This window comes from Urocitellus parryii, chromosome 14 (assembly GCF_045843805.1).
Source record: "Urocitellus parryii isolate mUroPar1 chromosome 14, mUroPar1.hap1, whole genome shotgun sequence".
Classification (NCBI taxonomy): Eukaryota; Metazoa; Chordata; class Mammalia; order Rodentia; family Sciuridae; genus Urocitellus; species Urocitellus parryii.
In genome coordinates this window covers 50,449,791-50,521,879 of record NC_135544.1, presented here as the reverse complement: position 1 = coordinate 50,521,879, position 72,089 = coordinate 50,449,791, and positions in this window count along the sequence as shown.

Below are 72,089 nucleotides of genomic sequence, written 5' to 3'. Positions count from 1 at the left end.
TTGGATAGGCAGAATTAATATTATCAAAATGACCATACTTCCAAAAGCACTATACAGATTTAATGCAATTCCCATCAAAATCCCAATGGTATTCCTCATAGAAATAGAAAAAGCAATCATGAAGTTAATCTGAAAAAATAAGAGATCCAGAATAGCTAAAGCAATCCTAAGCAGGAAGAGTGAAGCAGGTGGTATCGCTATACCAGACCTTCAACGATACTACAGAGCAACAGTAACAAACACAGCCTGGGATTGTCACCAAAACAGGCAGGTTGACCAATAGAAAAGAGGACACAGAGACTAACCCACAAAATTACAATTATCTTATATTAGACAAAGGCTCCAAAAACATGCATTGGAGAAAAGATAGCCTCTTCAACATATGGTGCTGGGAAAACTGGAAATCCCTATGCAACAAAATGAAATAAACCCCTATCTCTCACCATGCATAAAACTTAACTCAAAATGGATCAAGGGCCTAGGAATTAAACCAGAGACTCTGTGTCTAATAGAAGAAAAAGTAGGCCCTAATCTCCATCATGTGGGATTAGGCCCCAACTTCCTTAATAAGACTCTTATAGCTCAAGAATTAAAACCAAGAATCAATAAATGGGATGGAATCCAACTAAAAAGTTTCCTTTCAACAAAAGAAACAATCTATGAGGTGAGCAGAGAGCCTACATCCTGGGAGCAAACTTTTACCTCCCACACATCAGATAGAGCACTAATCTCTAAGTTATACAAAGAACTCAAAAAGCTAAACACCAAAAATATAATAATAACCCAATCAACAAATGGGCCAAGGACCTGAACAGACACTTCTCAGAAGAGGATATACAATCAGTCAACAAATATATGAAAAAAAGCTCATCATCTCTAGCAATCGGAGAAATGCAAATCAAAACCACTCTAATGTATCATCTCACTCCAGTCAGAATGGCAGCTATTATGAAGACAAACAACAGTAAGTGTGGGCAGGAATGTGGGGAAAAAGGCACACTCATACATTGCTGGTGGGAGTACAAATTGGTGTGGCCAATATAGAAAGCAGTATGGAGATTCCTTGGAAAACTGGATATAGAACCACCGTTTGACCCAGCTATTCCTCTCCTTGGGCTGTACCCAAAGGACTTCAAAACAGCATACTACAGGGACACAGCCACATCCATGTTTATAGTAGCACAATCCTCAGTAGCTAAACTGTGGAGCCAACCTAGATGCCCTTCAGTGGATGAATGGATAAAAAAAAATGTGGCATATATACACAATGGAATATTACTCAGAATTAAAAAAGAACAAAACCATGGCTTTTGCAGGTAAATGGATGGTGTTGGAGAAGATAATGCTAAGTGAAATTAGCCAATCCCCAAAAACCAAATTCCCAATTTTTTCTCTGATATAAGGAGGTTGACTCAACATGGGAGGAGAGCATGGGAGGAATAGATGAATTCTAGATAGCGCAGAGGGGTGGGAGGGAAAGGGAGGGGGCAGGGGATTAGCAAGGATGGTGGAATGTGATGGACATCATTATACAAAGTACATATATGAAGACGTGAACTGGTTGTCAACATACTTTATATACAAACAAAGATATAAAAATTGTGTTATATATGTTATATATGTATACTAAGAATAGTAATGCAAAAAAAAGAGTACTGTTACCTTTTGGTAGGTAGAGGGAAGTGAAAGGAGGGGAAGGCAGGGGATGTGGGGATAAGAAAGATAGTAGAATGAAACAGACATTATTACTTCATGTATGTATGTGACTGTATGACCGATGTGATTCTACAATATGTATAGTCAGAAAAATCAGAAATTATATCCCATCTATGTATGATATATCAAAGTATATGTGTGCATTCTACTGTCATGTATGACTAATTAAAACAGACAAAAAGTTAAAAGAAAAACTATAAACCTCTGGACGCAGTCTGTCTTGTCTATACTCATCCATGTGTCTACACATGTATCCATATTGAGCTTATGGGACCCAAATGTTTCTATCTGCTCACACAGATACTTTTTCTTCCCCAAGAGTTGCTGTTTGGGAGAAGGACAGAAACATTTTTTTTTTCTTTCCATAGTTCTATGGACACCTTGTACATTCTTCCAAGATTGTGGATCTATTACATATGTTTTCCTCATTTCTTCCTAATTCATTATTTATTGAACACATTTCAGATTAGGCACTGTGCTGGGCCTTGGAGGTAAAAACAAAGAATAACCAAAGTTCCACAGCATGCCATACACATGCCAATGAATCATGCCAATATGTATCCTAGAAAAATAAATGTATTATTTTATATGTATATATATATATATGTGTGTGTATATATATATATATATATATATATGTGTGTGTGTGTGTGTGTGTGTGTGTGTGTGTATCATAGAAGCATATGTAAATCCGGATCTCACTGTAAGCATTCTGAATATTTGGGGGCAGACAAAAAGAAATGTCAGTAGTTGGCTGCTGAGAAGATGAAGATCTGGAAGCTGAAGCCTAAGCAGGGGGGTAGCCCAGGGGTCAGCTACAGCTCCCAGCCCCTGTCACCTGCGAATGGAGAAATAAGGACAGAAAGTCACTCTAATGGTATTGATGATGTACTATTTCCACATATTAATACTTAGATCCAGTGACTATTTCCATAATTGGGAAAAAGGCTTTTGCAGATACAATCACATTGTACTTAAATCAAGGATCTTGAGGTCATCCTGGATTATTCAGGCGTATGCTATATACAGTGGCGATTGTCCTCATAACAGACCAACAAAATTCACAGAGGAGAAGTCGTTGAAATGGAGGCTGAGATGGGAACGTTGCTGCCTCAGCTCAGGAAGGCCCAGAATCCCGAGGAGCTGGAAAAGGCAGGGAAGGATTGTCCGCTAGAGCTGTTGGAGGGAACGTGGCCCCGCTGAGACCTCGATTTCAGACTTCTGCCACCTGAACTGGGTGAGAATAGATCTCTTGTGGCCATTTGGTACAGCAGCCCCAGGAATTAATGTCGTGGTACTACCTGAGCTGGAACCTGAGCACACTTGTCCAGGGGGAGACAGTCGTGGCTAGGAAAGTCATCCAGTGCAGAGAGGAGGGACACCATGGCTCTTGACTGCTATCCCTAAGTCTCTCATTGACTGACATCACAGATCCGCTGCCTTAGGAACCTGGGGCACGGGGTGTGCAGAGGCCAGTCCCTGCCCTACAGAGCAGAACCACAAAGGATAAGGAACGGGTCGGAGGGCCACAGGCTCAGGATGGGCACACTGGGCGCATGCTGGATGAACACAACACAGACCACTAGGATGTTTTCATAGAGAAGACAACAATTATGCTTGATCTCGATGAATGAGCAGAATCCATCAGGGAGTAGAAGAAAGGGCTTGAGTGGGAGGGAGAACCATGAGCAAAGTCAAGTTCAGAGCCCTGTGCAACCTTTCTTCCCTAGCATTGGTGCTTCTGGTCTCCTTATGGAAAACAAATACGAACAGGGAACAATTGCTAGGGGCAGACACCCAATCTCCTTCAGGGTAGTTGGCCTAATAATTGATGCTGGGTCTAAGCTGAGGAATTTGCCATCTTGGGCTCAGGACAGAGAGGAAGGAGGAAATCTCACCAGGGAAGTCAAGTCTTCAACTACACTCTTCAAATCAGTTTAACAGAGAGGGCCATGTTGAGGCTGTATTAGGTGGTGGCTAATCCATGACCAAGGGGTGCTATGATTCTATTTGGCTTTTCACACTGAGTGTATGTGTATTTCACACCTGGTGTTTAAGGAGCCCAGTGGAGGTGAAATGAGAAGCAAGGTTTCCAATCCGTTGCCTGATTCCCCCTAAAGAATTTATTTCTTAGTTCATTTGAGACATTTACAGCTAAATGTCCATCACCCAGTTGAAGAATGTTTCTGAAATTCAAATGAAATATCTAGGCATGTGATCGGTCGTGATAAGTCATGAGGTGGTAATTTTAAACATGGGGTTGGGTGAGCTCATCCACGGAGATGATGGATGATAAGGATGGAGGACAGAGTGCTTCAGGGAACCACCAGCAAGAGACATGTTGCCATGGCTCTAGGACCTTCCACTCTGTCCATGATTCATTGATCTCCTGCAACAACAGGGGTCCTCCCACCTTACCTTAGGCTGAGCCAAAGTTATCAAGAGAAGCTTCATTTAAAAACATGAGATAGCCTTTACTGCAATGCCTATTCTACCAAGCATTAGAGTGGGTCAGAAATGACACTGCAAATTCATCAGAGCTGTGTAACACTTTTTCTTTTTTAAGTCCAACAATTCCACCTGGATTTCAACAGACACAAAAGGAAAAGGTGCTCTCACCTCACTTGGCTTACACCTCCTGCAAATATAACTCGATCTTTAAAAGCTCTACTTTATGTTTCTTGTCTATTTTTATCCTTCAAATCCTCACTCAAACAAAAAATACAGGGATATTTTCTTATTTTAGCTCCTTTTTGAAATGACCTTGAAAGGCTCAAAGAAGATTGTACAATCATTTCTTTACTTGGGGTCTGGGTAGGAGAGGAGGAAAGTGCTGGCCTGTCAACCAAACAGCACTGGATGGTTACAGATGAGGGCAGCCCTCCCCAGGGGACAGGCTGTATCCAGGCAGATGCTGGCAGCCCTACTGCCAGAGCCCAGAGGAAGGATGTGCTGCAGATAAAATGCAAATCAACTGGCTTCCGGGCTGCAAGCCTGATCAAGGAGAAAAACTGTACCCTTTACTGGAAGCACACCATCCTCCTCTCCAGCTCTCCAAAGCCTGTCGTTTCTTCAAGAAAAGACCAAATACAGGGCTGGTTTCGGTAAAGGAACACTGTCCTACAGGGGGCCTTTGACCTTTCAAAGCACTGATCAAATTCCACTTCTGAAGATAGAATCGGCTTTAAGGATTTAAAGGTGATAGGATTATTTTTCCCTTCACTGATTTATTTTAAATGATGCTTGTAAAGCATCTCAAGTAAATTTGACTGAGAACACTCCCCCCACCCCCTGGCATTTGGAATGATGAATTTAGCTTCAATATCTAAAATTCTGTAATAACTATGATCTTAAAGACAAAAAAGGACTTTATGGAGCATCTAGTCTAATGTCATCCTCTCCCCCTAGCAGGAAGAAAGTTCTCTTGCAACATTCCTGGAAACTGCAGCCTGAGTACAACAGGGGGAAAGGAAACCCATTAATGATCAAGATAGAAGACAGCTCATCTCTGTCAAAGCTCTAGTTGTCAGAAAATTCATGGCCTGTCTCCCACGCCAGCCCCAGCGTTCTCAGATCCCACCTGTTCTTTCACAAGAGATCTTTTCATTTATTCCAAGAACACTTCTGGTTTTAGAGAAGCATGGCATCCGTAGTTGCTCAAGGATTATTCAGGATATGCCATGTTTTGGAATTAACCGAAATCATCCTACAGTATGGCCCTTGTTCAATAAATGTGAACATTTCTCTAATAATAATCTCTGAAATTAGAGTATGGATTGCAACTTTAAAGGGACTTTAAAAATTCTCCAGGAGTGTCCATTAAGAGAGGAAGAGAGCAGCCCGGGAGGCCCAGGCAGCAGGATCATGAGTTCAAAGCCAGCTTCAGCAAAAGTTAGATGCTAAGCAGCTCAGTGAGACCCTGTCTCTAAATAAAATACCAAATAGGGTTGGGGATGGGGTTCAGGGTCAAGTTCCCCTGAGATAAATCCCTGGTATCCACCCCCCCCCAAAAAAAGAGGAGAATATTGTGATCCACACTTCTCATATGAAAATATTTTCTCATTCAACAAATGGCAATCGCATAGCGGACACATAGGCGCTGTTCTAGCCATCCCGGTGGGCGACAAGAGGCTGGGTAAGACTTCTGCTCAAGTGCCCTCCCTCTGAGAGGGAGGCTCAGGACATCATCTACACATCTTCAGACAGCAGATCCTATGGTCTCCCAACCACGTTACTTACCCGGACTCTCCAGAAATAGAGGGTAATAGCTCCAAGTAGCTGGAGCATCATGGTCCTGGGCAGTGTGAGGCTAAGTGAGAGACAAAAACCTCCACCTCCACCAGTCCGGTTTTCAGGGACTCACTCTTAAGTAGGAATTTGCAGTCAATAATTACCCCATATATAATCTGGAATGTAGCTGATGGGTAGAGTGCTTGCCTAGCATGCACAAGGCCCTGGGTTCCACCCCCACCCCCCACCCCCGGGGCCACAGCAAAAAAAAAAAAAAAAAAATAGAAGACAGAAGCCAAACATAAAAAGAAACCACATCCCCCCAAAAAATATCCAACAGGAAGGACACAGATAAAAATAGAATAGACTTTAAAAATCCAACATTATATTAGAAAAATTAAAAATCTATTGCATCAGTAGCCTCAGAGATAAAACATATTACCTAAATGAGGTAAAAGTGGGCTGCTCCAAAAATGACTACTAAGATAACAACCATAAGAGATGTTAAGAATTAAAAATGAGAAAAAATGTAAACTTGAAGAAATCCCCCAGAAAATACAACCAAAATATAAAGAAATAGAAAAAAATCAGAATATTAGGAAACATTTCTAGAGCATCCAGTGCAGACAGTGGCAGGTGTGAAGTCAGCCATGGATGAAGTGAGCGGTTTTCCAAACTGTAGGAGGAGCTTCCAGGAAGGGCCCGTTTCGTGCTCAGCACAGGTGAGCAGTAGCATCACTGTAAAATTCCAGAACACCAAAGACAGGACAGGATTCTAAAGTTTCCCTAGAGGATACAAGTTTCACGCAAAGGATCAAAGAGCAGGTGGTATGAGATTGTCTGTTTGCCACACTGAAGTCACCTTCTTCACCCTGACCTTGGAGAATCACTGATGGAACCGAAATTACAATGCCTACCGTAGAGGGGGTGACCAGCTGCATGCAAGATGGGACCCCCAGAGGGGCAATTCAGTAACGATTGCTTAAGACAAACAAATAACTATCACAATGAAGAAACACAGGGAAGAGGAGAACATTTAGGTAACATGCATGTTGCGTATTACAAATTTTGATATTGGCCAGGAGAAGGAGTGGGTTCAAGCTATCCAGCTGCTTTGGAGGGACCATCCCAACACACCCTGGAATGGGATCATAAGATGCAGAAAAGTGAGTGTGATAAGACCCTTTTTGTTGTTGTCTTGTTGTTTTCCTGCCATTTGCTGAGCCATTGAGTTATTGGCTTTGTTAGTCAACTTTACATTACTGTAACAAACACCTGAGATAAATCAACTTATAAAGAGAAAAACAATTAAGAAATAAATTTGGAGCATCATGTTTAGAGAGAGGGTGGCTGGGGGAATTCAGAATTCATGGAGAGAATTCGTTGTAGTACTGCTTGGGCACAGGGCTGGGTGAGAGAACAGGAATGCTGCTCTAAGTCTCATTTATTAAGTCTTGTAGGACAACCAGGCTCTGAAATATGATGACATTTCCACTGAGCAAAATAAAAACTAAATTATAAAAAAGAGCACTGACCTGCTTTATCACTCTGACCTTGTGTCCCAGGTCACCAAAATTAAGAATAATTCCCTTTGGGGATTATTAAAAGAGCACTTGATACATAAAAGGAACCTCCCTTAAAGTTATTGAAGATATTTAAATTATTTTCATACACCTTCCTTTAAAATCATTTTAATGTCATAAACATGGATCTCATGTCTCAAAATATTTAGTTAAAAATTAGTGTTAATTTCTTATTCTTGTAGGTGAGCTTTTTAGTACAATGTCAACATTTAGGGAAGTTTAAATGAAGAAGCAGGGTCCCGTGACTGCAGGGACTGAGCCTGGTGTGTGGTACATACACACTAAGGCACTATCCATGTACACACATGTAGGCCTACACACATATACACACGTATCTATCACCCTGGATTCTCACCATGGTCTTAGGAAAGCAGTTGCCTTCAGTTTAAAGATGAGGAGTGCCTGGCAAAGGAAGTTATTGAATTCTTGAACATTGCACAGCTGGTTGATCGATGCTCCATGACCCCGTGTTAAACTAGATTCCAAGTCTAATTGTTTCCATTTAAATTCATCAGATTTGTGCAACCTTAATTACAGAATGCAGAAGACCCATCTTTCTGCTTTGAGGAGCTCAGTGGAGTAAAATAAGCAAGCAGCTCTGCAATTTGCTATATAAAAATAAGTAAACTAAATAACCTGTTAATCACCAAAATGACAAAGTCAGTTTATCAGCCAGTGGAGAGATCTTCTTTAAAAAAGAAAAAAAAAATTAGGCCCAATACTGTATTCATAAAGTGACGGTAGGAAGGGAATCGGGGGACATCTGTTTGTAATTCGTTTTCCTGCTTAGAATTTTGCTGCAGGTTCCTTCTGGAACAACACTCTCCCTGACTCATTACAAAGCCCCTGCTTTACTTAGCACGCAGGCCTGACTCTCAGTAATGCAACGTTGTGGTCAGAGATGGGACTGGTCGTCAGAATTGATTGACCAGAGAAGCTGAGGGTGCTGTGTAGATTCTCAATCTGATGGCTGGATTTCTGTCCTGAAAATTAGTATCACTGGGGTCTGTTCAACCCTCATTCAGGACCTCACTACGAATGTCACGTGTTCCCTGAGTCAAGAAGCCCAGGACCTGGGCTTTCGGACTGCCCTCCGGGCCTGGCGTTCAGGGCTTCCTAGTCCAGCTTGACTCTCTGCCCTTCACCGCAGCCGCCCTGGCTCTTGTCATCTGTTCCCCTTTCTGAGTCCCGTGCTGTCTTTCGACCTGGGTGGCCTGTCCTCAAGCCACTCATCCCAGGCTCCTATCCACCCTGATACCTTATATGGGGAAGTGGGGCAGACGGGCCTGGTTTCCTGGATGAGCAGGTCAACTGAGCCACAGCGCCAGGCCAGGATGCACCATGATGTCACGGGAATAGCGTGGGTTGAAGAATGAGACTGACGTGGTGTCTCGGGCTCGAGGGGAATAAGGACGTTTTACTTATCTAGCTTCAGTTTAGTTCCCTCTACGGATGTGAAAGAGAAATCGTAGAACCCTGAGAGACAAATTAGCTAACATCGTTCACTGTCCCTTTATTCCTTCATTCATGTAACTATCCACGTCATTCCCAGGTCTCCAGACTTCACAGGAGGGAAAGATCCAGCCGTCTGCCCCGCAGCCAGCCCAGGCCCCACGACTGGTTCCACTTGTTATACGTGGGGACACATCACAGGAAGTCACTGCTGCCACCTGCCCTGCTGTGAGGGGAGAGCGTAAAAGGTGGGGGACCAGACAGGCATTCTGACCCCTGCCGCTACTCTTCCCACTGAAGAAGCATCTTAGAAGGACAAGTTCTGTCCTTTTTTAACCCTTTTAATTATAAAATATGACATGCATACAGAAAAGTGCATAAAGTGAAAATCCACAATTTAATAAGTTATTTATTGTAAAATAAACCGGTAAAACCACCTCCAATGACAGAAAGAGAACCTGGCCTCCGAAGGGCGCTCCACACACTCTCTCAATCAACGTTCTCGCTTGTGTCCTGGAGTGGCCCCGACCCGACTTGGAAGGTAATCATCTTGCATTTTGCAATAACTCTAATACTTGCAGTGCGCATCTCTAAAGAATGCCACTTAGCCCTGCCTCTTTCTGACCTTTATGTAAATGGAATTATACAGTGTGTATTTTTGGTCTGGCTTCCTTTGTTCGTGATTATATTTTTGAGATTCCTCTGCAAGCTCGTGTGATAGATGGTTAGCAGACATTCATTCATTTTCATTAGTACATCATGTTTCCTTAGATAAAATATTAAAATACACTCATTCCTATTAATGAAAATGTGCTACTGGTTTTTTTTTTCTAATTTGGGCCATTGTGAATAATGCTGCTGAAAATATTTTTACCCATATCTCAGCTCATCCTAACATTCATTAATAGACACACCACACAAAATAAGGAAGTGTGACTCAAAGCTGAAAGAGACTTTGGAAAGGGGGTTTTCAGGCGCTGAAAATCGTTGTCTCGTGTTGCAAATGTATAATCAGTTCCCAGGAGAACACAAAGGTTCTTCTTGCCTTACTGGCCTGCTTTTCCCTTCTGATCTTGTGATCTGGAAAAACCTCTTCATGACAGCTGAGGTCCCTAAAAGCCTTTTTTCCATGGGGTAGCTCATCATACGTGAGTTCTAGAATGGGTGTGCCTCTGCCTGTCAGGAAGAGGACCTTGAGAAAGGATCCTGACCTCGACAAGCTTCTGTTTCCTTTCATGTCAAGTTCAAGAGAGAACAAATCACTATTATTATGTATAAATCATATCATTTGCCAGTCATTTTGCTATCCACGTAGTTAACCAGCTTACCAAGCACTCAGAATACTCATCCCAAGTTTCTGCTTGATCCCCACTATCACTTTAATTTTTCTACTTCCCAATGTTGTTTGGGGGAAATAAGTGAAACAATATGTGCAAAGTGCTTAAACGAGTTGGAATCTAACACACGTTCATTATAATTGACCCTGCTTCATTTGTGAGTGCTTTTCAAATATTTTTGGATGCCAAGTGTGTTTAATGCATATCTGGTTAAAGTAAGTGTCTTCTTGAAGACAATAAGAGACACAATTAATATGGGATCTAAACTAAGTTTGCACTCAAACATAATAACTCTCTCTAAAATGTCTTCAATCCCCTGATTAAAACACAGTGAATTTTAAAAGTAGCTCTTATTTAAATAAGCCCCATGTCCCTGGAAGGAGCTGCTTGGAGCTAAGTGCTACATTGGATCTACATTTAGATTACTAAGAAAAAGAAGGGGGAAAAAAGAAAAAGAAAAAGAAAGATGTGGTGATTTGGGAGGCTACATATAAGATCTATTTTTTCTTCCTATTTCAGGTTTGGAGCTTTAAGCACATTGTTTTACTTTGACAGGAAAATTAAGTATCTTCTGCAACCCTAATTTACAGGGCTTGTCTTGCTTCGGGATTGGGAAGGCACTTGGTTGCATTGATTCCGGCATTTACAATAGGAGGAAGCTGTCACGGAGGAGTGAGAGGCAAGGGCACAGGTGGCTGAGAATAATTAGAGAGCAGCCTTTGCTCCCCACCCCACAAGCCCTGCTGCCTCCCAGCCATTGATGGCCAACAGGATAATGCATCTTGCTAACAAGAGGAGGACTCCTTGGGTATCATGGCAGTTGACTTAAACCCAGAGGAAAAAGATAAGCATGAGGGTCACTGTGTAGGGAAAATATTTATGGAGTATAAACTGCACATAATGCATTGTGCAAGGCAGAAGATCAGCAAGCACAGACTACCTGCAAAGTCATGGAGGATTTTGCCTTTTTCACTCTATAATGTGCAATATGATGCGTATTATAGATCAGGCATCATTATTCTTTTTAAAAAGAGGATTAAGAACATCTAGTCTCCACTGATGGCTTTTCCTACCCAGGCTGCAGTTTCTTAAATCAGGTTTACTTTGCAATCTATCTCCACCACCACCCCCCATCTCGTGCAAATTCAGTGCCTTGAAGGCAGTCCCCTGGGCAGCTATGTCAGTATCTTTAGCTCACGGCTGTCTGCAAGACTGATTCCTGAGGGTGCTGAAACATCACATGATGAGAGGTGGGAGTCTGCAGTGGAGACCGGAGCCAGGAGGGGCAGAGGGGATGCTGTTCCCCAATCTGAGGGAAAAGAGCTCATCAGCAGAATCCATCACTAGGTTGCAGCCATTTCCACCTGGCTGTGTCCCAAGACGGTCCTGGAATCATCACTGCAAGGCCACTTCTAAACCCTGGAACTAGATGCAATAGAATACAACCCCTGGCGGAGGACTGGTCTATGGAGCAGGGTCCATAACATAATGGGGCTGAGCAGATGAGATGTCTCATCTCCTTCTGCCTGTGCTGTGCTTCAGTCATCCAGAGTAAAGCTTAAGGTTGGCTAGAGAATGCTACTAAATCCTCAATATTTCACTAACAAAAACCATGACGATCTGAACTTTATGAAATTAACTATGATACCAATGAAATTTGCTTTTAAATGGAAGGTGTAAAAGAATGATCAAGATGGCCTTATTTTACCAACAGGCAGTGTGCCCTTTCTTAAATTCTTTATAGACTCAAGAATCAAAACATATGGACTTTAACAGGGAAAGACAATTCCCAACAGAAAATAACCACTGGGAAAAAAAATAGCTGAGCAATTTAAGAGAAAACAATCCTGTGTTAGCAGACACTGAACAATCTCAGTACTGCAGCTGTGTCCAGAGGCCAAAAATACACCACTGACTCTGAAGAAATGCCTCATGAGTGATAGCCTGTTTGGAACAAAGAAACATTAGTTTTGTCAAGAGCTACAAGTGCTTAAGTACTTACTATTTGTCAAACAAGATACCATCGGATTTATATGTCCAACAGCTAAGCCTCTCTGCAAGTTTTCAAGGCAAGTATCATCATTCCCATTTTCTAGAGAGCCATCTGAGGACCAGAGAGGTTGTATCCCTTGACCTAAAGTCACACAGCTGAGAGGTGACAGAACTTCATGAAAATCAAATTCTGCCTCACTCCAAATCCAACTTTAATTATGTCCATCAGGCAACTTCTATTTCTCTTTCTCTAGAGGAGAATCCATTCCTTCACTCAGAAATTGCTCAGCATCTGCTCTAGATGCTAAGATTATAGCAATGAGTGAGACAAAGTTCCTACTCACCCAGATCTCACATTCTACACCATCAATCTACAAAGTGTAGAGGAGGGTAGCCGGTGAGCTTCATGGATTACTACTTGGAATAAGGTGGTTAGGAAAGGCTTCTCCAGGGATATGGCCTTGAGCTGGGTACCAGGATAAGGAGGGAGCAAGACAGGTCGACACTGGGGAGGAGAGTCATCCAGGCAAAGGAGGAAGGAAGTGCAAACGTAAAGAAGGAAACTTGTACAGTGGAGGAACAGCAAGACGGGAACTGGGTGAGCAGGAAGAGAGGGGCGGAAAACCAGGTCAGAGTGGGCAGTGGAGACCAGCCTTGCAGAATCGTTAACTACAGAAACAATTGTAGACTCTTTTAAGTGTGGTGGGAAAACAATCCCATATTAGCAGACACTGAACAATCTCAGTACATGCAGCTTATTATCATCAGAGGGTTGAAAGCCCAGGAATGGCATTAATCTTATCTGCATTCAAAAAAAGATTGCCTTAGTTGTCACGAGAAGAACTTTGGGAGTATAGGTTAAGAATGGAAGAAGGAAAAGAACAAGGTGGCTGCCCCAGTAGTCCAGGCCACTTGTAACCATGAGAAATTGGTTGGCAGATGTACAGAAAAAGAAATGTCCAGAAGGACCCCAAGGGGTTGGGACTAGATGCCATTACTGATACTAAGAGGCTGCAGTAAGAGTGAATCTCACAGGGAGAGGTGGGGTAACCAGAGTTCAGATTTGAAGTTGTTAAACAGGAGGATCCTCTTAGACGTCAATCTGGATATGACCAATAAAAAGGCAGACACAGGAATAGAGAGTCCAGGGTGATGGGAGGGTAGAATTAACTACTTCAATGAATGATTTCAAAAAATCACTTTTTATAATCATTTGATACATGCTATCTTGAATTATTCAACATCCTTTTATTATTCACTCGATATATTAATATTAATAATTGCTACCATATATTAAGCACAGGTTATAAGTCAGACATTAAATATTTAAAATGCATGATTTTCTTTATTCTTACCACACATCTTAATGGAAGTTACTATTATTATCTGCTTTTAAGAAACAGAAATTGAGGCACAAAAAACTAATGTCTTTCAACTACTACGTGACGAAACAATGAAATTGAAGACAAAATACACTGCCATGTGACAATAACAAAATGATTGAGCGGGCAGCCTCAAAATTATCTTTCCACAGAAATATTTTTTAATGCAAAAAGTGTCGGGACCATTTTTTTCAGAAATATGGGATATAGTCAAAGTATTAAAATAAAAAACTAAGCGATGCTAAATTAAGAAAAAAATGATAGTTTAAAATGTTCCTGTCATTCAAAGAAATCCCTGTCAAAACACTGGCTGAATTAAACTAAAAGATCAGTGACTTCAGCATCTGCCCAAGATGAGTAATACAGTCTTTAAAAAAATAATTTGTAAAACACACTAAACAAAAAAAAGTACAACCTTCAACAATCAAGAACAATAAGTACAAAGAAAAGGGAAGAGAAATCAGACTTCCAGAGTTATCACATTATACTCCTCAAGTGTTTAGTTTTTAAAAAATTAAATCATGAAAAATACAAAGAATCAGGAAATTATAGTTCATTAAAAGATAAAAATTAATTGACTTACACTACTTCTAAGGAAGCCCAGACATTGAACTTATTAGACAAAGCCTTGAAGTAGACAGATTTAAAAATGCTCAGAGATAAAATAAACAATGAAAACATAACTAAGTGAAAACTATGTATGAGCAAGGTGAGACTGTAACTTAAAAGATAGAAATTACAAAAAGAAAATAAATAAACATTCTGGAGCTCAAAAGTACAATAAATAATTTTTTAAAAATCTACTATAGGAGGCTGGAATGTAGCTCAATTAGTAGTGCTTTCCTCAAATGCACAAGGCCCTGGGTTCCATCCCCAGCAACACACACACACACACACACACACATATACACACACAAAAAAAAATCTACTCTAGGTTTTCAAGAGCATACTGGAGCATGCAGAATAAAGAATCAGAAAACTTGAAAAAAATATCCAGTCTGAAGAGCAGAAAGAAAAAATAAAGACAATGAAATAAAGAACAAAGCTTAACTAAAGTGTAGAACACATAAAGTGGACCACAACATTAATTAATTAACTTTACAGTAGAATGCATTTTCATATATTGTACACAAAAAGAACACAACTCCTCTCTCCTCTGACTGTACGTGGTGGTGCAGAGTCACTCCAGTAGTTTAATCATACATGTGCATAGGGTAATAATGTCTGTCTCATTCTACCATCCTTCCCATCCCCACAGCCCCACCCCTCCCCTCACTCCCTTCTACACAAAGCAAAGTTTCTTCATGTATTTTTGAATTTCCAGGTGATAAGAAGAGAGAAATAAGAGCAATGAATATTACAAGAAGTAAAGGTTAAAAACTCCCAAATTGATGAAAGATATGAATCCACACATACAAGAAACTCAGAACTCCTCATAAGACTAGACAGAGATACGCAAGACACATAATTAAACTGTCACAAACTGGTTGCAAAGAGAGAGATTTCAAAAAAGAGGGGCAGATTTTTGCATATAAGGGATCCTCAATAAGCTTAATAGCCAATTTCTCATCAATAACTATAAATGCTAGAAGGTATTGACATGTATAAATGACATTTTTAAATGCTGAAAAAAATCCTAGCAAATAAGAATTATACATGGAAACACTATCCCTCAAAAATGATAGAGAAGTTAAGACATCATCATATAAACAAAACCCACAATTATCATCATATCCAATGATAAATTTTGAAAACGTTTTCCTTAAGATCAGGAACCCTCTATAATCTCTCCTTTCCAACTGGAAGTTTTAGCCAAACCGATTAGACTACAAAAAGAAATAAAAAGCATCCAAATCGGAAAGAAAGAAGTAAAACTATTTCATTTAAAGATGACATAATACTAATACAGAAAATTACCAAAAGAAAAAAAAACTGCAATAAAACTAAAAACAAGTTCAGCAGATTTTAAGATCTAAGATCAATACCCCAAAATTACTTGTGTTTTTATCCACCAAAAATGAACAATTTGAAACAGAAAAAAATTTAAATTACAATAGCATTTAAAAGAACAAAATATGCAGTAATACTTTTAAATAAGAAGATAGATATATGTACATAATGTCTGAATATTGTAAAGCATTGCTGACAGAAATTAAATAAGACTTAAATAAATGGAAAGACATCTCATGTTAATGAATCACAAAACTTAATATCATCAAGATGTCATAAAACAAAAAGTGATTTATGGATTCAATACAACCTATATCAAAATTTATATGGCATTTTGTACAGAAATAGAAACATCTTTATATCAGATTTCAAGCCAAAACAATCTTGAAAAAGAACAAAATTGGAAGACTCACACTTCTTGATTTCAAAACTTATTATATTGCATAGCATGCTCAGTACCCTGGATTTAATCCCCAGCACTGCAAAATAAGGAGGAGGAGAAGGAAGAGGAGGAGAAAGAAGAAAAGAAAATGTATGTATTACAAAGCTAAAGTAATAAAACTGGTATAAAGATAGACACACAGACCAACAGAATAAAACTGAGAATATAGAAATAAACTCATATCTTCAACAAACTGAATTTTAGCAAGATGTTAAGACCATTCAATGAAGAAATAATAAATAGTCCCTTCAACAATGGTGCTAGAACACCACATAGTCACATGCAAACAACTGAATTTGTGCTCTTATCTCATACTAAACACAACAATTATCTCAGAATGGAACCATCCAATATGAGATTCCCAAACCACAAAACTCTTAGAAGAAAATAGAGGGAAAATTTTCATGATTCTGGATTTGGCAATTAACTCTTAGGTATAACACCAAAAATACAAGCAAAAAAGAAAATAACAATTAGACTTCATCAGAATTTATACATTGAAGGATTTTATCAGGAAAGTTTAAAGTAAGTGTGGGAATATGAAGACAGTGAGAAGAGCAATAAATAAAGGATCTAAATGGAGTTTGGACTCGAACATAATAACTTTCTTTAAAATATCTTCTGTCCCCTGATTAAAGCACAGTAAATTTTAAAAATAGCTCTTATTTAAGTTCATAAAAAGTGAAAAGACATTTGAAAATAAGGAAGAAAATAAGTTAACATCATATAGCTAAAGAGGGTCTAATATCCAGAACATATAAAAAAAAATTCCTACAACTTCACAAGAAAAGAGAACCAAATTTTTTAAATGGACAAAGGATTTGAGTGGACATTTCTCCAAATGACACACAAGCACATGAAAAGATGTTCAACATAATTGGTCACTATGGAAATGCAAACCAGTCACAGTGAGGTGACATTTCACATCACCAAGCTAGCTATAACTAAAAAAACAGAAAATAGCAAGTCACATGCAAACAACTGAAAAACAGAAACTAAAAAAACAGAAAATAGCAAGTATTGATCAGGATGTGGAAAAATCATAGCACCCATGCATTACTGGTAGAAATGCAAAATGGTTTGTTCACTATGGAAAAGAGTTTGGACATTCCCAAAAAATATAAACATAGAATTATATTTAGAGTCCCACAGTTCTACTCCTAAGTATTTACCCAAAACAACTGAAAACAGATACTTAAAATAAGCACAGGTGCATTCATGCACACAACAGCAGTACTAACAATAAGTGAAAAGAGTCCAAATGTTCATGACTGTCAAACTGATAGACAAATTGTGTAAGTGCACATAAAGGACTACTAGCCATAGAAAAGAATGAGGTGCTTGCTAGTAGGATAAGAAACTCCAAAACATGACACTAAGGGAAATGTGGAGAATGGAGGAGCCCCCATCATTGGCTGATCCTGTGGCATCAGCAATAGACAAGCCTGAGAAATATTCCTTGCCAATGTTATCAGCCTTGACTCCACTCTGATGTTAACAGTTATCAGACATCCTGGGTCAATGGGTTTCCTGAGTGCAGCAGTATATCCCTAGTGCTGCAACAGTAGGATAGCTGCAAAAAATGGTTCTAGCTCTGTAACTTCTTAGTGCTTTACTTGAGTCTGTGAAGGAATTTTTTTCTAGATCTTTCTAGTGTTCTCTAAATCATCACCACCCTCCCCTCCCCCAGCTCCCACAATTTCCCACCCACCCTTCACTCTCTCACACAGACATATACACACTCGGTCCTTCTCATCTCCCCTCCCCATTGTGGAGTCCATCCTTTTAGTAGGAAAAAATAAATAAACTGACAAGAAAACAGCAAGACAGAATGTTCTCCTAAGAGGCCATCCCACTGGCCCCCTTCATTGGCCTAAGATCCCACCCATGTGTTAAAAACTTCCATGCATGAAGCCTTTCTGGATTGCTCAACATGTATTGGACTCTCTTTTCCTTGAACCCTGGCAACAGTATGATCTCTAATCTGTCCATCTCTGAACATGCAATGTCTTCCATGATATCCAAAGCAACCTTCTTTTTGTTGTTGCTGTTTCTGGTACTAGGGATTGAACGCAGGAGCACTTAACCACTGAGCCACATCCAGCCCTTTTTAAAATTTTATTTAGGGACTGAATCTCACTAAGTTGCTTAGGGTCTCTGCTGAGGCTGGCTTTGAACTCGAAATCCTCCTGCCTCAGCCTCCCCAGCTTCTGGGATTACAGGCGTGTGCCACTGTACCTGGCTAACATGCACCTTCTTTTGTGCACTACTGTTCTGTCTTCTGAGTGATTTTTTCATCTGTAAAATCTTCACTTGTAAAATCCCTACCTTGCAGAATACTGTAAAAATTAAAGGTAAGGTTCTGTTTTGAAAACACAGCATCTGCCAATCTGCCACAGAGAAGGTGCTAAATAAATAACTCCTCTTCCTTCTTTCTGCTGGATTTCCAGTGATCAGCAGCTCTCCTGGAGAAATGCAAATGTGTCCACAAATAAGTAGGTATTGATTGATTCTGCCCATCTCCTATTCCACCCTTTTCCATTCCCTTTGGAATTACAGCATTTTTCAAAGCTGTGGTGAAAGAACCCATTACTTTTTATGCTCCTACCCTTGATTAATTTCCTCTCAGCTATTGTCCTACCTAATTACATCAGGCCCCTTTCGGCCCATCTCGTTATTAGCTGATTCAAAGGCATGTTTGTTTGCAGAGCCCATTTAAATTTTGACATTACAGGGCTAATTGCTGATGATGTTATTAAAGTAAACAGTTCAGGAAAGCTGCCAATGTGTGTGCTATGAATTCATCACTGGTGAGAGCTCTTACTCCATCAAGCATGTACAGCGTGCATGAAATATTCAGAATGGAAGCCGACTTGCTCACATAGCAGAAAATATCCCTGCAGATCTGCAGCTCAGCACGGAACCGAGGCTGATGACGGGAGCCCAGAAGAATCTATTACAAGGGCCTAGGATGATTTCTATTTGTGGAAAAAGAAGAGAAGAAACTCTCGGCTGGAATTGGAGTGGGACCTCAAATCTAGGAACAGTGAGGCCACTCCAGGGGATGGGTCTTGCTCATTACTGGGGCAAGAATATAATTTGCACATGCACCTCCTGTGTCTCACACCCCTGATAAGTCTGCAATCGACGCCAAGAAGTCAGTTACCCCATTCACCCTCCAATCTCATGAAAAATTGCCAATGTCACTTTGTTCATGGCCAAGCCATATCAATCATAAGCACCACGCACGGAAGATTCCACCAGTGGGCCACCCTCTGCAAGTCCATCTCTCCAGGAATGCAGTACTGACTACTAAGAGAGTGGCACTTTCAAGCACCAAGAGCCATTTTAAAGGTCATACACACACAAGTGCGTACACGCACACACACACACAAACACATATGTGTATAGAAAAATTTATATACACACATATATGGTGTGTGTGTGTGTGTTTGTTTGTGTGTGTGTGTGTGTGTGACAAAGGTACCCACTGCATAAAATCAACTGACATAGCCAGTTAGACCTGTGAGTTGTGATTTCTGCCTTGCTGGAAGCTTTTCCTGCCTTCAACATTGCAATTCCTTACCTGAAGCTTCTGAAAGTCGCAAATGAGAATTTTGCTTCTGAAAGTTTTATTATTTAACTAGAAATAAAGATCTGGCTACAAACTCACCTGAAATAGGTGATCCAGTGACTTATATCCACACCAGAGTTGCAAAACTACCTGATTTGTGTGTCTTCTGCAATCGAGACTCTGCAATGAAAGAGCCAGCATGGAGTTCTCCTCTGCTAGGCAGAGAGAATGCCATAAATTACATTAGAGCATGGCATAGAGCTGCAACAGAAAACAACCCAGACAAAGGCAGATGAGGCTCTAGAAACAACCATTCAATTCAGTTGTTTTAATTTCCACTTTTAACTCTCTAAGACACAGAGGATAACCAACAAATAACTGACTTTAAAGAATTCTGGGTCAAGGTAAAAATGGAGCCCATATATTCAACTTTCCCTGCCTCTCAAATTCCATGAACAAGGATACAATGAATGAAAAAAGATATTGAAATCTGCACCTATGTCAAAACCAGGAAAAAAAAGTGCTATTTACATGTGCTCCATTTCAAGAAATTTCTGCAAGAAATACTGCTGATAAGGCCCAAGGTGCAGGGTCATCTGACCAGCGCTTGGCTCTCTGCTTCATCTCACTTGGATGAAAGGAGGGGCCTGTTTGCAGGAGAAGCAGTAGCTTCAATTGGAGCCCACTATCAGGATTGAACCGGGGGACATGGAGAGCAGATTGAATCGTGATATTGTGACTATCTCTGGAAAACATGTCAGTGCTGACCTCAGAGCAATGGCTGATTTATCCCTTTTCAACCTTGATTTGGGCTGAGCCTTGGGCTAAGGGTGAGTGTGGAGGCAGTGAGAGGGTCAGCCAAGGGCAAAACACAGTCAAGTTGCAAGGAAGAAACAGAGATCAAAATCCATCACTTCACCATATGCAATAACCACCAGAACAGGCAATGAAAACAGAAAGACCTCATTTATCATTGCAATGTAGATCCCAGCAAATTCAAGACTTAAAAGTAGAGAATTGACGAGGATAATTAACTAGACGTACGGATTTCCCCCATATATAAACTAGAGCAAAGAAAAGGAAAAAGGGTAGGGGGATCAGATTTCAAGAAGGCAGAGGGAAGACCAGTGGAGGAAAGAGATTGAGGGGGAGAGGGGAGGAAGGGGAAAGGGGAGGAACTGTGGAATGAATTTGACAAAATTATGTTATGTGCACATGTAAATACACCATGGCGAATCCCACCTTCATGTATATCTATAAAATTATAATTAAATAAATAAAGATAAGGAAGGCCAAGAGAGTAGAGGAAAGAGAATAGGGGGAGGGAGGAGGCACAATGGAATGAAATGGATCAGATTAACCCCCATGCATGTATGATTATGTCAAAATGAACCCCACTATTATAATATAGCCATAATTCACTAATAAAAACTTTTTTAAAAAAGTAGAGAATGGAGACTTCAAACAAAAATAATTCACTGAAGATATAAAATGACTTTTTATGAAGTTCAGTAGAAGAAAATAGAAGTACTTCTATATAATTAATATAATAACAGTTCTTCCAAAATGTCACCCGAAAGGAAGTTTTCTTCACAAGCAAGAGTTATGAATTTGAAAACAAATACAGTTACACACACACACACACACACACATACACACACGACACATATACAGATTCAAACAGTAAATAAATATAATTGTTACAAGTAGATAATTAAAATTTAAAACTTAATACAAAATTACAATACTAAGATATTGGGAGCTACTAAAATCTATAAGGCCTCTCTCTGGCAGATGAAGAATAATACTGACTTGGCTGGGAATGGTGGTGCATGTCGGTAATCCCAGCAGCTCAGGAGGCTGAGGCAGGAGAATCAAAGTTCAGGCCAGCCCAGCAACCTAGCAAGACCCTAAGCAACTTAGCAAGACCCCGTCTCAAAATAAACATTAAAAAGGGGACTGGGGATGTAGCTCAGTGGTAAAGCACCCCGGGATTCCATCCCCTGGTACCAAAAAGAAGGAAGCAATGAAAGAAGGGAGAAAGGGAGGGAGGGAGGGAGGACAGAAAGAAAGAAAGATATTGACTTCATATGAAAAAAATAAGGTCATCCAAACCCTCCAAAAAACCCACTAATTATCCCTAAATATATTAATAAAATATTTAAACATACTATGAGCAAATAATATTAAATCCCACTTTTTAAAATATCAAACGGATTACATGAAAATTTTAATTCATTGGCAAGAATCTGACAAATGGGCACTGTCCTCTGCCGCCTGTGATGATTTCAATGGGAACACCATTTTCACCACCATTTGAAAGCATGCATCAAGATCTTCAAAATGGGTATTCCATTTCTACACTATCCCATGTCTAGGAAATGGTTATAATATAATAATCATGGAGACACCCAAAAATGTAAATAAAGGATGTTAATTGTAGCACTGCTTGTTATTGCAAAAGAATTGAAATAATCTAAATTTTCAACTTTGGGAGCTGTTGAAAATCAAATACTTATTTGGAGTCTTTAAAATGTGTGTCATTAAAAAATATGTTAAAATGTATCATATGAGAAAACAACATTTTAAAATTGTATGTACATTGTGATTTAGTCCTACTAAATATGCTTTTGTTCATCCAGTCACTCACTCATGGCCTCATGAAATTTATGGTTTAGATGAAATTCATATTTCTGAATACACACACACACACACACACACACATTGGAGGGCTAGATCTCAAAATATTAATGGTGATTATCTCAAACTGGATATTTATCTCAGTTTCCTATTTTTCTATGGTAAATTTGTAAAAATGAAAAAGTTATTTAAATGACGCTTAAAAGTAATAGTGAAATGATTAAATTTAGTCAAAATCCCAGTTTCAAAATAGATTCCTAAACAGCACTGTTGAATCCAAACCTTTGCTTTAAAACAAGTTTTCATGGACAGCCCATAACTAAATTAACAAGTTATTTCACTTAATTATTCTGATTAAGACTGTAATTAAAAACTTTGCCTCTTCAAATGAGTATGAATTAAAGGAAGGAGAAATTGATCAAAAAGGACCCTCAGAAATAAATCCTTTCAGGAGCTTATTATTTTCTCCCAGCCATGTCTCTCTTCTCTGTAGTGTGATTGCTCAATACATTAACCAAATGCAAATGTATTTCCCACAAATTCAATGGAGATTCAAGGAATACTTCCCAGGGATATATGCAAATCACAAAAAAAGCTTCCTTTCTAAAATAAAAGCAAGTTGTAGTCACATTTTAACGAGGGGCAGACTATGCCACTGTCAGAGCACTTATTCGAAGATGCTAAAAAGAAGAGAAAATGGCAATCTGTATAATGATCTTTATGTATAAACATTGCTTATGGGCTGAGGTTGTGGCTCAGTGGTAGAGCACTTGCCAAGCATGTGTGAGGCACTGGGTATGATTCTCAGACCACATTTAAATTAATAAATAAATAAAGGTCCATCCACAACTAAAAAAAAATTTTTTTTTGCTTATTCTAGATTACTGTCTCTTGCATTTTCTCCCAAACTACTTAAGTCCTTGTATTTTATATCATTTCCAACACCCTTCCTGCAATCATTTATCTTGCTGTAGTTGGAACACATTTCAAGGAATTCCAAGCACTAGGTTCTAGTTCAGCTCCACCAAAGTTAGGTTCACCCTTGAGCAACTCACTTATCCTTTCTGAGAATTCTTTTAGTGATATTAAATACCATGTGTCATTTCCATGTAGGGTATCAGACTAATTTTCACTCAGGGAATAAATATGAATATGTCTACCAAAACACTGAAACATTTTTTTAAAAAAATTTAATCTGAAAAAGAAAGTTAACAGTACCCCTTTTTAAATAAGAATGTTTCAAAAGAGTAAATGAACATACCCCATATTGTCTATTTCCAAAGCTGTGTATACCTATGTGCAACATGAGGAATACATAGCAGCAATAAGCATCATCCTTGACTTGAAAAGTTGGAGAGAGAAAATAAAGCATAAAAAAGACTGCTAATATATACTCACATGTTACTATATTTTTTGTGAGACATAGCATACCAATACTCCTGAAGGCATATGTTAGCTCCTGTTTTGCAGATTGGGAAACAAAAATGCAAAAAGTGGTACCTGGCATGTGTAAGAACCCAAAATAAAACATCCCCAGGAATAAGGAGACAGAAAATAATTTTCCCATATTTTTATTAGTGCCTTATAATTGTAATAATGGTGGGATTCCTTGTTGCATATTTGTACATGCAGAAAATATTTTAAAATGTAGAATTAATGTGTACCTTTTCCCAATCAGATGGTTACCATTGGATATTCCAGTATGACATTCTAAGATGCTTCTTCCATTCTCTGATTTTCCTTAAATCTACACTATTGGACATTTGTATCTATGTTTCAGCTGGCCACTCATCTAATCCTTTTATTGGTAGAAAGCTGAGTCACATAAGGATATATATTATATATCCTTCATCTCCGTTATCATTCCTTGTCCCTTGCAATTCAAAGATTTTGCAGGAAACCTTGAGAAAAAAAAAAAATCTCTATCTGGTCATTCTTTATTCAACCTTGACAGGCTTCTAGGAAATCAATAAAATGTAAAGAGCATTTCTTTATTCATGCATTAGCTATACTGGAAATAGAAAACTGCTTGTACAGTTGCTTTTATACTCATATATATGTATGTATGCATTGGAGTATTTTATGAGAAACCAGCATCCCAGCTTTTCTCCACAGAGGCCAATGCCATCTAAGTTGGGATGGGTCTCTCCCTCTGTGAGCTTCCGTGTACCATCCCAAGTTTTATAGTGTTTGTATTCACTCTAGGAAAACATGTCTGACACCAGGTAGCATTTGCATACAGGACTTGATTCCTTGAACACCTGCCCTTTTCTCAAACCCTCTCCTATATTGTTTTACCTACATGATCAGCTTTCTCCACCTTGGATCTATCTAATAATCATGACGTACTCCATTTCACTTTCTCCTACAGATGTGCCCCAGCCCTGCCCACTCATGGCCCCACGTTCTACACAGGAGTTCCATGATGGAGGCGTCTGCATTCACTATTAAGCTGGCTCCCTGCTTATGCTATAATTCACCAGAGAGCCTGAAAGAAACCTCCTTTGTTCCATTTCCTTTCCCCCTTTCTCCCAATTTCATCTTCAAATTGCCCACCTCTATTGCTTTGTTCCCATTAACATTTAATTCTCTCTCCTCTCCTCTTCTCAGCCATATTAAAAAAAAAAGGATTCAATTCCATTTCCTCAGATTCTGTTCACCTCTCAATCCATGATAAACCCCAACGCAACCCTGGGCACTATTCTTGACCATGTTGCCATAGCAACCTGGTCATCAATAAATTAAGCAAGCTCACTTTAATCCTTTTCATGACTAATTTATCATCGCTTATCTAAATCTTCAACCATGTCACTGATCTTCAAAAATACATGTAATGTGACTATTTTTAATCACTAAAACCCAGCAATTAACAAAAAATTAATTAACAAAAATTAAAATTAGGAAAATTTAATTTAATTAACCGAAATTAACAAAAAAATCTAAATTTGATCACTGTTGTTCTATTGCTAAGTGGAAAAGTCAGTGAATGTTTGGTTGAGTAATCGGACAAAGGTATGCGTATTTCATAAATTATTTCATAATATTTATTTTTGTCCCATTATTTCAACAAAACACATTGTTGATATTGTGTCCATCTTGATTTTGACATATTTTGTGTTCACTGAGGGTAATGATAAACTAGATAACTTGGAGTCACTGTAGTCTCTCTTTTTTCATGTATTAATTTCAATCTGGGAAAATCTTGTTCTTCTAAGGCAATTAAAAATGTGCCTATTAATAAAATCCTGAAATAACTTCAGATTCAAATGAGTTTTGCATGTCACATTCCTGTAACTTGGGTCTGGATTGTTTCCAGAGGCCCATGCATCCCCAGCTGGGCACCCCAGCTTGGCACTACTGCAGTGGGAGTAGAAGCTTTAAGAGGTAGGGCTTAACAGGAGGTTTGGAGTCATTGGCGGAAGACCCTCCAAGCAGAATGTGGGACCCCAGTACTTTTCTCACTTTCCCATGTCCTGGCCACAAGGTGAGTGGGCACTTCTTCCCTGATGTTCTGCATCACCACAGGCCAAGGCAATGAGGCCAACCAGTCATGAACTACAACCTCCAAAACTGTGAGCAAAACCAACCTTTCCTCTTTAGAAGTTAATTACCTCAAACATTTGTTTTAGTGATGGGAAGCAGACATTCAGACAATATAATGAAAAATTGGGAAAATTATCATTAACACAGAATAGTTTTCAAAATATTTTAATTTCATCATATAAACTCCCACATACCATATTTAGTATTTCTTAAAATAATATCTACATTTATTTTCTAAGTTATTCTTGGTAAAAAGTCTTAATCCTAAGAAATCACATGAAAACAAAACTATCAATATGTTGTTCAGTTTGTTCACATCCCTACTTAAGTGACACAAAACCTTGATCTATAATTTATAGAAAATAGTACCTGTAGAATTTACGTCCAGGATTTTGTATTCAGGAATACATCCTTTATAGACAAGCAAGTGTTTGTGTTTTATTGGAATATCATATAGTATTACATATTTGACAATCTAAGACAAAAAAAAGTTCTCTGAAGTTAAATATAACATGTGCTTGACCAAGAAATTTTCTATTTAGGTAAATCCAGAAATACAATCTCAGAAATGTTGCAAATAATTGAAATTGGAATCGCTGAGGCCATGTCTTGCTAACAAGAAAATTAAGGCATGGGTCATACAAGGCACAAACTATGCTTCTGGATTATGAACCAAAACTCTGATAGGTGGACTTTTTCCTACCGGCCTTGATAGTGTTGTCATAAAATGGGAGGGTGACATAAGCAAGATGATCAAACAGGAGGCCCCCTGCTTCACCACACAGAAAGTTCAACCAGCAACCATCCATAGACAAGAATATCTTGGTGAAAACTTCCAAGCCTGGAAATGAGCCTGAGACACCTGTGTGAGCCATAGAACTGAACAAAAACTGAATTATAAGGGTAAGAGGAAAAGTGTCACTTAGCTCATGCCACTATTCTTCCACTCCAAGGTGGCACAATGCCACAGAGGCAGAACTCCTCTAGGACCCTAAATTCTATAGTGGAGAAAAAGAACTGGAGGCAGACATCTAACTGCACTACCATTCCAGGACACCTCCCAGGAAGCCCACTCTGAGTCATCTCAGAGGAAACACGGAGGACAACTCCCTGACTAGGGATCACCACTAGGGATCACAAAGGAAGGAGGCTGAGCTCACAGTGACCATCATGTGGATCTCGGTAGTAGCTCTGTTTTCCTGCTAGAGTGGTACCTGGTTAGAGGGACCAGCCAATGGTATAGTCCGCTTACAAAGTCAAGCTAGCTACTCCCAGATGCAAAGTGAAAATTTCAACCTGACCTGAATCCCTAATGGGCCAGCCTCCATGGCAGGTCACAGAGCTCATTCCAAGGTCCGCCCAGAGAAGCAGACACTTGCCACGGTGCATTTATGCAGAGCATAAGGGCTGGATATATCAAACTGGTGACCCAAAGAATGGTTCAGCTCAGCTTATAGCTCATCCCAAAGTGCCCACCCAGGAAGGGAGATATTTAGCACTGTACACTTCTGCAGGTCATAGTGACTGTGCCTGTCCGACATGGCAGTCCAAACAGTGGTTGGTTCCAGTCTCATAGTCCACCTGAAGTCCCCACATAAGCAGAGGTAAGCCTCCATCATGCATTTATATAGAATATAATATCTGAACCTATTTGTCCCAAGCAGGAGTCTACCTATCCTTAGATCAGCCTGTAACTCCGGAACCCAAATAGTAGTACCATCTGGGCAGCGAACACACCCTGTGACTCAAAATGATGAGAAGATGGCACTACCCAGAGGTAACAATTCTTGATTGCAAGGCCTAGCCAGTGGTCTCACCAGATAGCAGAGTCCTGCCAGCAGCCCCACCCAATCTCAGAACAAAGGGGACAACCCAACAACCCAGCCAACTAGAGAAGCTTGAGAGCAAGCTCTGCCTGCCCAGGGCCATTCCCAGTTGATCCTACCAGAACCACAGTCTAGACTAAATAGCAAAGGTTTATCCCTGCCCAAGAATACCTATAAAGACCAGAAAAGGTACTCACTCATCTTCTTAAATGTGAAAGTGCTGAGAGCCACAGCCGAGTTGGTATGGCCCCTGGCATTTTGCCAACAGTATTGGTTGACAGGTGAGGCATTACTATCCGCCTCAGCCGCTACTTTGGAGTTCTCCTGGGGATTCCCGGGGATTCCCCGAGAGTTCCCATTGGTTAGGGAAGTGCAGGAGGAGGGATTTCCGGAGGAGATATTTCCGGTGGCTGGTTCCTGGACGAGCCGTGTGGATTCAGGAGAATTCCCGGGGAGCGTGTGTGAAGTGTTTTGTTGCAGTTCAAAAATAAAGTTTGTTCCTGCTTCAGTGGCTCGTGGTTTGTGCCCAGCCAGACTGTGGCATGAAAGGAGTCAAAGATTGTGAAGAATCAGGGAATCATGACATGTCCAAAAGAAATTTTTAAAACTCCAGTAATGGACAATAAAGAATGTAGATCTATGAAATGACTGACAAAAAATTCAGAAAAATCATTTTGAGTATCAGTGAACTATAAGAATTTATGGTAGAAAATGAAATAAAATCTAGAATATGTGCAGGAACTAAAGGGGAAGTTTGACGGCAAAATAGAAATAGTTTTTTAAAAACCAGATAAAAATCCTGCAGTTGAACAATATAATGACTGTATTGAAAAATGTGGTAGAAATATTCAATAGCAGGGTTTTTTTTTTTTTTGAGATGATATGGAAGACAAAACATTTGAAATTATCCAGTCAGAGAAGCAAAAAGAAAAAAAAACAATGCAAAAGAATCAATGAAGCCTACGGAAATTATGGGAAACTCTCAAGAAGCCTAACTTTTGCATATAAGAATTCAAGAAAATGAAAGAAAAAAGAGGCTGGAAAGTATGTTTAAAGATATAATGGCTTAAAACTTTCTAAAGATGCCAACATTCAGGTACAGGAAATACAGAAATTTCCAGTGACATTTAACCCAAGGAGAAGTTTACCAATGCACACAATAATGAAACTATCAAAAAGTCAAATTCAAAGAAAAAAATTACTGAGAGTAAGAGATAAGAAATATTCACATACAAGGGAAGACTGATATAATTATCAACAGATTTCCCAGCAAAAACCCCGTTGTCCAGGAGAAAATAGGATGATACACTCAAAGTGCTGTTGTGATAAACTTGCCAACTAGGAACACTTCCCCCAGGACAGCTGTCCTTCAGAAATTAGCAAGGAACACAAATTCCAAGATGTTATAAATTCGACATTGAAAAATAAAATGTAGAGTTTTTATATGCTATCAAAGCAAGCTGTTACGAGCTAGAAACAGCATTTTATAGGATGCTTTATGTGATCTATAGTAGATGCACAAAACATAGAGAGGTTTTTTTCAAATTCAAAGCATACTAATACAGAAAACTATCAAACCATAAGGAAAGAGAATGAGAGAGAGAGAGAGAGAGAGAGAGAGAGAGAGAGAGAGAGACTACACATCCACCAGAAAATAAATTTCAATATGACAATAGTAATCCCTCACCTATTAATAATTGCATTGGATATTACTGTATTAAATTATTCAATAAAAAGACATAGAGTGGACGAATAGATTTTAAAAAATGAGACCCAACGATATATTGCATACAGGAGACTCACTTTACCTTCAAGGACACACGTAGATTGAGAGTAAAGGAATTGAAAAGATATTCCAAGCAACTGGAAACCAAGAGGGAGCACAGGTAGCAATACTTACTAAAAAAAAAAAAAAAAAAAAAAAAAATCTTCAAGTAAAAAGAGACGCAGAAGGGCATTATTCAATAGTAAGGAGGTCATTTCCACACATGTGTACAAGTTGCAATGTTTAAATCAGGTTAAACATTTATTTGTGATAAAAACATTAAAACTTCCTTCTTCTAGCTTTTTGAAACATAGAGTCCCTTATCATTATTGATAATAATCTCACGTTCTTCTTAATGCACACAGAACATTCCCCAGGATAATTCAAATGTGAGCCCACAAAACAAGTCTGAGCAAATTTATAAGGACTGAAATCACATCAAGTAACTTTTCCGATCACAATGGTATAAAACTAGAAATAAGTAAGAGGAGACATGTTGGACAATTCATAAAATGTGTGGAAATTACACATACTCCTACATAACCAAAAGGTCAAAGAAGAAATCATACAGGAAATAAAATAAATAGCTTGAGACAAGTTAAAATGGAAGCAAGACATTTCAAAATATATGAGATGCAACAAACACAGTTCTAGAGGAGAAATTATAGTAACAAACACCTATACTAAAAAAGAGAAAAGAGCTCAAATAAACCTCCTAACATCATACTTCAAGGAAGCAAAGGACCAACTTTAACTAAGTGAAGAGTGTAGTATTCAGATGTGCTCACTACAAAAAACTGTAAGCATTTGATGTGATGAATATGTTAATTAGCTTGTTTAATTATTCCACTTTGTATACATATGTCACAATATCATTGTGTACCCCATAAATACATACAAATATAATCTGTCAACTTATGGGTTTTTTTTTTTTTGATACTAAGCATTGAACCCAGGGGTGCCTAACCACATCCCCAGCCCCTTATATATTTTATTTTGAGATAGGGTCTTACTAAGTTGTTTAGAGCCTTACTAAGTTGCTGAGGCTGGCCTCAATCTTGAGATCCTTCTGCCTCAGCCTCCTAACAGAGTCTCTGGGATTACAGGTATACACCACCAGGCCCATGATTTTGTATCCACACAACACACATACTTAACAGGTTTGTCCTGAGTGATCAAGAAGAGTGTCCTGAGATAGCAAGAAGGTATCATTTATAGATTTATGATGTGGGATTCTGTAAAGTAGGGGAAATAGGTCAGGTTGCTTTGTGCCCAGGCTGAAGGGCAGTATTCCCAGATGAAATATTGTTATCATCCTCCCCACTTTGCAGATGAGGAAAGCTAGCCATAAAGAAGTGAAACATTGGGCTCAAGATCCCAGATCTGATCAGGGACAGAGCTGAGACATGTCCAGGCAGTCTCACTCCAAATCTGTACTCTTCTATGTGTTTACTCTCTCCAAGAGTATCCATCTAGGTTTCAGGAGGATAAAATGTCAGGATGCCCAATACAATCCAGTAACTCAGAAAAAGTCAAACTAAAATTCAACTGTTACCTTTAGAGACAGACGTTGCACTAACTCTACTCTGAAAATCCGTAATTAAAGAGAAATGATGATGCCTTTATCTTGTCTTTTCCCTTAGAACCTGTTCTTCTGAGTAAACAGTGGCCCTAATCAATGAAGGAAAGTGAAAATAAAAGAAAATAAACAAATGCACTCTTTCTTGTAATCAACCATATTTTAAATACCCGGTTAAAGCCATAGATTGTGGCTTAATCCCCAAAGATGCTTCTTTTCCTTTTTGCTTTGTTTTTCTCTTCTTTCCCTTTTTCTTTTTTGCCACTTCAGAATTTCTCCTTTGCAGATGCTGCATAATATAATAGCAGTGAAATCACTCTAGAGGGAGTCACTCACCCACTTTCCTCAGAAAAACCAAAGTACCCAAGTTGCAAGAAATTAATTTATGCTAATGTCTTAAAACTCTGCCAAAATGTTTCTTCCGATCTCCATTAACATTTAACAATTGGGCCACAATTCAGAGTAATATATCCTGGCTGCATTAAGGTAAATTTTAGTATTTATATCATCATTGAAGGTTCTGCAAGATTTTTTTTTAAAGATTGCTTTTATATCAATCTGTTAATGAAAAGCAAGGTGACCAGAGTGTTATTGGACTGAGCAATGTCTGCTACACAATGAATGTTCACAAGGAGAAAAATGTGTGGAAACTGAAATTGCTGCCATGGTTTTGGTCAAGTTTTCAGACCTGGATAGACATTATTGCTTCAAGACAATTATCCTGAGAGAGCAATTGAGATATTTGGTAAATTATTTCCACAGGCAGGGTTGGGGTGTCATACAGCATCCCCGTCACTGTACTCCTTTCTCTATTCTTGGTACCCTAGCACAGCATTCTCTCAACATGCATTCTAGAAGCATCTATTCCATTTCCATTCCGATTCAGCTGACGTAACTCATATGATTTAACAAACTCCTGTTAAGGATGACAAATCGTAAAAGAATATTCCACTGCTGTTATTTGAAAGGTTGCACAGAATGTTTCAATTCCCTCAAAGCCAAAAGTTTTGAATAGTGCAATTTCAGACATGGTAGCAAATTAAAAGTGGAAGACAGAGAAGAAGGAAAAAAGGGGTGCTGCAGTCTCCTCCACATCACCCCCCTGGGAGTGCCTGCCCAGCAGCAGCGCGTGGGGTTCTCCATGGGTAGAAAGAAGCAGGGGCAGCTCAGTGCGTTTAACAACCTGCATCCACGGCAGCCATTTCTCCTTGTTCCCCTGAATGCTGCAGGGCACAAGCTCCTGGATGACCTATGCACCTGGGGAGTTCTCGAGGGTAATGCTGCAAACAATACCAGCTGAATCTTTGTTTTAAAGATCCTTCCATTGATACAAGATGTTTGGAATAAACCCATCATTTCATTAAGGCTTAAATAGTGACAGTATCTCTTTCTCTTTAAGAAGTGACACCTACAGTCACTGAGCAGCATTCATGGGCTCACAGATGGTTGCATCTGGACGACTTGGAGCAGCTTGTCTAGTTGACCACATTTTTCCAAATTCTCTCTACCTTCCTCCTTTATTTTTCTGATGAGAAAACTGAGAGAAGATAGTGAAGTAAGTCACAGTGACCTAGGAACTCTTATCCACTGCTAGAAAATGAGTGGGAGAAATGATCTCCTTGCTAAGGAAAGGAACTAGAGATGAATGGCTTCAGACCCCCCTGGAGGAGCCAAAGGACTTTGGAAACCAATTCGGAAAATCCAGGGAGATTGTCCCAAGTTCAAGAGCTATAGGTTCAGAGGATCTGTGAGAAGGTTACAGGAGGAGGCTCCAGGGCCTGGATGAGGTAAAGGAATAGAGGGAGCCAACAAGTCTCCCTGTCCCTGTTCCAGACTTGTGCATTCAAAGTTCATCTGGGTCATCCTGGAGACAGGAAAAAAAAGACTTTTTTTTTTTTTTCTCACTACAATTAGCAAAACAGACCAACACCATACCGGCCATGGCCAGGGCTCCAGGACACCTCCTAGTAGGAAAGCAGTCTCTTTCGGTCATGGCAGGGCTTAAAGGAAGGTCCGTAAACTTGCCTGGTCCTAGAATTATCAGGGACCTATTTCAAATACAGACTCCCAGGCTCGTCTCTTGGAGATTCTGGTTTGGCTGACTGGAGGGGCTCCAGGATCTGCAATTTCCACTCTAAGCAATTCTAATGATGAGAGAGGTTGGGGGTGGATAATAAAGTGTGGGCTGTGCTGTGATAAAGCGCTACTCACTGGGCACCTTGGGCAGAGATTTGAGCATTTCAGAAACTCAGTTGCCCTCTTTATAAATCAGATAAGAATTACAGGACTGAACATGAAATTGGATCCTATCAGTAGTCACTAGTCATGTGTATGACTCAGTAACTATTAACATCCCTTTCCTATCTGCTGATTTAAACTTGAGGTTAAATGCACAAGAAAAAGTCCCCAATTATTTAGACGTATGACAAGCTTACTTTAAAACAAACAATATTGAAAATGTCTACTGGGGGCTGGATATGTGGCTCAGCGGTAGCTCGCTCGCCCGGCGTGCGTGCGGCCCGGGTTCGATCCTCAGCACCACATACCAACAAAGATGTTGTGTCCGCCGAGAACTAAAAAATAAATATTAAAAATTCTCTCTCTCTCCCCTCTCTCACTCTCTCTTTAAAAAAAAAAAAAGAAAAGAAAATGTCTACTGGATGATAAACAAGAATTTCTGAGAGTCCAGATGTCAGACTATTTGCTGAGCACAGCTAGCAAAAGGTGAACTAGAAGTGACCCCCCCTTCTAAGTGCACAGAATTTTTAATATAAACAATCTTTCTCTGCCCCTGGACTGTGATCTGCGTATGTGGGTCTCATTTCCTGGCTATATTCTTATTCCACTTGCTGATCACCACAGAGAGGTCTAGCATTCTGCTGGCTGAGGTCTAGCATTCGGGGGTTGTGCATTTATTATGCTCCACCTAGTCCTGGGTTGTGGACTCCTCCAGCATGCAATCCACCACCATGACTCTATGCCTTCCATTCCAGGCTTTCATCCTAAGCAACCATCTCCTGAGGGCAACTTCGGGGTACAGATACTGAGAATTGGGTTGAGTCTAAAACAGTGCTTCACATGCTATGGGCTTTCAATCTCTTATTCCCAAAAGTAGTTACATGGGGCATCTTCCAGATGGGAGATGCTAACTTAAACATAAAATGGGAATTTTTTTTTTCCTCTTCTTTTTTTTTTTTTTTTGGTACTAGGGATTGAACTCAGGGGCAACCACTGAGCCACATCCCCAGCCCTATTTTGTGTTTTATTTAGAGACAGGGCCTCACTGAGTTACTTAGGGTCTCACTTTTGCTAAGGCTGGCTTTGAACTCGTGATCCTTCTGCCTCAGCCTCCTGAGTAGCTGAGATTACAGATGTGCATCACCAGGCCCACCTAAAATGAGAATTTCTACAAGAACAAAATTTTCATATCTCTCTATATAAAGTATATTCATGCCAATTTATGCCTTTATACATTTACTTTTTATATTTCCAGTAAATGGTAAACATGATATTTTCTCCCCTGGTTGGATTCTGAAGACCATGACCAGAGGGGAACAGAGAACAAGGAGAACCAGAAACAGGATGTGCTCAGAACAAGGAATCGAGGAGGGAAGAGGAAGATTTGAAAATGCCCTGCTTTACTGTCTTTCTTTGCAGAGCAGTTGTGTGCTCTTAAACATCTCTTGGAGCTTGGGGACTGACTTTTAGTGACTGTCTGAAGGTAATGGTTGGATGAGATTCACAGAAACAAGACATTAGCAGTCTGTAGTGTGTGTCTCAGCTGAATTTACCTCCTGTGAGAAGATCGGGACGGGAGGGAGTTACATGAGATTCTAATCCCTTGAGATTGGGCTCCAAAGAATTCCCGGCTTGTCCTCTTCTGCAGTTGCCCAAGGACTGAGAAGTGTGTGCATGCAAAAGAAAACACAGTTAATCCTTTAAATGCATTTGCAGAGGTCCCATAGGAAATAGGCCCCTCTGCTGAATCTCGCTCCATGGTTACCAGGCGTTAGAACACATTGGCCTTTGAAGCATTCATTTCTCAAAATCTCTCTTCCATGATGGTCCATTTTCTTAAATTAGCGAGTAAAATATAATAAACCTTGACAGGAAACAGCAGGTCAAAGAAGTCCCATGTACTTTTTAAAGAGCTAAAAAACAAACTCTGATAGGTGAACTCTCCCAGGGAAAGTGAGAAAAGGTGGTGAGATGAGGTGGGGATTTTTTTTTTTTTTTGCAGGTTGGTTTGTTTTTATCAGAGGGCTCTAGCCCTGAGATATGATCTATTATATCTTTGCAATTTTCTTCTCATCGAGTTTCTCCCCTGTTTCTCAACACCTTTTCTAGAATTTTCTGCTATTTATAGACTTCCTATTTACTGTGCTACATAACTGGGAGTTTAACTTAAAATTTGGACAAAAGGAGAGAGAAGCAAGAGAGAATGTAGAAGCAATGAGGAGGAAGGGAGGGTGTCAACATCTGTGACATGCCCAGGACTTTGGGGTATTGTCTGAGGTTTCCGGGCACCGTGATTCTGACATGCTCAGCTGCCCTGACCTATAGGTACCCTGGCTATCACTTCAAAGTTGAGGAAACTGAGGTTCAGAGAGACTGCGACTTAGCCAAAATCACAAAATACAGTAAGGACAAGTGCTGAGATTTTCCCGCTAGATCCAAGTTCTGCTCCTATTTCATTAGGCATGATGGGCTTGTTAACAAGGAGCCTCTGCTCTGTCTTCCAGGCCCAACAGTGACCTTCAGGAGGTCACTCCTCAGGAAAAATGAATGCATCCCAGCCAGGGCATCACTTTGGAAGATTTGAAACCAATCAAGGAAATCAGTCTCCTTCCAATATTCATTTACAGTGTTGGGTTTATGATCCAACCCAGGCCAAAAAAGTATTCAAAAATTTGCTGAGATTTCTGGGAAAGAAATTTCTGGTTTTTTAAAAAAATGAACAAAGACAATATTGTTATTTGATAAGATATTGCTAGCTGGGTGCAGTGGCACATGCCTGTAATCCCAGTGGCTCAGGAGGCTGAGGCAGGAGGATCCCAAATGCACAGCCAACCTCAGCAACTTAGCGAGAGGCCCTGTGCAACTTAGTGATACCCTGTCTCAAAATAAAGTGAAGAATAAAAAGGGGCTAAAAATATATTTTTAATAAAAAATAAAAATGACTCGGTGGTTAAGTGCTGCTGGGTTCAATATCCCCAGTACCAAAAAAAAACAAAACAAAACAAAAAAAAAAAAAAAAAAAAAACACTGTAATGCCTGAAACGGTGGGAATTATATTTTGACCATGAAGCCTCAAGACAGAGAACAAACACATGCAAGCACCTGGGGCCTTGATGATGTCATTAAAGTACTGAACTGACCAACCACAAGGCTGCCTTACCCTGGTCTTATTAAATAGCATGATAAACGCCCAAGACATTTTGAGTTGTGTTATCTATTCCCTGCAAATGAAAGCCTCCTACCAGAAAATAAGCTGCATTGGGAGAGAGAGAACAGATGAAGCACAACTCGGGGGTTGGGGGGGGGGGAGGCAGAGAACACCCTGCCAGTTTATGTGCAATTAAAATGAGATGCAGATGAAGAAGCCACCTGTAGAAGCATGTGTGCAAACACAGAGGACACCAGAGCAGCATCTGAACAGCATCCTGGAGCCAAGTACTCTACAAATCTTACCAGCTCAGCTCTCTCAAGTCTTCAGTCTGAAAATCTCACCGGGCTTATTAAATCTGGCTGCTCACTGGAATCACAGGAAAGGTTTAGAAATATCAAGGTCTGGGCCACCTCTGATTCTGATTTAATGGGTCCTGGGATGATCTTGGGCATTGACAATTTTAGAAATTCCTAAGGTGGCTCTGATAGGCAGGCAAAGTTGAGAGTCACTGTTCCATAAACTTCAGCAGAAAACAAGCAAATGGCATTGTTTCAAGTGACTGATTACCCGGGAGATGGCCTGGGCTTGGCCACATCATGCTGTATACATTTGTATCTCCTTTCCCCAAGAGCATTCCAATTTTTTTTTAAAGAGTAGTAATGCGGTGGAAGCAGAAGCAAAGTCACAAAAGATGAGGGCACTTGGAGTCTGAGAAATGGGCTTCTGGGTGGTAAGGAAGGGCCAGAACATCTGCTTCAATGAGCGGCCTTGTCGGTTACTCGGGGTAGTTGTGGGGTGTCACCAGCTGGCTCTGGGAAACCCTGTGCTTGTGGATAAGACAGAGGTCATTAGTTCTCTACTTTCCTCTTCAGTGCTGTGGGAATCAAATTAAACGGTGCATGCAAGATGTTTTGCAAATGCCAATGCATCACTCAGGTGGGAGGGTGGCACTTTGTGAATGAACAGGTACCATTTAGTGGCTTGCAGACCGTCTCCCATTCATTATTCTTGGCCTGACTCACTTTGCAAAATCTCCAGGTCTCTCAGTCCTTTCCATTCATTAACATCCCTTGGAGAGTTTCTGAGAGGCACCAATTTGCTAAACCTGTCCTCTAGAAACTGACCATCTGGTATGGGGACTGACCATTAGGACTTTTAAAAGGTCCTCTATGGTGTCTAACGGAAGACTGATCATCTCCAAATCCAAGTGCATCTACTTAGTAGTGTTCTGCCAACTTTTTTCCTCCTTAGTATTCCAAAAGCCCTTAGCTCCGACCCCTGTTGGAGACTGTGAGTCAGAGGCTGGCGCAGCTTGGATCCTCAGTTGTCCTGCAGAGAACAGCTCTGGGAGCCAGCCCCAGCCAGCTTGTGGCCTTTCTGACTTCAGCCTCTGAGTCAAAGGAGCTTTCTACTCGGAGTCATCACCCCCTCTAAACGTCCCTGGAGTCAGGTTGCTGCTCACCCTGACCCAGCCTGAGAGGTGTCCTGCTCAGTGTATTCCATTCCCAAGCTCTGCTGAGGCAGCTCTCACCTGGGCCACTCAGCCATGTGGATCCTACCCACTCGCCACCTGCACATCACTTGGACACCATGCCCTTTAGTCCTACCTGCACTGACATTTACTTCCTGAAGAAACACCCCAGGCTCATCAGCTCACAGAGTTAGAGTAAAGAAGGGCCGGCAGGCTGATTCTTACCAATGCAGGGCACTCCAGCCAGCCCCAGGGTACCACCTCTTCATGTGCACTTGATATAGAAGGGACACAGGATGGACAAGTCTTGAAAGTGCTGATGACCCAAGAAATTCTAAGACTGTGGATCCTCTTTTAGGGAAGATGCATCCCAGAGAACCCCGTGGGGGCTTAGGGAAAGACAGAGGACCCTTAACCCATACCACTGAGAGGGGACTCCCCAAAGTCCCCTCATGACTGTGGGCCACCTCTTCTCACTATACTCAGGCACCCTGTGTCTGCCTTGTCATTGTATTTATCAATAGTTTTCTTTTCAATGTAACTATTGATATTCAAATCATTAACTCACTCACCGGAGTATGAACTTGTAAAAAGAACCATCTCCAGAGGGACTGTGACAGTCACTGGCTCTCAGTGAAACTTTGTGAATGGGTGGATGGCAAATAAATACAAGAGGATTTGGAAGAGTGACTGGGTTTCAGAAAGCCACCCAGCAGCCTCTGGCTGAGCGGTCTCTCTGACCACAGCATGCTGTGTTCTCGGACGGCTGGGCCTCTGCTCGCTCTTACCCTGAAGTGACTGGACTTTGCCCAGCCCTGGGCTTCCCCTTGACTCCCCCTGGGATGCCATGACAGCGCTAGCCACTGTCCCGGTGCAGTCTGTCACGGTAACTCCAGCCTCGGGGAAAAGACTTTTGGGGGTTGTTTTGTTTGCTGTTTTATATTTTCCTTCTGTTCACTTGTAACATAATTTGGCTGTAGCTGGTAAAATCACTTTAAGGCTTTGCCATTTCAAGACTAAATCTGGGCATGACATTCAGATCTCCACTGTCATTGCACAGTGGCTGGGAAAACCAGATCCCTGGGGTGACAAGTGGCACATTTAGACATGCTCTCAACAAGCATGATAAGGTAGGATTTCCTAAAATACAGCAATGTTCTATGGCTACCAGGAATTCCTTTGGCAGAGCAAAAAGTCATGTACAATAAACAACCAGCTTTACCAACAGCCCTTTGATAAGGGTGGCCTTTTCCCGTAAGCTGCCCAAACTGCAGTGTTTAAATCTCAAGGAAATCTGGTGACCAAGAGGAGCTGATGCCCTCATTTCTCCACCCCCCTGCCATCACATTTGATTAGTCAAGAAATGGGTCCTGGATGTCCTTCTCCAAGATGTTTCCCAGGATGTATTTTTACTCTGCTCACTTGGTTCACAATCTTAGTAGAAAGAGGCCTCTAAATGGGTCAAAGCAGAAAATGCAGTTCCAAGGTCAAACGTTGATTCAAGTCAAAATTAATTAACATTTGTTCAGCACTTTACTAGGCTTCCAGCTGCTTCTATCCCCATATTTCATTTTAATCCTCAGACAAGTTTAAGACAATATCTATTAGCATATCCTATTGATGAATGAAAACCCTGAGGCTCTGTATGATAAAATATCACACACTTATTTTTAAGAGCAGTCAAAAATTGTATCGGTGGTGAAATCATAAGTACGTATGATGAGAAGGAGACATGGTGTTTGCAGGGTTTCTACAGAATTGTGGAATCCTAGTCATCATGCTTCACATTTTCTTCCCCCCCACAAATATCTGCCGTGTCATGTACTATGTTTATAATTGCTAACAGGGTGTGTTTTACAGAAGATTTTTTTTTTTAAAGTACTCAAAGTTGGGGATGTATTTTAGTGGTGGGGCACCTGCCTAGCATATGTGAGGCTCTGGCTTCCACCCCCAGTACTAACACACACACACACACACACACACACACACACACACACACCTCAGAGGCTGCAACTGTTCACGAGGGCATTGTTGGTGGGCTTCTGCGGCACGATGTTAGATTTTTTTCTACTCAGAAACTCTCTTCTCTGTTCACAAGGACTCTAATTGTAAAGCAGGTTGTGAAGAAACAAAGCAAAGTTATAGAGAAGAAAGAAATGAGAGAGAAAGCATGTCCACGTGGGCAGAGAAGGACTTTTACAGAGGAAATGATTGAAGCCATCACTGGGGTTTCATAGCTGTTCTCTGACTTTCTGCACTAGTTCAGATATGTCCTCAAAGCCCATGCATGGGAACTTAACCCCAAATTCATATGTTGGCAGTATTTGGAGGTGGGGCCTTGGGTTGGTTGTTGGGGTTAAATAAGGTCCAGAGAGTGGGGGCCCCTTATGGCTGGCATGCTCCTACCCTCTCACCAGAAGCCCTTCCCCATGCTGTGACACAACAAGGAACCCTCGCCAGAGGCTGGCACCTTGAATTTAGACTTCCCAGCCTCCAGAACTGTGAAAAAAATAAATTTCTTTTCTTCATAAATTACCCAGTCTGTGGTATTCTGTGATAGTACAGAAAACAGACTAAGACACCTTCCTTAAGTCTCCTCATGCCCTCACTGCTAGATACAAATGATCATCATTGTCAGACTTCCAAATGGAAGTGGTCTTCATTTTCATTCAGGGTCACTGAGTTGCAGTGTTAGTATGTGTCACTCCAAGTGCAAATTCACTTCCAGAGTATATTATGGAATGAAATCTGAGCTCAGAAGTGAGAACTGAGCTGAAGAACGTTTGAAGCGACAGCATCATGTCGGTGGCCGCCGTTGCAGTAATAACTGAACGCTGTTGATTTTTGTGCAGTATGTTTGTTGGGTTTTCCCAAAGGCACTCATTTGCATGACCTGATTTTTGTCAGCCTTCTGAAGTAGACAGGGCATTTTTCAGGTAAGGAAACAGAGACTTTGAAGATCTATGTGACATTTTGCCTTAATTCAGATGGCTCATCCATTCAAAAAGAATTCAAGATGGCTTACGATAAGACCTTTATTTTTTAATCGCAGACATACAAAAAGGAGGAAATAGATAATCCAAAGAGTCAAGCTGACTTCCTTGCTATGAAGTTCAATTATTACCCTGTGTTTCTCCACAGCTGGGACAGAAAGAGAACCAAACAGGGAAATTAGCACATTTCTATTAGTGGAGAGGAGTGGGGGAGGGGAGAAAACACCTCTTTCCCAGAGAAGCAGGGTTTTAACCTGGTTGTAAAACCTAAATGGAACTCTTTATAGGAGACATTGAAAATTGGCAATGACCTTGACAACAGATTTTACAGCAGATTTCACTGCAAATACACCAAAATGAATTCCACATGGCTTTTTGTTTTTAAGCTACAAATTATTTTTTTAAGATACAGGAACTTCTAGTTTCTTTGCATGAACTATATCATTACAGTTTTACAAAAACTCTATGAAGTAGCTTTCCATTACACTTTTGGAAGTTAGACATAATGGAAGCTTCATTAAAGTGGTTAAATAGATCTCCCAACATCACAGTCAATAATTGACAAGTCTTTGGCCTGAAGCTAGGCTGACATCTTAAATTCTGACTGTAAGATAGGAAAATCTAATTACATTAAGACAATTTGGTAAAAATGTAATCTTCCAGAGTTCAGTTGTCTGGCATAAGCCAACAGTGACACTTAGGTCACAGGAGTATATAGGCAGTATGTTATTATGGACAGTTTGTTATTATGTTCTTGAATGATTATTTCATTATTTCTCTTAGCTGGACTCTTTTTTTTTTCTTTTCTTTTCTTTTTTTTTTGTACTGGGGATTGAACCCTGGGGTGCTCTACCTCTGAAATCCATCCCCAGTCTTTTTTTAATTTTTATTTTGAAATAGGGTCTTGCTGAGTTACTGAGGGTATTGCTAAAGTGCTGAAGCTGGCCTCAAACTTGGGATCCTCCTGCCTCATCCTCCCAAGTCACCACCACCATGCCTGGCTCTATATCACAAATGCTTACAGGTTGTGCACTAGCAAAGGCTGCTGGCTGGCCACACTTTAAAAATGTACTGAAGATCCTAGATCTCTCTCGTGGTCCAGCCAGGTACGATCTCCACACATTTACTACATCATAGGTCTTTCCCTGTGGTCAGATCAATCTCCTCCCATCCAGACTCATTCCCCCTGAAGTCAAGGAAAGTGTACCCTGTGTACACCGCATGAATATGCCTGGAGGTCAAGGTAGAATGATACTTTAATCTGAGATAAAGAATTCCCCCTGTGTCTCGTGATTTTCAGGGGACAAGGATTATTAAACATGGGAGAAGCAGCCTCAGAAAGAGCAGGCTTATGTAACAAGTCCTCCAGGGCACCATGCTCTGCTAGAAGTGAGCCGAGGACATGCTCCTCAGGAGAACACCAAGAGGCAAGTTCACAGGGAGATAAATGCCCATTGCCTCAGTGTTCTCTGTTTTTATGTTCCACACAATGGTTTACGTCCTCTAAACCCCGCCATTCAGTCCTCAGCTGCACCCCAGGGGCACTAAGGCTTAATGAGCTCAGCTATGACTCATGCAAATAGTTCTCAGAGCTAAAGGTTTGGCTGGAAAATGCTAGATTCCTTCCACAAAGGTAATATCTTTTGAAAAAAAATATGTAGAATGTAATCAACTGAATCACAGTTGCTTATGATAGGCAAATGCATTCATAATAGCAATATATTCAATTTAGAAGGATTATTGTAGGGATTAAGAATGCACTCTTAGAAGCTGGATAGCCTTTGGCTTAAATACCTTTCCTATCAGTGACCATGAAGTTGGCAGATATTTCTAGCCCTCAGTTTTCTTATCTGTACAATGGGTATAATAGAACCCATAACGTTGAGTTGTTCTGAGGATTCACTGAATTGTTACATTTAAAACAACTAGTAAGCATCTCACACATAGTAAGTATACAATAAATTACAATAATTATAATGCATAAGAAACTGAAGAAAGAACTCAGAGCTATAAAATCAATATAACAATTCTAATTCTCAAGGAGTGAGATTAACAATAACCAAATTACAGAGTAGTTACCTCTTAGTGGCACTCTATCAATTGCTTTTTGCTGTATATAAAAGTATCCCCAAAATTTAATGGTTTAAAGTAACAACCATTTTTTTTTAGTACAACTTTTTACATATTGGAAATTTAAGTTGCACTCCGCTGGGTAGTTCTTCTGGGTTGGGGTCAACTGACTTCAACTAGCTTGCTTCTGTGTTATAATCAGCTAAGGAGTTGCCTAGGATGGATAGTTCACCACTGTCTCTTCTGGGACAGTGAGGATTCCTGAGGCCTTTCTCGCCATGGTCTCTAACAGTCTAGCAGGAAGCCCAGGCTTATAACAAAAATAGGGGGAAACTTCATCAATGAGCTGAATTGGGATGAACATGTATCGACTGAGGGACACTGATTGGAAATTCCCAAGGGGAAAGATGTGCGTGCGGTATAAGATTTATGGTCACCTCTAGCACCAAGCCCTACTTTCCAATAGATAAGTTCAGTGGGTGGGGTGCCTCCTCACCTCCATAGATGACCCCTGTTCCACAGTGCATCAGGCTAGACACAGCAGTCAGCCATTTCCTTGCTTGGTATTTTCAACAGAACCAAACAACCCTTTAAAAACTAGCTGACATTAGCAAAAAATGAGACTCTTCCAACAAAACAATGAAAACCCTGGAAAAACTCTCAGAATCAATGTTTTCTGAACTCTGGAAACAAATCAAAAACTTGGGAACAATCCAGAGTGTATTGTTCAAAAAGCATGTTAGATCTTGGTAAAAATGTTGTTTTGTGGCTTTTTAGTTTATGACAATCCCATCTCTTACTCACCAAATCAGAAGTAACATTGAAAAATCTGAATTTCTATTACCTTTCAGAGATGGACTAGAATGAACTTTATGTGAAAAGAATTAAGATTATTTGTTTTGGCCTTTTAGGTGGCTCCCTGGGAGACAGATCAAAAGGATTATCTTCATCTTGCCTAACTCAGAACTCACCTAGTGCTAAAGCCACTACCTGGGGTGTATTTATAGAAAACATTTATAAGGGATCAGTTTAGTGGCTGCTGCCTCAGGAAATGAATAATACCTAAAGGAAAGGAGACTAACCAAAAAATCCTTTGAAGGAAAGACTTGAGAAAGAGATGTTTGGAGAGCAAGGGTGTTAATGAATCCAGCATATTTTTGGAAATCATGAAAGCAATGTGCACAGATCTGGATCTGTGTGCATGCTTCAGGAAGTCATTTATGTCTGACTAGGTTAATAAGCAGACACTACTTGCCATACATGACGAAACACAAATGTTATAAAACTCGTTCTGAGAAGACACTAAACAAAAAGTCACCAAGGAAGCAACTACAACAGGCAGCATCAAAATGCCCTGGGAGGAGAGAATCTGATTTCCAGAACTGCCATGCTCAATATCTAAAATACAGCTGGGCATGGTAGTGCATGCTTGAAATCCCAACAGCCTGGGAGGCTGAGGCAGGAGGATTACAAGTTCAAGGCCAGCCTCAGCAACGTAGTGAGACCCTGAGTAGCTTTGTGAAACCCTATCTCAAAATAAAAACTAAAAGGTGTGGGGATGTGGCTTAGTGGTTGAACTATCCTGGGTTATAACCCTTGTTACCAAAAAAATTTATATATATATATATATATATATATATATATATATATATATATATACACATACACACACACACACACAATTTGTGACAATAACAGTACAAAATGTAAAGAAATAAAACTATAGCATAAACGATTTTGTTACTGAAGTTAAGTTGGTGTTAATTCATAAAAAGGAACTAAAATTAATATTAAATGTAAATGGAATAAACTCTCCATCTATAAGGCAAAGATTGGCAGAATGGATTGTGGGAGAAAAAAAACCCATGATCCTTCTAAACTACATGTTGTCTGAGACTCATTTTAGATCCAAAAAATATAAACAGATGAAAGTAAAAAGGTGAGAAAAGATGTCCATGTAATCAAAAAAGAGCATGCAAAGTAGGTTTTGAAACCAAAAGAGAAAAAGAAAAACAGTATGTAAGAATAAAAGTCAATCTATCAAGAAGCTTTTAAAAACAATAAAATAGGGGCTAGGGTTGTGGCTCAGTGGTAGAGCTCTTGCCTTGCACATGTGAGGCACTGGTTTTGATCCTCAGCACCAAGTTTAAAAAAATAAATACACAAAATAAAGGTATTGTGTCCATCTACAACTAAAAAAAATTAAATTTAAAAAAAATAAATATATATTTAATTTTTTAAAATTTAATTTTAAAAATTAAATATACAAAACACATAAATCAAACCTGACCAAATGAAGGGGAAAAAAAGTCAGATAATAAAAATAGTTGGAGACCTCAATATCCCATGTTCAGTAATGGGTAGGATAACTAAAATAGAAAATCAAGGATATAAGAGTAGAGAAGCACAAAACTCCATATAAACCTACAGTACATTTCAGCTCATAATAGAAGAAATCACTTTCTTCTCAAATGAATCCGAGGGCTGGGATGTAGCTCAGTTGGTAGAGTGTTTGCCTCTCAAATGAATCAGAAATGTTTTCCAATATACACCACGTTGATTTATAAAACACATTTCATAAATTAAAAAAAGTTTTAAATATACAAAATATTCCACAATGGAATGAAATCGAAGTCAATAACCGAGGCAATTTTAAAAACTCATAATAATGGAATTATGCCTCTTTCTCTTTCTCTGTTTTTTGTTTGTTTGTATTTCTTTTTCAGTCCTGAGGATTGAACCCAGGATGCTTTACCACTGAGTTACATGCCATATCTCCAGTCCATTTTAGTTTTTGAGACAGGGTTTTGCTAAGTTGCTGAGGGTCTCTCTAAGCTGCTAAGGCCAGCCTCCACTCCTGATCCTGTTTGCTTCAGTCTCCCAAGTTGCTGGGATTTGGGGCATGTGCCACCACACCTAGAAGAAAGCTTGCTCTTACAAAGCCAGTGAGTTAAAGATATTACAATAGAATTAGAAAATACTTTTAGATAAATAAAAGCACAAAACCTGGCATACTAAAACTTATGTAAAAGTAGTGTTCAAATCTATGATTTCTAAAGGTCGAAATGAAGGTTGCAAACAAGCAATCTATTCTTCTACTTTAAGAAAGAGTAAAAAGACTAAAGAAGAATGAGCAAAACCCAAAATAAAGTGATAGAAATGAATAAATAATAGAGAAGACATAAATGAAATAGAATAAAATGCAATAGAAAAAGATTAACAGTTGGTTCTTTGGAAAGAATCACAAACTTTTAGCTAAAACGGTTTTCCACAAAAAAGAAAGATGAGTCAAATTTCTAAAATTATTAATGAAAGTAGAGACAGTCCAACCTGCTTGTCAGAAATAAAAACAATTATGAGCTAATAAACAATCAGATTATCTTGTTCTTTTTCAAAATTGCTGAACTATTCAAAACTACAGAAAGGCAATTTCCTAAAATCTGAAAAATCCTCCTTTTTAGTCTAAGTAAGTAAAATTAAAATTACCCTGTCCTAAATGCCCCCTTAAAAGCCCTACATAATAGACCATGAGACCAGTGAGGTCCCTCTGTCCTCTCTTCAAAAATTGGGCACTTGGATAACAGTTCAAACAGATGAAAATCTGCAAGGTCAGAGGGACCTCAATACACACATTCATCTTTATGACATTCCTAGGAAAATATGAATAAATGAAAATTTGAGTAGTTGACTCCTCTGGCATTTTTCATGATAAATCTTCAATATTGGTTTGGAGGTATTGATTGACCTCCAGAAAGATGACTCATCATTGTTATTTGTTAGTAATTTTGTTACAGCATCGGGCAGGCTGTGACTGTTGTCTAAAACACCCCTGGAATAAAACTGTGACTGATTGGGATGCCAGGCAGGACCAACCACCCCTTTAGTATTAGAAAATCTTTTCTTTATCCTGAGTCATGTTTTTATATCTCACAACATGGAGACTTAAACAACTTCTCGTGATTGAAGCCAATTGGGTGGAATTCACAATGCATTGAGACAGGCATTAATTTTTCCTAAATTTTTATTTATTAAAAATGCTGAGACATTCAGCAATCAATAAAGGTAGAATCAATTATCTTTTTATTTCCTTTTATGTTCAGGAAATGAATCAGCCAACACTGCAGTGCAAAGCTGTTCCGCTGTTTTATGAGTTGACTTAGGCAAGCAGTAAAACATCTCAGAGGTAAGTAGAGATGTAAGGTGCCAAACTCTCATTTAAAATGTAGTAAACAAACATCATCACAGCGATTAGCATTTGGGCAGCACCTTACCTTCACCAGCCACCTCCAGGAGCATGGTGTCATCTCATCATAGGACACCATCTTAGACAGGTCTTTCTGTTTGAAAAATCTAAGGGACAGACAGACTGAATGGCTTTAAAAAACAGGGAACTCAGAAAGAAGCAAACACTTGTTTCCAAGCCCAAACCCCTTCCCCATTCTACTGTTCTCACAAATAATTATCATAAATTAGGGTTCCTTGCAAAACATTATCTTTCTTGATGGTTTTTAGTTCTTAGTCATCTAACTTGAGATACTCATACAATTAATTTTGCCACCGGATTATGAATAGCTGGATTTAACTGGACATTTCAAAATCATAAACTTTAGACAACTATAAGGTTCATTAATTCTCTGCTATACCAATTATCCCAAATGCATGAAACCACTTCTAAATTACTCTTACTCAGATCATCCATTTTTCTAAAATACTAAAATTGTTCTTCCTTTCTCTGAACACACTAATCAGAATATGAATGAGTATATGTGTGGGCTTTAAGGAAAATATGAAAGATGTGATATGTCTCATATATGTATATATATATATATCTTTTGTTACTTTCTTCCAACTACATGGATAAGCAAAAGTTCAGGGACAGAAATAAATGACTTATTTAAATGACATCCATAGAAACACATATACAGGTGCAGAATGTTACATATATGTAAGTATGCATATATATATACACACATATATATGAACACACCATATGTACTCATGCACACACTTAGTTCATAGTGAAACTTCCAATGGCAAAAGAACAACAGATACCATTCCAGCCTCCCTCCTGACCCTAACTTCTTGCTCCAACAGTGAGAAATTTGGCTCATATTATACTCAGTATATTTACCCAATTGCCCAGTCATGAAATACACAGAATGTAATTTTAGTATTGCTAACCCATGGCATTTCAAACAAACAAAGCCAGCGATAGCTCAGTATTTGCTTACAGCTAGTTGTCCTCTTTAAGCTAAAGACACAGATTCTAAATACTGCATTTAAAAGCTAATAGAGTTAAATTTCCTCTCCATTCAGTGTGATAACATTATTCATTTGAAACAGACCTATATTCGATTTATTTGGCTCATATTTCATGTTTCTTTTGAGTGTATACGACATTATCATGGCTGTAAAAAAATAAAACTGTCCAAAAAGTATACTTAGAAGTGGGTCCTCCGGGCTACCCCTCGCATCCCACTCCATCCACACCTGTGAGTTGCCAGCCTCTAGTGATCCTTCCTGCCATTGATTTTACAAAAATAATCAGGTACGTGTATAATATTATATTTTCCTTTTTTAATTTTTTATTCTGATTTGTTATAGATGACAGCAGAGTGCCTTACAATATTATACACATGGAGCACAATTTTTCATATCTCTGCTTGTACACAAAGTAGAGTCACACCATTCGTGTCTTCATACATGTACTCAGGGTAATGAGGTCCATGTCATTCTATTTTCCCTTTATTATTAACCCACGATTGGTGTGCTGTAGAAGCTCCTGCACTTGCTTCCCTAGAGGTCATTCTAGCTCTTCCCCTTGGTCATCAGAGTTTCCGAGTAGTCTTCTGGGCAGACATACCATGGCCTATTCAATGGCCTCTCCATGTGTGATGACGAAGGAAGTCCCAATACAGGAAATTAACAACAATCAAAAAATACTGCAATAAATATTGTTGTGCAAATGTATTTTTGCACTGTGGGACACATGTCCTCAGAACAGACTCCTAGAAGCGGTCTTGCTGGGTCAAGTGTGAATGCATACATGCTTTCTAAAACATTCCCCTCCACAAGGTATACCACTTCCCTTTCCCACCAGCCAGGTATGACTGTGCCTCGTTTCCACATCCTCACTAACAGTCTTAGTTCATCTTACAGTTTTGCAGGTCAGAAGTCTGATACTGGGCCTCACCACACTAAAATCAAGGTGTTGCCAGGATCCAAATAACTGGAGGGGACACAGCCTGTGTCGTTGCTTTCTCCTGTGCTAGAGGTCTCTTGCTTTCCTTGGCTCTCTTCCCCCACCTTCCAGGCCAACAATATTACATCTTTCTTTCCCTTCTTCTGCCCTCCTAATTCTCTAACTGGAGCCAGAAAGAAAGAAGATTCTTCACTTTTCAGACTCACATGGGTTCCACCCAATCCAGGATAATCTCAGTGTCTTAAATCAACCACACTACAAAGCCCCTCTCGCCATGCACAGATTCCTGGAGGTTAGAATAGGGACATCTTTGGGGGTCATTGATTTTTCCAACACACATATTTAGCATTCAGCATTGAAGTTTCTCTTTCTGGAGGTTATTTTGACTGTATTTCATCTGTCTTCTCTCTCTGCTCCTTCTTTTAATGGAATCTCTTAAGGTTCCCATTTCCCTCTTCCCATACCCATGGGCTCGGAAGGCCAGGGTACCTCTGCTGCAATTTGGAGTTTATTTTCCTCAAAAGTTATTTGCAGTTCATGGTTTTTCTCTGTCTCCTATTAATGCAATGCTGCAATCATGAGTCATGTGTGATTTTATTGTACTTTTTGTTGAATTTTATGTTTTGGAGCAAGTATGTGTAGAGAGATTTGGCTTCAGTTGGCTGCAAAGGTTGCAGGTTTTATGACTATTAATATATGATTTGTGATATTTCTTGGACCTCTTCTAGGTCTTGGACACTGTTACTGCAAATACATTTGGAAAATGAGAATACTGTATTAACACTGATCACCAAAGACATCAGTGAAGGGTAAAGTTCCAGAGGTATTTTGAAAATTGAAAGGGATAAACTTCTCTTGCATCTAAGCAATGAGAACTAAGTAACAATGTGCCACAGACCCATAGTAAAAAGTCTAGTAGAAGACGAGGACTTCTATTTAATTATATTTGAAATTTAATACCTACTTCTACAAGCTAGCTTTTACCTGCAGCATTATAATCAATAGTGCTTTGTTGCTGGCAAGCATGACTCTTTTAGCTAGTAAAATGGAAATATAAATCTTTAAAATCTCTCATTATCTATGCTTGAACATCTTACTATCTATTTCTATTTTCAAACACTAGTCCAGATCTCTCTAATCACTTTATCTCCTAGAGAGATTTCACTGTCTTATCTAAGTCAAGAAGTGGTCTGTGGGCCAATTTTCATTAGCCAAATGGACAAACTATACAAAAAATCATTAAAGGAACTTCAGGCGAGTTGGGTTTTATAATTTTTTATTAATTGTGTTTTTTAAGTAATGGGTTAAAAATCAAATAACACAAAGGGTTCACCATGAAGAGGTTTCCACCCAACTTTAAACCCTGAGTTTCTCAATTCTCTGTAATTCACAAGCAATTCCCATGACTATCTTATTACCTTTTCAGAACAAGTTCATTCAATGACAATAACACATGCACACATTCCACGTTAGAAGACCCAAATATGAGCAAGTTATTCTAATTTTCATCTTTTCACTTAATTGTATTCCTTATGGTCTTTTTGCATCTGTATGGGCAAATTCATCTCATGTATTCTCACAGCTACATGGTATTACTCTATATTAATACTCCATGATTTATTTAATGCTCTCTTAATTGATGGATTTAGGTAATTAAATATTTTATTTAAATTTTCAGTTATTATGCCCATGTATTCCAAACCAAGTGTTTTATTTTCAAGAAGTAATAGTGAAGACTTAGAGCACAAAATGGAATTGGATTGGCAGATGAATAATAAAAACACGGGGCCCGTTTCCGACATCCGAAGGGTCTGGAAGTCAGCACACCAACCCTTCCACAAGAGACGCAGCTAAACAAGCTCATCAAAGGCAAAATCACGGGGCAAACTGCAACCCGGGAGCCAGGAGGGAGATGGGCAGAGAACAGCTTAACCCTAGCAGAGGCGGCCAGGGCCGGGATCTGATGGAAGAAGTCAAAGGTGAGAAATTGGCAGAGCTTGAAAATGGACCAGCTTGAGCGTTAGAAACTCCTGGAGGTTACAATTTTATGGGAAACTCTGCAGCAGTCCGGCTGCAGCAAAATAACTGGGGGGGGGGGGGGGTGACGAGCAACTTGTGTAATTGATACAGCAGGAGTGGGAGCCCTCTATTGTAGGACAGGAGGGGTATATATACATTCCACACAGCTTACCTTAATTAACATAAACTAGATACAGCAGTCAACCAATAAGGAATCTCCACACTTAATGGCTCGCTGGCGTTACTTCACAAACCACTCCCCCTGGCAAAATGCCAGGCGCCATCCTGACTTGTTTACAGGCCCTAACAAAACTCCTTGTTTTCATGGGTTTTATCTTCAGAAATATGGTAGATTCTCACTCCCAACAGCAAATAAAAGTTCTCCCTTGTCTCTGGAAGGGGAAGGGAAAAGCAGCTGTTTCAAAATACCCCACGATCGTTTTCCATGAGGAAGACCTACTGCCCGGGTTTCTCACCTACCTGGAGATGGTTACCCAAGCCCAGGCACCTCTGGCCTTCCTGTCCCACTTGAAGGTGGGAGGGAGGAGCTCAGAAAGCTTGTGAAGGTCACAGCCCAGGACACAGGCCCAGGGGAAGACCAAGATGAAATCACAGGAGCCTAGACTGCTTTCCTTCCCCACTCTTGCGGCCACAGTAGCCCGCAGCTGAAAAGCTTCAAGATAAAAACTCTACTCAAGAAAGAGTCCTTAGGGACTCAAAGACAAAAGAGGAAATAAGCAAAAAAGACCTCAGGGAAAACGGAAATCTCTATCACCTATAGTGACATCAAACTTTAAATAGGGCTTCACTCTTAGTAGATTAATATAAAAGAACTCTTGACCTCTGCTCTTGCCTCCCACTACATCAGGTCTGTCAATTTTATTTTTAAAGTACAAGGCATGTTAAAGAAACTGAATCAATAGTTAATAATGTTTCAAAAATACTTGAGATGGCTTCATTAGTGAGTCTGAGCAAACATTTAGGGAATGAATGATACCAACTCCCCACAATATATTCCATAAAACAGAGACAGAAGGAACACATCTTAACTCATTCTGGGATGCCACCATTGCCCTCTTACCCAAACCAGACAAGAAAGGAAAACTATCTATAGACTAATGTGGCTCATGAGCATCCAGAAAAAATCCTCAATAAAATATTAGCAAGTTCAATACAACAACGTTTAGAAAAAAAACTGTATATCAAGACCCAGTGGGATTTATTCCAAATATGCAACAATGGTTCAACATTTGAAAGTCAATCAATGCTATTCTATTAACAGACTAAAAAAGAAAAAAAATCATATATCCCTAGATGCAGAAAAGGCATTTGACAAAATCCCACACACATGTAAACTCTCAGCGCACCAGGAATTTGAATAATTTCCTTACCTGATAAAGAAGATTCCTGAGATTCGAATGTTGGTGTCCCCCTCAAATCTGTGCTGAAACTCGATTTCCCAAAGAAACAGTATTAAGAGATGACTTTGGCGAGGTGATTAGGAATGAAATTAGCAAGGCTTGAGATCAAAGAGGGAATCCCTTTGCTCTTCTGTCCCTTCTGCCTCTTGAGGACACAGTGACTCTCCCTTCTAGAGGACACAGCAGCAAGGTGCCGTCTTGGAAGTGGAGAGCAGCTCTCACCAGACAACAATGCCAGTGTCTTGACCTTGGACTCCTTGGCCCCTAGAATTGTAAGAAATAAATTTCTGTTCTACATAAATTAGAAATTTATGGGGTACTTTGTTATAGCATCAAAACTGAACTAAGACACACGACTACAAAAATCCTACACCTAACACCATATTTCGCATCATACTCAAGCTAAAGGCAAGGTTCCTGATGTGCTGAGAGTTTCACTCCTCACCCAGAGCTTCTCTGCCTGGGAGCTTTGTGATGGCTCTAGGAGAGTCCATGCACTCCTGGCCACTGGACGATCCAAAACTGCCAGGATTTGATGATCCAAGGGCATCCTCTAATGAATGAAGGATATAAAAAAAATGGAAAATACTCAGCTTTTTATCCCTCCTGGGACAATTCTCAGGTGTATTCAATTCTTTGAGTTCCCCAAAGGAATTAAATCCCAGTTTATGTAATGCTAAGCCAGACATCAACATATTCTTTATGGCAATGTACAATAAATGTCTGGTGAACTTTAGAAAAAAAACTGCTAAACTATTTTCCCAGGTGATTTTATCACTTTATATTTTCTCCAGGTTTGTAGGAGAATTCTAGTGGCTCTGTATACTTGCTGACAAGACTTGGTACTGAGTCTTTTAAATTTTAGTCATTTTAATAGTCATGTAGGGTTTCCTTCCTAGTCTGATGGAGTTAAGTACCTAACAGTCTAATCTTCCCGGAGTAACCATAAACTCAGAACAACACCCCCCCACACCTCTCTCTCTCTCTCTCTCTCTCTCTCTCTCTCTCTCTCTCTCTCACACACACACACACACACACACACACACACACACAGTACCTGGGGGCTCTACAGAGTGAATAAGAGTGGAAATGTGTTGAAGAAATTCTGTGTCAGAGAAGGGACCTGCGTGAGTTGAGTTTCCCAGGTTTCTCAGTTTTCCACAGTCGGGGTATGGAGTTGCTAAAACTCCAAACACTCACCATATTTCTGACCTGAGCAAGGGAGGGTGAAACCTAGGGACTGCAGTCACTACAGTGTGGGGAGAGGGTTCAAGGGGAGAGATCCAGACAGGGGACTTCTCAAATTGTGCCTGAAGGCTTTCCAGGTCTGACTCCTAAATCACGCCGTCTAAGTCGCTTGAAATTGATACTTAAACAATGGAACTGAGACTTGAACTTTCTTCCACCACAAGTAACAGTGGATTTGCCTTTCGAATCTAAACAGAGTTAATAGGGAACTGAGCCACAACATGAACTCTCTTCAGAGCAATACAACAGTATCCAGGGTTTTCACAGCTTGACATTTGCAATGTGCCAATGTCTTGACTGGCACAGAATCACGAGCCACTCACAGCTTTGTAGATTCAAACAGCAATTCTTTATTCCCGAACTCACACCGGCCTCCACACACGTTCAGGGGAAATCTCCGTTCTGCCCGCCCAATTCACCTACTCCACGAGGCTTTTTTCCAAATCCCATTTGAATCTCACGAGAACTCAACGGGAACAAGCAGCAGGAACACCCTAATCCCAGCAGCAATAATCTTCAACCTCCAACTTCCCTAAAACCCCTATTGTCTTAAACCGGGAACGCCTTAAACTCAAGGAGTGGGAAACTTCCTCAAACCTGATCAGCTCTAAACCCGGATCCGCCCTGGTCTTTGAGCAAGGTCACCTTACTAAAGCATACATGCAATGTCCCATCGAATGTCCTCTAAGCAACATGGGGTACGCTGGCAAGGAAATTTCGATGCATCATTCCTACTTGGCAATGGCCCTCAGCAGCAATGCCCAAAGTTACTCAACCTGAGAGGAGCCAGACCAACAGGATCCATTTATCTAGATGTTGTATTCAACAGACGAGGCCTTCAAAGCAGCCATTATAATGTTGCTAATGAGGAAAACATACTTGTAATGGATGAAAATGATAATAGAAACACTCAGCAGAGAAATAGAAAAGAATTGGGTCTAATTTTTCATAACTGAAAATAAATGAAAATTCCAACAGAATAAGCTCAAGAGTGTAATGAGGCAGAAATCATCAGTGCTGTGACCCCACGCAGGGCTCCAGGCTTCCGGAGTAGGACGCCCGGGTTGGAGCAGGACCCAAAGCCCGAAGTTCCAGTCCATGCAAGACTCGGAGAGCACCTGAGCAGAGTCAGCTATCTACACATCTGCAGGTCACGAAGACTTCCCTTGTCCCACGCAGGTCACTCAGCTGCCACCTACCCACAGCACAACGCCATTGCCCACTCCCCTACCTCCCCAGGCTCCCTCCACCTCACCAAACACTCCAGTGCTGAAAGCAGACCGCCGCCATCTTGACTCAACATCTCGCCATTTAACTGGGACAGTTCCCAGATGGGATCTCCAGCGGCCAGGTAACAGGTTTCCAACCTTACCCCTCCCCAGTGACCATAACCCAATACATAGCTGCCCAACACAGGTGTGCAGTACAACCAGGGAGCCACCCATGGGAGCCCCTGGGTGAGAGTTTCATCACCTGGGAACTGACTGCTAGGGGAGAGGGAGAGACCAGGAACTGGAAATCTCCAGGCCAGAAAGGCGCTCAAGTCATAGGAGCAAGCAGTCCCAAAAAGAGACCCGTGAGGTGCAGTCTCTCTGCAGGGACTGGTGGGTGCCACTCCCTGCACCAGGACCAGTCTTCCCAGCCTGGTTACCTCCACCATCCTGAGGGCAGAGACACCAGCTTACAACAGACGACGCCCCCTACTGGGTGAGAAGAGAAGCAGGAAAGATGCGGATCTCCAAAGCTGGCTACAGCCCTGGCTTCTTCCTTTGAGTTTTTTGTTGTTGTTGTTGTTGGCTGGTTTGTTTTCTCTCTTCTACCCCTCTATCCTCAAACCCTTACATCCTCAACATATGTGAAACCAAGAATTTTGCATAAAATAGGACTTTGAGGAATAAGTCATCTGAATAATATAATATAAAAGTGTCATATATGCCTTTTTTCTTTTCCTTTTTATTCTTTCATTTTTCTTTCCCCCTCCAACTTTTACTGTTTTAACATCTGTATTTTTCTAAATACACATGTGTGCTTGTTTTATGTACCCTATTGTCATCCCATGTACTTGCCTAAGAAGGAAAACTTTAGACCAATATCTCTCATAAACATAAATGCAAAAATTCTCAATAAAATTCTGGCAAATTGAATACAAACACATATCAAAAAGATCATGCACCGGCTGGGGATGTGGCTCAAGCTGTAGCGCGCTGGCCTGGCGTGCGTGCTGCCCGGGTTCGATCCTCAGCACCACATACCAACAAAGATGTTGTGTCCGCTGAGAACTAAAAAAAATAAAATAAATAAATATTTAAAAAATTCTCTCTCTCCCCTCTCACTCTCTCTTTTAAAAAAAAAAAAAAATCATGCACCATGATCAAGTGGGATGCAAGGTTATTTCAACATAAGGAAATCAATAAATGTAATTCATCACATATCAATAGACTCAGAAATAAGAATCATATGATCATTGCAATAGATGCAGAAAAAGCATTTGACAAAATACAGCACCCCTTCATGTTCAAAATACTAGAAAAACTAGGGATAACAGGAACATATCTCAACATTGTAAAGGCTATCTATGCTAAGTCCCAGGCCAACATCATTCTAAATGGAGAAAAATTGAAGGCATTCCCTCTAAAAACTGGAACAAGACAGGGATGCCCTCTTTCACCACTTCTATTTAACATATTCCTTGAAACACTGACCAGAGCAATTAGACAAAAGAAATTATAGAAAAAGAAGAATGTAAATTAGCACTATTTGCTGATAATATGATTCTATACCAAGAAGACCAAAAAGCTCCATCAGAAAACTTCTAGAACTAGTAAATGAATTCAGCGAAGTAGCAGGATATAAAATCAACACCCATAAATCAATGGCATTTCTGTATATCTGTGACAAATCCTCTGAGAAGGAAATGAGGAAAACTACCTTATTCACAATATCCTCAAAAAAAAAAAGAATAAAAAATAAGATACTTGGGAATCAACTTAATGAAAGAGGTGAAAGATCTATACAATGAAAACTACAGAACCCTAAAGAAAGAAATCAAAGAAGACCTTAGAAGATGGAAAGATCTACCTTGCTCTTAGATAGGCAGAATTAATACTATCAAAATGACCATACTTCCAAAAGCACTATACAGATTTAATGCAATTCCCATCAAAATCTGGCATTCCTCATAGAAATAGAAAAAGCAATCATGAAATTCATCTGAAAAAATAAGAGACCCAGGATAGCCAAAGCAATCCTAAGCAGGAAGAGTGAAGCAGGTGGCATCGCTATACCAGACCTTCAAGGATACTACAGAGCAACAGTAACAAAAACAGCCTGGGATTGGCACCAAAACAGGCAGGTAGACCAATGGTACAGAGAAGAGGACACAGAGACTAACACACAAAATTACAATTATCTTATATTAGACAAAGGTGCCAAAAACATGCACTGGAGAAAAGATAGCATCTTCAACAAATGGTGCTGGGAAAACTGGAAGTTAAACCCCTATCTCTTACCATGCACAAAACTCAATTCAAAATGGATCAAGGACTTAGGCATAAAACCAGAGACCCTGCATCTAATAGAAGAAAAAGTAGGCCCTAATCTCCATCATGTGGGATTAGGCCCCAACTTCCTTAGTAAGTCTCCTATGTCGAAAGAATTAAAACCAAGAATCAATAAATGGGATAGACTCAAACTAAAAAGTTTCTTCTCAGCAAAAGGAACAATCTGTGAGGTGAAGAGAGCCTACATCCTGGGAGCAAATCTTTACCACTCGTACATCAGATAGAGCACTAATCTCTAGGGCATATAAAGAACTCAAAGAGCTAAACACAGAAAAAAACAAATAACCCAATCAATAAATGGGTCAAGGACAAGAACAGACACTTCTCAGAAGAGGCTATTCAATCAATCAACAAATATATGAAAAAATGCTCATCATCTCTAGCAATTAGAGAAATGCAAATCAAAACCATTCTAAGATATCATCTCACTCCAGTCAGAATGGCAGCAATTATGGAGACAAACAACAATAAGTGTAGGCGGGAATGTGGGGAAAAAGGCACACTCATACATTACTGGTGAGACTGCAAATTGGTGCAGCCAATTTAGAAAGCAGTATGGAGATTCCTTGGAAAACTGGGAATGGAACCACCATTTGACCCAGCTATTCCTCTCCACGGACTATACCCAAAGGACTTAAAAACAGCATAGTACAGGAACACAGCCACATTCTCGTTTATAGCAGCACAATTAACAATAGCTAAACTGTGGAGCCAACCTAGATGCCCTTCAGTGGATGAATGGATTAAAAATGTGGCATATATACACAATGGAATATTACTCAGCAATAAAAGAGAATAAAATCATGGCATTTGCAGGTAAATGGATGGCGTTGGAGAAGATAATGCTAAGTGAAGTTAGCCAATACCCCAAAAAACAAATGGCGAATATTTTATCTGATATAAGGAGGCTGACTCATAGTGGGATAGGGAGGGAGAGCATAGAGGAATAGATGAATTCTAGATAGGGAAGAGGGGTGGGAAGGAAAGGGAGGGGGCAGGGGATTAGCAAGGATGATGGAATGTGATGGACATCATTATACAAAGTACATGTATGAAGACATGAATTGGTGTGAACATACTTTATATACAAACAGAGGTATGAAAAATTGTTCTATATGTGTAATAAGAATTGTGATGTATTCCACTGTCATGTATTTAAAAAATAAAACCAATAAGACAAGAGCAGGATGAAATGACAGAAGAGACAGTGATTGTAAAGGCCAGTCAGGAAAAACTATTAATTTGAAGGGGAACTGTGAGATAATATTAATGTTTATTATGTATATTATATTAATGATTATTTGGTATCAAATTGGAGTTCCAGGAAGAGAGAACAGGACAACAGGGGAGTGATATGTTTGGCAAAATTCATAAATTTATAGATTTGAGTGAGGTCAGCACACCCCAAACTGAATAAAGACAAACAAAACAAATAGAGTACATTATAATCCAAGTTCATAAAACTAAAGATAGAGTGAATTTTAAAACAGAGAAAAAGGACACATTATACTCATGGGAACACAAATACAAAAAACACTATGGATTCACCAAGACAAATTAAATGGTTGTGTAGTGTTGTTTCAGTACAGATTTAATTTAATTTGCATTCCCTAATGACTGGTATTATTGGACATGTAGTTGTAGGTTTCTTACCTGTTCACATGTTGTTTTCTATAAATTCTGTAAATCTATTTTCCCATTATTATTGAGCTGATGCTCCTATTTTGAGAATTAAGAATTCTTTGTAGATTCTGAACACAAGTCCTTTGTCAATCATATGTGTTAAAATAGGTTCTTCGGGTGTCTGGCTTGCCTTTTCATTTTGTTATGTCTTTTGCAAAAGAAGTTTATAGTTTTTATACATCAAATTTATCAATTTTTTATGGTTTTTATATTTTGTACCCTATATAAGAAATTTGGGCATTGCAAATGCCTATCCTAATGTCAAGATTTTCTTCTGGAATTGTAATATTAATGTTTATGATGAATTATAGGCCATTAGACTAATAATCCATTGAAAGGAAACTTTTGCATGACATTGAAGAAGGGCCGAGGCTCATTTTATCATTTTTATCATTGTTGAAAAGACTCTTCTTTTTCATTGGATCATTTTGCCCTTTTAGTAAAAAGCAACTGGTCATATGATAAGGATTTCATTTTAGATTATTATAGTCTTTTGCTCACTATATCAATCCTTGTGCCAATATCACTGTCTTAATTCTTTTATATGTATAGTAAGGATTGAAATTAAGTAGTGAAATTCTCCAGCATTGTTCTTTTTCAGAATTGTTTTGGGGTATTGTAGAGTTTTAAGATTCAGCTTCAATTTCTACAAAACAAAATATATAAAAGATCAATATTTAAAAGCCTGAAAAAAGGCTTTGATAGTGATGATACTTTGATAGTGATGATACATAGGTAAATTTGGGGAGAATTAAAATGGTAATGATATTGAGTGTTCTGATTCACAAACATGATATCTTTGTCCATTTATTTATATGTTAAAACTTTTACATCTTACAGAAATGTTATTATGTTTATCCTTGATTCATGATTTGTGTGCTGTCATTAAGTTGTACTTTTTCATATAGAATATAATTTTTATATTGAATTTCTATGCTACAACATTTCCAAACCCACTGCTAAGTTTTAATATCTATTTTTATAGATTCCTTAAATTTTTCATCATGCATATTTTGACATTTTCAAAAAAGATAACAGTTCATTTTCTAACTTCATGCCAGTTGTTACTCATTCTGCCTCATTGCGGTAGCTCGGGTTTTCCTTTGGCTCCTTTGCCATATGGAGCATATGAATCATGGCTGTTTTATGTCTTTGTCTGCTGATTTCATATCTGTCATTTTAAGTCTGTTCCCTTTGACTTATTTTTCTCCTGGTTATGGGTCATGTCCTCCCTCATCATAGGGCACCTTTTTCCATGTGGGGACTAGAACAGAAGAGCATAGATTGAGTGGCTTGCACACAACAGATATTAACTCCTCACAGTTGTGGAAGCTGGAAGGTCAGATCAAGGCACCAGTGAGCTCAGAGTCTGGTGAGGGCCACGTCCTGATTCCTAGACAGCATCTCACTGTTCCCGCCTCCCTCCCTGGGCAGGAGGGGGGAGCATCTCTCATAAAGGCACAAATTCCATTTATGAGGCTCTTCCTTCCTGCCTTGCTCACATCTCAGAGGTCTCACCTCCTGATCCCACCACACCAGGTGGGAAGGGTCTCAACATGTGACTCTGGACAAACCCAAACATTCAGCCTATATATAGCATATAGATAGAAATTCTGTGTTGGATGTTGAATACTATGACCTTCATGTTGTTAGGTGCCCAGATGTTACTGCATTCTTCAGGAGTGTTAGAGTTTTCCAGGAAGCAATTAGGCCCTGTGCAGATTAGGTAGAGGATTTCAAGTCTTATCTCTAATCTGCTTTGAGACAGAGCTAGAGAAGCCTTTTTCCTGGGGTTGCTTTAGTCCCATTTCAATGCATCACCAATCGAAGGTCCTGTCCAGTGTCCTGTGCATTTAATGAGGGCCTCCCACTTGCCTGGAGGAGCTCTTCCTACCCCCATGTGAGCTCAGGAGTGATTCACCTCTCAGAAGTTGCTCTTGAATGACCTCTTGGGTTTCACCTTAGACACTTGCAAAGTCTTCAGTCAAAGACCCAGGAGGACCTTGTCCACACTCCTGGGGTTCTTCCTGTGTATCCCTCCCTTATCTCATAAATTCCCTTTCCCTCTCCCTGGATGTGGTCTCTGTGTTTTCTACTGCATGACTAGACACAGTTCAGAAATGATCTCCAGGAAGGATTCCTGGTGGGTTCGCCTCATTCCTTCCCCTTGTTTCTTCTTCTCAGGGGTCACCATCCAGTGCTGTCTGCGGCCCCATCTTTAAGAGCATTGTTTTGCAGTAACTGCAGTTTTCAGGCTGTTGACCTCAGGAGATCAATTCTGTACCAGTTATGGTAGGAACAGAAGGTCACTTTTACCACCTTGGATTATATTAATTGATGTTTTGATTTTAGTAGGTTTGACAGTGTTCCTCTTTAATATATTAAAGTCAGATCATATTTCTATACATCTCAAAGTATTTCAGAATAATTAAAAATATTGAAATTATGATCATGGCTGGTCTAAAAAAAAGTGCCTTCTTGCAATGAACAATATTAACTTTAAAAAAAATCACAGCTTGAAATTTCACAGAGCTGTAATGTCTATCTGAATTTATTAGAATCTGAGGCCTGACAGGTGATTTACTTCTCTTTCCACACTCACATGCTGGCTTGGATGCACCACCTTCTGCAATAAGCTGTACGTTTTCTACTTTCCCTGAGGACAGTATCCACCTACCATCTGCCCCCACGCAGTCATGCAATCTAATGATGGGCTTTTAAATATCCTGAAAACCATTAGCATCACCCACCTTGTCAAACGTCATTATAGAAAAACCATCTATGAAGAATTCTTATCCCAGAAATGATTTGGCTTATCTTTATATGTCAGGAGATCCTGCAGCTGATTTCAGCCAGGTGCTGAAAAAAAAAAGTGATGAGTAAAACCAGAGTCCCTGTTTTCATGGAAATTACAGTCTGATATGATCATCAGATAATGAAATGGGTATCTGGTAGTTAAAATTGTTATAAAGAGAAAGAAAACTGTGGTATAAGGCAACATAACAAAGAGACTCAGCTCAGGCTTAGAAGCTTGGAGAAATCTCAGTGAAGTTGCTGGGGTGGGAAATTTAAACCCACAGTAGGAATTATCTTGACCAAGGAAGGAGGGGTGAGAGGCTCGTTCAGGTAAAGGGAACGCAGTGAACCCAGGGCCTACGTTAACCAGGATCATGACACATTGAAACAACAGGGACAAGGCCAACACGGCCGAGCCAGAGCCTAAGGTTGTGCTGCTGGGACGGCAGAGACCTGGGCCTTTGCGTTAAAGACCTTGGCTTTTATCTTTAAAGAACCAGAAAATTATTTCAGGTTTTTATGCAAGAGAGTGACTTGATCAATTAAAGTTATAAAAAGATTGCCACGATTTTGATATTAGGAAAAGATTGGGGGGAAAATGCAAGAGTCATGGAAAAAGAGTAGTTAAAATGTGACTGCAGTAGTACAGAGAAGAAATTGGGATCACCCAAACTCAAGATTTTAAAATGAAAAGAGAAATCCGTGGTTGGATTCAAAAGGTTTTAGAGATAAAAGCATCAGGAAGGGAGTTATGAATAGATATGAGGATTGAAAACAGAGCAAGGAAAAGAGAATGGCAGCTTGTGGCATTGGCCAGGTAATGATGGCATCCATTGGGAGGGAAAGGATACCAGGGTTTGTGGCATTAGAGGAAAAGAGTGAGTGGGTAGAGCTGCAGGTCCAGTGTGGATGTGCTGAGTCTGGGTCATGCTTGGTACACTGGTTGTAAATGCTGGGTAGATAGTTGGGTATATGGAGCTGGACTCAGTAAATCAATAAAATGATCGTTGTGGGTGATGTCAATGGACATAGCATAGAGCAGGCAGAGGATGCCACAAGGAGAACCCAGGTCCCCTAGTAGACCCTCTTGGCCCTGTTGCTGGGAGTGCCATTGGCAGACTTTTTAGCTGTCAGCCAGTGCAAGAATTGCTTTATCTACACAGATTGTCTCACCCAAGTTCCTCTCGTGTCGGCTTTTAATAAGCAATGAGATGAGGGGATACGAAGGCCAGGGCATCAAACCCCAGCCCAGAAGGCCTCTGAGGGACCACGCCAGCTCCAGAGCTCCCCTGGTGGTTGGCTGAGGCTGCAGTGGGGCTTCCTTGAGTTCCACTTGCCCCATTTCATCCCTGGCTTCCTTTCCTTCCCTTTCTGGGTTATCTATCCCGGTGGCCTTCATAAGACAGACCGCATGCGGAAACCAACCTCAATCAGAGTGGAAGTGGAAATCGATCTAGTCCTGAAACCTAGTCCAAGGTTTTAGGCCCAGATAAAGGAAAATGAATTGAAGAAAACAGAGGCAATATGACCAGAGTAACAGAAATAAAAGTCGGCCTGAATGGATGCCAGAAGACTTGGTAGAGCATGAACTAAAAAATGATACTGAGATGCTGACTCGAGTTTTGCTGAAGCAGTGAGAGCAGTAGAAAGCCAAATTCCAGGAGGGTGAGGAGGGAACAGGATGTCCAGGGAAGGAGACACAGAGAGAAGATGGCTCCCTGGGGAAGTTCACCTGTGAGCGGAAGGGGAGGGAGAACACTGGTAGAAATTGTTGGAGTTCAGTAAGATGGTTCTTGTTCTTAGGACGGTGGTTCATGTTTATTTGTTCATAAAAAGCAGCCAGTTGAAAGGGCGTTGCATTTTTAGAAAACACAGAGAATTAGTTGTCACATTTGGGGAGCTGGAGAACAAACAAGTCAAGGCAGTGAATTAAAACCAAGAGGTAAATGGAATAGAAGGGGCTCACTGAAGTCAGGCAGTGAGGAATGGAGGAAGAGCAGGTTAGGACTCTCCAAAGTCAGTTTGGTCTGTTACCTAGCTTCAGTGTGTATAATAGCGATTAAGGGTCCTGATAAAAATGAAGAATTCAGAACAATTCCCAAAGACTTGGGATGCAGTAGAGCTCAAAGGTTAATGAATCTGCATTAATAGGACTTTCAGATGATTCTGGCACAGATGGTCGTGGACTATTTAAGGAGCACACTTCGGCATTGGAGGTGCAACTCGGGAGTTCTGCAGTGGCTCCAGGGAGCACAGAAAGGGATGATGCATGCGAGTGAGGAAGGAATGTTAACAGGACCTGAAACTCCCCACACTGAAAATCGCCTTTGCTGGGGAAACAATCTCCCTGGGAAAGAGAATGTGAGGCCCAGAGGCCTTGAGGACTGGAAATGGAACGCAGTGAGGAGATGAAGGAAAAGGGACCTTGATCTGCCAAAGAAGTAAACAGGGAGTGTGTAGGGAGGAAACGGGTGACTTTTCATAAGTTTATCACTTAACGTCAAGATGACCTCTGAAAAGTCAAAAACGGCAATGGAGTGACTTTTAAGATCTAAGTTGTTTGTCAATTCTAACTTATGTTGTGGAAGATGATCTCTGACTCTGCAGACCATCTCTAAAACCTGACTTGTCCACAACCGACATAATGGGGAGGGAGAGGGTAATCTGCTCTCTGTAGGTTTCGATGTTGAGACCAGGACCTTCAGGTGGTCCAAGCCGTGATGTGTGTGGGCAGACAGTCGATGCAGCAGGAAGAAGTGCAACCACCAGTTACTCCATGGAGCCAACCAGGTGTGACTGAGAACCACCTTCCTCTCCAACACTGTTAGAAAATTGATGACCAGGTGACATGGTGATCTGTCTACTCAGCAAACATGTCTATAAGTCAATGGTGTCCTGTACAGCCCCGATCCTTGTCCTCCTGGCAGATAGTGAAGAAGATTGGAGTAAAATGAATAATTCTATGAATGTAATTACAGTGCGGTCCTAGAGCAACGAGAGGCACGCCACGGGCGTGCGGCGTTAATCAGAGAAAATGATCTAATGCAGAGAATCAGATCAATTTTCCAGATAATTGAACTGAGGGCTGGAAGACGAGAGTTAAATGGGGTTAATAATGTCCTGTCACAGTGTCATTGAGGGGATTAACTGAAACATTGTGCAAAAGGCCTCAGGCCGTGGCAAATTTCCTTGGTGCTAAAAGGGTGTGAATGAAAAGACACACTGCTTTACCCATGTGTCTTGGAAGATAAGGGAACAGGATCACTGGGTTAGGATGTAGCTAGGTGGTAGAGCCCTTGGTGAGCCTGCTCAAGGCTTTCAGCTGGGTCTCCAGCACAAAAAAACAGAAAGGAAGGCAAGATGGAAGGAAGACGGAGGGAGGGAGGAAGGGGAAGCGTCCACTCTCTATATACACATTTCATGTAAGGTACCCTTCTCAAGCAGTCACCCAATAAGGACCAAGGCACAGAATTCTTTACACTCAAGCCTTGCACAGTTCATGCCACAGAATAGGTCCTCAGTAAACCTTTGTGTAATAAATGAACATCTGCCACTCTTCTCTCATTCATCCTTCCCTTACTCTCAGCTGACTTCTCTTGGGGAGCACAAATGTGTTAAGTGAGTTCCCACTGATACTTTGAGAATTTTTAAATTCCTCTTCACAGAACATTTTCAGCTTAAAAAGATGCAAAGGTAGAAGTATACTCACTTGGGAAATTAATTCATAATTGTAGAATTTGCAGCGTTTCTTCTAAAATGGTTTTGAAATGAGGACTTATTTGGAGGATTTTTTTTTTTATTTAGGAGATTTCAAAATGAGATTGTATTGGAGTATCAGTGACTCAACAGTTCATTTTTTTGTGACGTCACTGTCAAACACAGGTAGAATACCGCTGTATTTCATGCAGTCATTCAGGGAACTGGATCCTCCTATCTGTGGATCTTTCTTGAAATCTTCTCTCTTAAATAACAGGATAGAAAAAAAAAAAGAGATTTGTAGAATTTATAATGGAGATATTTTTAGACACACATTGATTATGTTCCTATTCCGTGAGCCAGAACATTGGTTTCATGGCGGAATGTAACTGCAAAGGGTATTGAAAACAAGTCTAAGTAACTACCCAATACAGAGAAAGGAACAGATATTGATAAATCGTAGAACTCTGGGCTACACTTATACCACCTGCATGTGGCAGCCACTATCATCAGAACACAGGTTTATTGGCTGTTTATTTACTGTTTTTATAAATTTTTTCTTATCACAGTGACAAAAAATGAGAGATTAGCCATAAAATAGCTTAAAGAAGTTTCTGGTTTTTTGTTTGTTTTTGATTTTGGTTTTGTTGGGTTTGGTTTTTTATGTACATTTCTTCCCAGGTCCAGTGAAGAGTCCTAATCTAATAAAATTGACTTTCCAAGGCAAGATATCGTCCCAGGCAAGATCCCTATCAGAAAATGATATCAGGAAGGGAAGTAAGGGAGCCAAACAATCATAGAGCACATGGTATGTGAATGGGCCTCTCCCTCGATTATTTCATCTTTGCAATAGTCCTAGGAAGCATACAACCCTGCTGTCCATGTGGCTCTAAGAGATGGACAAGCAAGAAGGTGCCATGTTTAAAACCAAGGGCCAGGACAAGAGCCGGCCATTCTATTAGGAGACATGGAAGGAGGTGTGAGATGAACCTGAGCCAAAACCTTTTAATGTATAAATCAATATCAATTAAGAAACTGAACACAGACAATGAAGGTTGAGAGTAGGAGATAAAGCCAATTATGAGCACTAGAAAGTACAGAAAGTAAGAGCAATTCAGTGGCAAAGAGCTGAAGGCTCTGGACCATTGCTGCTAATAAGGAAGGTGACTGTCAGGCTTGGGACTGTATTTTCTAGAGTAATATATCTGAGATTGTCAGGCAGATAGTCACCCACCATTTTGCAAATATAGAAATGAAACATCAGAGAGATTGAATAACTTCCCATTATCACCCAAGATTGAAACCCAATACTAACCATTTGAGAACAGATTATAGAAGAGGGACCATGGGGACAGACTCTAAAGTGGCTCCCTGACCCCCATCTCCTAAAGTTCACTACCTCAATCTAATTCCCTTCTCAAGAATATAGGTGGAATCTTGGACTTGCTTCTGGTTGATCCAAGGTGGCAAAATTAAGGGATGCCACAACAGTGATTGTGTCACTTATGTGGAACTGTCTGATGGAAGAATGATCCCGTTTAACCTGTGTAACTTTTAAAAAGAAAGAACCAAGTTGTAGGAGCTCCCATGTAGAAGTCTACATAGGAAGGAATTGTTGGTGGTCACAGGAGCTGAGAAAAGACAGCAAGAAATCAGTGGACTTACCCCTGTAAAACAGATATTGGTGAATCATAGAAGATAAAAATTTTACCATCCACCTGAGTGATCTTGGAAGCAGACTCTTCCCCAATCCAGCCTTCAGTTGAAAACACAGCCCAGCTGCACCATGACTGTAGCCTGGTGAGACCCTGAGCTGAGGACCCAGAGTCCAAACCACAGAGACAGTAGGATAACAAATGTGGGTTTCTCTTTTTAAGCTGTCAAAGTGTGGCAATTTACTCTGCATTGATTAAAAAAAAAAATTGACACAGAGACCTCATTTGTTCCTCTGCCTGGATTATGCAGACCAAGGGCAAGAACTTAAAACACTTAAAATCTAACTGTTCAAGATGAATTTTAAAATGGGCAGCACACACACCAGCTTCAGTGTCAACTCTTGTTTCCCAGCTCTGCAGACAGGGCCCTTCCTGGGTCTGCTCTGCTAACCATCTTTCCACACTGATGCTGTTTTCTTCTTGCCAGACTTATTAGATAAGCTCTCAACTTTATTATCTGTGCCATTTGCTGAAATTCCATCCTGCACTAACTTCATGCCTGATTGGGTTTTAAATGTATAAACATCCTTCTGAACTCCACACAGATGGATCACGAAAAAGAAGACGCTAAAATGAACAGAAATAAGCACAGCGGTCTGATGCAAATTCCTAAGGAGCAGCGCAGCAGGGCGCCTTCTGGCTGCCAACCCCAAACACCCCGAGTTACTGAGCTGAGGAGCAATTGGCTCCACTTCTCTCCCTGTGACCAGAAATATCAGGCCCTTGGAGAGTGAAGATGATATGCTCAGAACCAGCCCAGAGCAGAGCTTTGAACTGCTGGACTCTGCAGCCACCCGGAACCGTTGACAGATGGAGTCGGTGAGGGAGCCAGGTGGGGAGGCTGAGCTGCCATCAAGCTCCCCGCCCATCCGCCTTCCTTCTGTTTCTGTGCCACGTCCCACAGGACCCTGGGACTGAAAGCAGGGGAATCACCTTAGGAATCGCATCTGAATCAGAAAGTACAGCCAGCCTTTGGGCATGGGAGCCAACTGTCCTCTTTGCTTTTCAAAAAAAGAATCAGGTACTTTCCTACAATAGGAGGAGGGGGAGGCCCTAGAGTGTGGAGGAGTGGGCCATATGTTGGCTTTATCCTATAGACTGGATTGAATAGACTCTACGGAAATCTCCATTCCATCCTCACAATAGGGAACTTAAAAAAATTTATATTGCATGTAAGTTTCATTTTCTTTTATTTTGTTAAAAACCCTCTTTAAGAAATTTTAAGGGCAAAACACATTTTTTGACTATAGTGTAATGTGGCACAACAGATCTTTAGAGCTTATTCATCTTGCTTAATTGAAACTGTGTACTCATTGACTGTGAACTTGCTGTCTCCCCTCCTCTGCCTCCAGTCCTTAGCAACCACTACTCCTTTTCTTTGCTCAGAAAAGAGAAGGGGTTTTGGACTAGTCAGTACCATATCATCCACCTGAACCCTCCAATCCCCCACCTCGGCTTTTCTCCTCTTTTACCAGGCATTCCTCTCCCACCCAAATACAAATCTTTATACTTTATTCTTTCCCATGCTTTATACTTTATTCTTGCATCACATCTTTATATTTGCAACAAATGGAAATTCACACACACACACACACACACACACTCACACCTGCCATTTGAAAAATACATATTCTTCTAATGAAAGGGAAAATGAAAAGAGAAGAAAACACAGAAAAGAAAAAAATTCCTAACAACACAAAGAGTATATAAAGAACTGAAGATAGTTCGGGGGCGGGGGATCACCATCATCTGCAAAGCCAATCAGCAAATGTTAATTGAATACACACTATATTCAGGACACTAAGCTAGATGTTAAGAAAATGTAAGTGTGTTTACATTACAGTTTTTTTAAGAAGTTTATAATTTGATTGGGAAGCTCAGACAAAGAGATTAGGATAATCACAGTACAGTATACATGGAATAGTTGCATTACTATTTATTCTGTATGTCGTTTCATAAACCATTTTTACATTTGTGATCTTATCGTTAGATAAAGCTGATGGTGAACCTTTTCCTTATTAAAACTGACAAGATAAATGGGAATGTCAGAGGTGGTGAGATCTGTGGAAGCTCACACAGCAAATAAGTGTTCGAGGTGAATCGTAAGCACAGTTCCTCTGACTCCGAATTCAGTATCCTTTGCACTTTACGGTCTGTTTCTAAATGAGACAAACTATGAGAATGAAAGATGTTGGTGGACAGGAAAAGTCACTGAGAATCACATCAATGAGTTTGGCAGAGGGGTTGTAGAATTTGAATCTGCTCTGAAAAACAGGAAGCCCTGGTGGTCAGGAGAGCAGGAGAAGAGTTACTCTGGGTCAGAAAAATGTTGAGGGCAAAAACTTTGAAGCAAGAGTAAGTATGAATACATTCAAGGCCCTGTGAATATTTATAAGTTACTATCAACTTAAAAAAATAAAGGAATTTAGAAAGTCGGGCCCTCTAGAGCAAAGGACGTTTGGAATAACAAAAGAACTCAATGCAAACTGCGCAGACGGTGAAAATCATACACACCTCCAAGGGGTCGGGACATAGGAGAACCTTCTAAAGACCAAGGAAGGAAGTCCATGCATGCACGCTGCCTGGTCATGGGTTGCAGAAGTCCACTGTTCAATGGTGGACATTGTCCACCTGTTTGAAATACTCTAAGCCCACAGCACTTCCTGTGATGAGCCCTTACAGGTGGCATATGGGACAGCGGGGCGTGTGGAATGCCCAGGGACGACCTGGGATAAGCATGTGCTCTGGTCAGGATGTTGGGTGTCCTCTGAAGGCCCATAGGTTAAAGGCTTGGTCTCTTGGGAGGTCGTGGAACCTTTAGGAGCTAGAGCCCTGTAGAAGGTCATTAGGTTATGACCTTAATAACCTGATTAAGAGGGATTGTAGAACACCTCCTTCTGCTTCTGGCTCTCTTTTGCTCCCAGAAAAGAGGTGAACACTTTTGCTCCATCACATGCTCCGAAAAAGAGAGGCTGCCTTGCCACAGGCCCAAAACAAGGGGCCCGTTGATCATGGTCTGGAACCTACAGAACTGTGAGCCAAAATAAAGCTTTTCACTTTTTTAGGTATTTCATGACAGTGATAGAGGCACCGAATAAGCCGTTATGCGACCGGCATGTACAGTGAGGGCTTCTTTGCGGCCCCTGGCTACATTTCATCAGGATTTGACAGAGACAAATCCATTTTGACATTGACAATTTTCACATTACTGAATGTCACCCTCATTTCACACTTGTATTTTCTGTGTCTAGAAAATGAGAAAACAACTTTTCACTGGGCTCAGGAGGAATAGGCATAGTTTTTCTCCTTGGAGGGAGAGGAGTGGGGGAGGAGGGGTAGACTGGTAGTAGCCATTGTATATGTAGGAGTTGGCAGGTGAGTGTGTTAGCTTGCTGTAAACTGCCCGAGTTGGATCCCATTTCCATAATTAACTAGCTGTGTAATTGCACACAGGTGCCCTGGTTTCCTTAGCTATCCAATGGAGAGTCTAAGAGTGTCTGACTTACATGACTTGTGAGAATCAAATGGGTTATCTCCACTATTGCGCTTATACTGAGAAAGGGCTGAATAAACACTGAGTTGGAATTCACATGAACATCTATATTTTCCTGCAATAACATGTCAAACAATCCAACCTAGAACTATCAAAGCAAGAAGGAGTGAGAGGCAGCCTGAGGGCCCAGATCTGGGTGGGTAGGCAAGCAGTTCTAATAACAGCACCGGGTGCTAGAAACCTCCAGCTGCAGCAGATGAGCTGCTTCACAGCCAAAATGGGTTCTGAGCAAACCAAGTTTTATAGATCTAATTAGAGAGCAGAGTTTTATGGCCCCAAAGAGCCTGAGAGATTCGTGTATATGTGCTTTTCAGGGCAGTCATAAAAATTGACAGTTTTTCTTCAGCATCCAAAGCAGTATTTGGTTCTTCATTTCACTGACACAGTTAGTATCTGGTTTTAAGGGACTAGGTTCTGAACACTTCTGATTCACATGTGACAAAATCAAGAGCACTTTCATGGATTTTGCCATTATCTTAGATCATTTTCTGTTGCTATAACAGAATACCTGAGGCTAGGTAATTGATAATGAAAAGAGGTTTATTTTGGCCAGTTATGCAGGCTGGGAATTCTAAGTACATTGCTCCAATATCTGCTGAACTTCTGATGAAGGCCTCATACTACTTTAGCTCACCATGGAAAGGTAAGCAGGTGCATGTAGAAGAGATAAAACCAGAGGGATAATCACACTTTAAAACAACCTGCTCTCAGGGTTGTTACAAATCCACTCCCAGGAAAGGAAGAGCTCCTCTGCACCCAGGACTGAAACACCTCCTACTAGGACCCCACACCTCCCATTAGGACCCACCTGCCCAACACTACTGCACTGAGGAACCAGGAAAACACATGAATTTTGGAGGACACCTTCAAACCATCGCACCCCTATATGACCTCATTATGACTTATGAACTTAGTGGGATTCTGGAGATCTTTCAACTTCACTCTCATTTCCTGAATAAAATTCAGAGAAGAAAAGTATTTATGCCTGTATGTACGATCATATAAACATGAGAATAAAACGTCATAGTCTGAAGTCTATGCAGTTATTTTTTTCTCTATCCGACCGAAAGATAACTCCAAAAGTCACTACTGCAAATATAAAAGTGGACATACGTTATGGTTTCTCACACAGAGCTCATGTGTGAGAAAATGCAAGAAGGATCAGAGAAGAAATGATTCGGGTATGAGGCGCTTAACCCAATCAGTGAGTCAATCTCCTGATAGAGATTAACTGAGTGCTAACTGAAGGCAGGTGGGGTGTG